This window comes from Lepisma saccharinum, chromosome 1 (assembly GCF_977018435.1).
Source record: "Lepisma saccharinum chromosome 1, izLepSacc3.1, whole genome shotgun sequence".
Classification (NCBI taxonomy): Eukaryota; Metazoa; Arthropoda; class Insecta; order Zygentoma; family Lepismatidae; genus Lepisma; species Lepisma saccharinum.
Genome location: NC_139229.1, coordinates 64,002,266 through 64,074,354, shown reverse-complemented (window position 1 = coordinate 64,074,354; position 72,089 = coordinate 64,002,266). Strand labels below are relative to the sequence as shown.

Below are 72,089 nucleotides of genomic sequence, written 5' to 3'. Positions count from 1 at the left end.
CCTCAACCTCCTCCACCATTTTTTCCAGGAAGTGTTCGATTACATTTGGCCCGCGGTATATATATGCTTCATTTATTTTATCACGTTGCACAACAACATAGCCGAAACTATTAGGTTGATGAAGCTGGTACGGCGTTGTGGAGGAAAGTTCGGGATCCGGTTCGCAGTAGGAGAGTGGTTTGAGGAACGCCTCGAAATCTGCGACGATGATTGCGGGATGTTCCAACAATGCCTTGTGCATTTTGAATTCTTCGACTTCGTTCGTTTCGGGCATCAACATTCTAGCCGGTCTGTTGTCGCCGCAGTAAATTTTATGTTTGGCAAGTTTCTCCAGAGCAATTTGACGTCTGGTGTATTTTCGATAATCGAGTTGTTTTTGATCGTCGAACGTGGTTAGGCATCTCGGACAAACTTCGATGCAATGTTCATGCTTGGTTGATTGACTTCTGACCAAACGTGATAGTGAACGAATTAGCGTGTAGTGATGAACATCCTCGTTTGAAATGAGAAGGAGATTAATCACACTAGCATCGTCATCATCGATATCGCTTATCCTGACGGGATGCACGAGATATTTATCTGACGTGAAGGAATATACATTAATAGCGATGCGTTTTCCGGCACGATTTTCGAACTTTGTTATATCCGACAATGTCACCGGGTATTCGATGCCAGACATTACATTTTCAAAGTCGGTCTCATATTGCTTGTAATTAGAAACCTGTTCTGGATTATTTGACCAATGAATCTGGTGCAGTGCAGCCAACACACACCAGAGGAAACACTTGTTATCACTGTTCTGTATATTTAACACAGCCCTCTTGTGTTGAATGTTCGGTGGAAGAGGAACGTAGCTGGAAGCGCGAAGAGGCGAGAATCGGTTCACGTAAACGGTTAACGTGTGAGGACTTCCACACAGAGACCATCCCGACCCTTTAGCCTCGAAATCGTCATGTTTCTTAACCAGCTCGTTGGTAACTTTATAATAGAAGTTGTCCAAATTTTCGACGTCAGCAAAATAAAGTGTCTGGTTTTTTGTACAATGATAAAAAATACTCGTTGTGCCATCAACTTTCTCGTATTCAGAAAACAGAACAACGTATACTTTTATAGAGTTGTTTTCAAGTTTATCTTTTAAAATATTTAGTACAGATGTTTTCGTTTCATCCAAGAAACTAAGGATGTCACGACCTGGTTCTGATTTAATTGAAAAATCCTGGAGTTGGTCGTTAAATGCAGATCTAATTGGTTCGCATTTATTAGATAATTTAATTTGCTTGGAAGTGGAAGCTTCCGTTTCTAAATTATCGATTTTCCTTTTCGATGTTCCTTGTTCGGTCGATGCTTTGCAAATTTTGAGATGTTTACTTAAATTTGTAATGCTGAACATCTTTCCGCATCGAGCACAGGGCTTAGAAGGTAACGAACGATTAATTCTCGAACCTGTTTTGCTACATCTTGCCCTGTGTGCCGATAAATTGTTCCTTAACATTGGCTTCCCACAAGTAACACATTCAATTTTATCATTTTTACGATTAAAACTGGTGGTGGATGCCATTGCTTTCTCCAAAATCACAGAAATCAAAAATTCTAGTATATAGCGACACAATTTTCAGGTATGTTATTTTATATAAAATTTCTTGGAGTGATTACAAAACTCAAAAATTCAATCTACTGTAAATAGAATTTCAGGTATGTTATTTATATAGAATTTCTTGTGTGCGAATACAAAAACTCAAGAATTCAATCTACTGTAAATACAATTTTCAGGTATGTTATTTTATATAGAATTTCTTGGGGTAATTACAAAACTCAAAAAATGAATCTACTGTGAATATAATTTTCAGGTATGTTATTTTATATAGAATTTTCTCGGGGGCGAATACAAAACTCAACGTTTCAACTACTAGGACCTCATTACCATGAGCCTAATCCTAGTAAGTCACATACACACCTGTTCTTCGTATCGCATATGCTAGTAAGTCAGATGACATATTGGGAGAATCACATTTCCCCCAATGATCCCACCACAACAAACGTCGCACATGCTAGAAGCGTCACATCAAGCTTCAGGTATGCATCGTGGTAATCACCGAAAGTTCGGCAACCCAACTCGACCCACATAGACTGAGCATGCTTGTACTCCTCGTCGGTAATACCTGAACCTCTCAACTGGCTGTAGAACTTATCCTGGGGAGGCAGCAACTCTTCTTCGAACTTGGAAGGGTCTGTGACGTATTCGTAGGGGTAGACCCCTTTACGTCTGATGAGTGCAACATCTAAGTTCGGGAAACTTGATGTAGTAATGGCTAGTTGGTCGTCTCTGAGCTTCCCAGCAAGAGCATCGATGCTTGCCTGGAGGAACCTCAGAGAGTCGAGGAACCGAGGCTCGATGCTGTTGCTTGAGTTGGGGATCGGCACCCACTTGCTGATGCTAATATAATGCTCCTCGTTCTGCGCCAGGACATTGATTCTCGCATTGTCGTACCCTAGATGTGTAACCAAGTGATGGAAATCATATCCCGAGCCATTGTGAAAAAATACCGGTATTTCATCAGACAGTTTCTTATACTTGCAGCATAGCACGGCATAGAATTTAGTGGAGTATGTAGCCAATGCATCGTTGAGGATGGATATTATCTTAGCTCGCCCGCTCTCCAGAAAACTACGCACATCGCAGAAGCTGTCTGATGTTATGTTAAAGTCTTCTAATAAATGCTCAAACGCAATTCGGTCTGCTTTCTTCGTCAGCTTGACGCATTTGGTAGGTGGCGATGCATCGAGAGAGGTTACTTCTACCTTTCGCTTGGAAGGTTGCGGTAGAGATGTTCCAGTGCTCTTGCAAGTAAGCTGGTGTCGCTTGAAGTAGTCAATAGAAAAATTGCTTCCACACTTAGAGCACAGTTTGGTCGCACATATTCGCTTTCCCGGCACACAAGTACGACAGTGCCTTTTGAAAATTTTTACTTGACACAGTAATTTGGCACGTAGAGCAATTTTTTTCAGAACGCATAATGCAGAGATTTTTTGGGGGTATGTTATTTAATACCAAATGCTGTGCAATGCAAAATATAATTGCTCACTTTTTTTTAACTATTTTCTATGACCTTACTTTGGGTTTTTTTTTTTTCGCCAAATTATATGCTTCTAGTCTCCTATACAATGCAATATACGTACAATATATTGTCAACGGTATTATATTTGAGCGAGCCGCTTGTCGCCTAAACACTACAGCTCACAGGTCGGGAAAATCTGACATGAAAGCAGATAATACGCTTATCCTTATTTATATATAATTTTCACGGGGCGTACAATATTATCAAGAGCGTCATATTTGAGCGAGCCGCTTGTCGCCTAAACACTACAGCTCACAGGTCGGGAAAATCTGACATGAAAGCAGATAATACGCTTATCCTTATTTATATATAATTTTCACGGGGCGTACAATATTATCAAGAGCGTCATATTTGAGCGAGCCGCTTGTCGCCTAAACACTACAGCTCACAGGTCGGGAAAATCTGACATGAAAGCAGATAATACGCTTATCCTTATTTATATATAATTTTCACGGGGCGTACAATATTATCAAGAGCGTCATATTTGAGCGAGCCGCTTGTCGCCTAAACACTACAGCTCACAGGTCGGGAAAATCTGACATGAAAGCAGATAATACGCTTATCCTTATTTATATATAATTTTCACGGGGCGTACAATATTATCAAGAGCGTCATATTTGAGCGAGCCGCTTGTCGCCTAAACACTACAGCTCACAGGTCGGGAAAATCTGACATGAAAGCAGATAATACGCTTATCCTTATTTATATATAATTTTCACGGGGCGTACAATATTATCAAGAGCGTCATATTTGAGCGAGCCGCTTGTCGCCTAAACACTACAGCTCACAGGTCGGGAAAATCTGACATGAAAGCAGATAATACGCTTATGGCTTATTTATATATAATTTTCACGGGGCGTACAATATTATCAAGAGCGTCATATTTGAGTGCGTCGTTTGTCGCCTAAACACTACAGCTCACAGGTCGGGAAAATCTGACATGAAAGCAGATAATACGCTTATCCTTATTTATATATAATTTTCACGGGGCGTACAATATTATCAAGAGCGTCATATTTGAGTGCGTCGTTTGTCGCCTAAACACTACAGCTCACAGGTCGGGAAAATCTGACATGAAAGCAGATAATACGCTTATCCTTATTTATATATAATTTTCACGGGGCGTACAATATTGTCAACGGTATTATATTTGAGCGAGCCGCTTGTCGCCTAAACACTACAGCTCACAGGTCGGGAAAATCTGACATGAAAGCAGATAATACGCTTATGGCTTATTTATATATAATTTTCACGAGGCGTACAATATTATCAAGAGCGTCATATTTGAGTGCGTCGTTTGTCGCCTAAACACTACAGCTCACAGGTCGGGAAAATCTGACATGAAAGCAGATAATACGCTTATGGCTTATTTATATATAATTTTCACGGGGCGTACAATATTATCAAGAGCGTCATATTTGAGTGCGTCGTTTGTCGCCTAAACACTACAGCTCACAGGTCGGGAAAATCTGACATGAAAGCAGATAATACGCTTATGGCTTATTTATATATAATTTTCACGAGGCGTACAATATTGTTAAGAGCGTTAGTTTCCGTAGAGCTCTCTTTTCCATCTTTCCTCTAAACAGTGAAGCTGTAGAAGACACAATTAGCTAACCTAGCATACGACATACCTTCCTAATTAATATGGATATTGTCACACATTCCTCTTATTTTATACTGTTGTAAATGGAAAAGATTATGTACGGTAAATGTTTTGTATATTATAGGAAAAAAATGCAAAATATCCTCCAATTTTAATTCGAATCGAGTCGAATTTTTACATATTTCCACGCCACCACATATTGTCCTATTTGCTTCTTTTACTTGCCTTGCTTAATTAACTCTCGCTAATTAGCATTTTTTTGGAAGAAGTCAACTAGAACAACATATGGCGGTATGAGAAATATGCAAATCAAAGAACATTTTAGCAATATATGGGCCCTAGCAATTAGCTTTCTCGACTAAGAGTACTCTTTCAAACGTCTTCTGCTTTTTTTTTTTTTTTTTTTTTTATTTTACTATTCTGTTTACATCTATGGATAGTTTTCTTTCATGTTTACATACAATTACATTACATCGAGATATTTACCAAAATATTGTGACAATCTGACATGTTGTTTTTTGGATTGTTTCCATCTAGATCTTTTAAGATACATTGTATATAGGGTAATATTTGGTTCAAACTTTTTGCTGTATATATAGTATATTGTATGTGCTATTAGCCACACAATGGCATTTTGTTTCTTCACAGGGAAATGTTTGAAGTCTGGTAATATACATATGTTTGCTTGAAAGCATTGTGGCGATATACGACATATTTTGGCAAGGCACATAATGAGAAAGGCCCAAATTTCTGAAACTCCTTTACATGTAGTGAGGCGATGTTGATTTGTATCCACCTCTCCACATTGTTTACACTCATTTGTTGGTAATCTTTTTATTTCATTTAGTCGAACATTTGTTGGAACTAGATCATGCACCAGGGTATACCACAAACTTCGTATGTCCGTGTCAAGGAACGGCTTGTGAAGATTTTGCCATACATTGGACCAAATAACATTAGGAAATTTTTTTTCTATTCGACTCTGCTGCAAGCTAAGTTGTCGTTGAAAATGTTCATACAAATATTTTGACAGAGTATTCTCCTTCAAATCCATGGGAAACTCCACATAACTCCATTCTTGTACAAATATTCGTACATACATAGAATTCTTTGTTAGTCGAGACAAGTTGGGTGGATTTTGTGGTGGAAACGTATCGGTAAATATACGCAACCACATTGATGTAATCGACCCTTCAGTTAAGTACAATTTATAATTTCTAGCTAAAAATAGCGACTTACATTTATTTTCAATATTCCATAGGTCTAGACCACCTGTCATGTGTGTTTGACACATGATCGGGAAAGGTACCCGAAAAAAATGTCCGTACCACATGAACCATCCCACAGCAGACTTTATTTGTCGGAGATATTGCTGTGTGATTGGCAACACTTGCGCGACATAATTTAATTTACTAAAAATAAAAGTGTGTAGGAACCAAACACGCTGAATTAAGTTGAGGTGTCTTCCTCTCATTTGATAGCACTGTAACCGGATTTCGCTTACTATTTTCGTCCAGTTTAGATCCAACATTCTGGAGTCGTTACTATGATAAGTGATGCCTAATATTTTAAGTTCGTTCACATATTGTATCCCTATGTCCGGATTGTCTTGTTTCCAGTTGCCAACAGGTAAAGCCTTTGATTTTGTCATGTTTACTTCCGCTCCGCTGGCAGAACAATACAAACACATTGCATTTAGTATATTTTGGAGCTGGTTCGTTGTTGTTACACAAGCTGATAAATCGTCTGCGAATGTAAACACTTGCGTTTCAAGGAAAGCACTCGCTGCCGGCGGGGCTCGGCACTGAATATATCGAAGTAGCGGGTCCAAGGTCAAAGCGAAGAGAAGCATACTCAAGGGGCACCCCTGGCGAATGGATCTCGTCACGTGTATTGCAGGAGTCACGAATCCATTGATAAGAAGACGGGAAGTTGCCTTTCTATAGAAACTTTGCAAAAGAGATATAAAGTCTTCACTGAAGCGATAGGCTCGAAGTACTTCAAACAAATATTGGTGAATTACAAGGTCAAAAGCTTTTGTAAAGTCAAAGGATAGTATACAAGCTGATGTTTGTTGCATTTCATAATAAGACATGATATCACGTATACCCGCCACCGTTGAAAATATATTTTGAGTTTTACTGACACATGTTTGCCGTGAACTGAGTAAGGAAGATAATATAGGTTTCAGTCTATTAGCCAAAACTTTTGCCATAATCTTATAGTCACAGTTTAACAAAGTAATGGGCCTAAAGTCAGTAACTGCACTCGGACGCGTTTTTTTGGCAATCAGTACAATTATACCTTCATTTTGAAGCACACATTTGTTTCGAAATGCATCTTGTATTATCATGACCAATTCATGTTTTATAACATCAAAAAACCGTATATAAAATTGATAGCCTATGCCATCGTTCCCAGGAGTGCGCTTAACGTTACAAGTACGCAGTGCCTCATACACCTCCTCGACGGTGACGTCACTGTCTAACAAAGTTCTGTCTTCGTCCGTTAAAAATTTATTTACCGATGTGAGCAATTGTTGTACAGCCAATTGATCTACTTCTTTACCAGTATACAAATTAGTATAATACTTGTAAAACACTTGTGATATACCTTGTTGGGTTCTAAGTGTATCTTCGCCGGAATCGACAATATTATTTATCAATAGAGCTCTCTTTTGTTTTTGTGTTTGTACATAGTGAAATAGAGAGGTTCGTTCATCTTGCAAAGATGACGCATGAGTAGCTCTTATCTTTATACCCTCCAAGTGATGCCGTTGCAACGTAAGGATTTGTGCTTTGTATTTTTGTATCTGTGGATAATGTTCGGTGACATCAGGTCGCATACATAACTCATGTAAACATTTGTAATAGAAGTTCAACATTAAGTTCCGGTCACGTGCACTCTCTTTCCCTAGCCATTGAAAATAGGATTTAATTCGAGGTTTTACGTATTTTACCCACCACGTATTGTAATCAGTATAGTGTTTTCGTTGCCGGCACCAATACTTCCATTTTTCTTCAAACATATCATTCACATTAGGTTGTTGAAGTAGGGCAGAGTTCATTTTCCAATAGGACGGACCCCAAACTAATTTAGATTCTTGTAGATTAATACTCATTCTGATTGCTATATGATCTGAAAAAGGTACCGGCAAAGCATCTATTGTCGTCACATATTTTATATTATGACCAAGTGTATAGAATCTGTCCAATCGCGAACCTGCTTTGTTATTGAAATAGGTAAACACTACATCCTTTCGTTTTTCGGTCCAGATGTCCTTCAGCTGTAAGTCGTTGATTAAGGTCGTTAATGCTAAACTATTTTGAAACTTGCCTACACAATCACATGATCGCAGCACCTGATTAAAATCACCACCTAGGATTATACACGAATCATTATTTGGAAGTAAGTATACCAGCTCATTCTGGTAAAATTGTTCCCTTTTCCATCTGTTTTGCTGTCCGGAGGGGGCGTAGATATTAACAAAAGTATAACGTTGACTTTGAAAGCTGATTCCCCTCCCATCAACTAATTTCTTTACATTTTTTATTTCTATCCCACTTCTGATTAAAATTGCCGTCCCTCTCCCGCTTGTTCCCAAATTTACAATCGCCTCGTACCCATATATGAAGTTAAATTCTACAAAACATACTTCTTGCAAATATAGAATGTCAATCGAATGTATTCGGACAAAGTCCGCAAGCACTTTGCATTTTACTGGCGTCAGGATCCCATTGATATTAAGGGTACAAAGACGCGTGCTGTAATTCATGCACAAAAAGATATTATATAAAACTGTATATAAGGATACCACGTAGATGTACATTTTTGGTGCTCAATTTGACGAAAGTAAGTATTTGTCCTAAGTGGTTTTCGGAATGACAATAATCGTTCTTGTGCATGACACAATTTGCACTATTTTTTCTACCTGTTATTATATCGATATTCATGTTGTAACTCACTAACATGTAATATGGAAATTTATGCTGTACACACTGGGAAAGTAACAAATTTATGTCTCGCACTACACCCGGAAATCATTCTCATCTCAAAAGATAAACAAACATTTCTCCGTACACTAACTACAACACTATCACGCGCATCAGTAATTTTCATGAGGAATTATCTTTTCACTAGCACTAACATTAGCACCTAGATTATTAACACTTTGGGACCGGGTAATTCGCACTGGGGAGGGAGAGAGGGGGCGTTGGTCATCAATCTTCTTGGTCGGTGGGTTGATTTCCGCATCCCTTTGAGAACTTTTCTTGCGCTTCTGCTTCGTCAACTGCTTCTGCTGTCCTTCCATGGATAGCTTCCTTCTGGTGGCATCCTTCAACGGGGCCCTTGGAACAACAACAGGCTTCACATGACTTGGGACTTCATCTGGAGTCAGCTGGATATCAGAATTGTCATGCACATTCATCTGGTCTTCACACTTGATTTGGTGGACACCCTCTGGTAGATCTTCATGTAGTTCCATTTGTACAGTTTCTTCCCGTTCTACTTCATCAGCCCATAACAGTGAATTTTCCATGGTTTCGTCCGTCGCGTTGTTCCCCGAAAGTGTTACCACTGCAGGATCGTCTTTCGGTGCGTTCTCAGTTGACGCTGTTGGTACATCACCCTCTGTCTTCTGCCTCAATGTCGTTCTGGTGGGTATTGGCAACACTGTGGGTCGAGAGTCCAATTGTGTTTCTTTGACAGTGAGTTGCGTTGGTGGTCGATTGACACGTTGTGCATAGGTGCTGGGTTCCTGGTTGTTCATAGATGTGCCCGCTTGGACTGCGGGTGAACTTGCTACGGTAGGAGTAGTGCGTCGTCGTCTTTGGGGACACATGGCTGCTGCGTGTGTCAATTCGTCACAGATCTTGCAAGACGGCTGCTGCCCATAATATGTGACCCAATATCTCGCACCTTGAATCGTGACGTAAGACGGTATTGACTGCTTCAATACCATCCTCAACACTTTTATGCCCGTGCGGGTACGATAGATATGTTCCTGCGAGTAAGTCTCGTCGTCGATAGACTCTATTTCTCCATATTTTATGAGTACCGCAGCTAATGCCTCATCCTTAACTTCCATCGGGATGACATGTAGTCGCACCATTGTTGTTATTCTGTCCGCCCATTCCAATCGTACATCATGATCACCATCCTCATCACGAAACACCAACATTCGTCCACACTTCCGTATTATTTGCTCACCTAACAGGTGTGATACCAGTTTTATGTATACACACTTACGAAAATGGTCAATTTCAATGCTTAGAACCTGGTCTTCGGTGAGAGCCAGCGTTTCACTAATCCAACGGTGTAAATTCACTGACGTGGGTCTCTTTTGAGCACTCGAAAAGGACAATTTTAACGTGTTAACACGACGTGTTTCCATTATACAACAGTCCGAATTACTTCTATTTGACTCGTAACTAATATTCCTTTCTACTCACCAGGACACGGCCTCGTTCGAACCAAGCTGCAAGCACCACGCGAAACGATGTTTCTCGTACGGCTGCTTCCGCTCTACTGGTCTGCTGATCGTATTACTAAGCGAGGACGTTTAAAATTTTTGGGTGTTGAAAAAGTTTGACTCTACTTTTTATTTCTATTGTTTGCTAATAGATGGCGCTAATAGTACCCCCTCCCCTCCCCTCTCCCCTCTTCTCCTCTGCTGTATGACAAATAGCACAAACATAAGAATCAAGATTTTAGAGAGCAAAACATAAAATTTGCATGCATCTGATGTCGAACCGGGAACTTTTATCTTTCGGGGAGTCAACATTATTTTTTTACTCAGTCGTCATATAACATGAACACACGCAAACATTCACATGTACTTTTTATTATTTTGTGTTCGGTAAGTACAAGTATATTCTTACATAAATTATTGTTTAATTTAATAAATTGTAAACTCGAAGCCTGCTAAACTAACACTCCTTCTGTATTTCATTAAACTATTGAAAGCGAATGTTGCGTGCATGCGGAAATAACACAGAAAAAAAAGCGGATGGAAGCAATTTAAAATCACTGGGGCAAGGTCAGTATTACGAGAGCGTAAAAACACGTGTTTTCATTCAACTTCGAAAAATAAGAATAAATGTGTAATCACAGTGCTTACTCATGTATTTTGTTTAATATTTTATTTCAAATTCACTGTCAGAAACTAGTGTTGTTAGTTTCTGCATGTAGGTTTATTTACTCTGTTGGTTGTCACTGTCAAGTTTTTAGTATTCGTACAGCATAAAAAGCTATAACCCCCCTCTCAAAATATATACATTGTATACGCCAAGATGCCCAATAGCCTGGCAACACATCATGAAAAAACCTGCCAAGAAAACCCAGTGGGTTTATAAGTCAGTGCTGCCAATTCCTATTTGTAGGTTAGCTTAGCCAGTGAAAGATCATATAGTAGAATTTTTGTAGAGTAGGTGTTTGCGAGTTCCACGATGCCTTGCCCGAGGATACCCTATGCAGTGTCATCCTAATTGCAGAGAAGTCCTTCGCCTACGACGTGAAGAACGAAAGGGTCACGGAGCAGTTTTAAAATTCATAAAAAATTGCCACATACTAAAAATCAACATCCAACACATTTTAGGTTATATAAAATTTGTGAAAACCTTATAATACTGAAATATTAAAACAAACAGAGTCCCTTGTAGGTTAGTTCGATGCGTAAATAAAAAAATGATAGGTTAAGTTATATCACTTAGGATCGTAAAAAAAAAGATAGGTTAAGTTGTATCACGTAAGATCGTGATATACCTACCAAGTATAAATAGAAAAAATGAGTGCAGTGAAAATTTGTACTGAAACATCGCTAAACGCTATAACATCGACAAAAAAATTGTCAAAATATGTCAAAAACTTATATTCGATTGATAAAAAAAATACCTACAAAATATGATCCTCAAATGATGACGTTCAAACAGTGCATAAATAAAAAAAATGATAGGTTAAGTTATATCACTTAGGATCGTAAAAAAAATTAAATAATCGTAAAAAAAGGATAGGTTAAGTTGTATCACGTAAGATCATAATATACCTACCAAGTACAAGTGGGGGAAAAATGAGTATAGTGAAAATTGTACTAAAAACATTGCTAAACGTTAAAACATCGACAAAAAATTGTCAAAATATATCAAAAAGTGATATTCAATTGATAAAAAAAGAGGATACCTGCCAAGTACGAGTGGGGGAAAAATGAGTATAGTGAAAATTGTACTAAAAACATTGCTAAACGCTAAAACATCGACAAAAAATTGTCAAAATATGTCAAAAAGTGATATTCAATTGATAAAAAAAGAGGATACCTGCCAAGTACTACTTTGAAACGCCTAATAAGCACTACTGTTAGTGTAACGTTGCAAGCGGATCGCGAAAAATAGCTATTTTAATGCCATGAAGGTCAAACATATATGAAATTAGTCGAGTTTTACTTTATATTTACAGCATTTTCGCATTATTTTAAATTTTAAATCGGGGAACGCCGGGCCTACTATAACGCTACGCCACTTCTGCTCAGTACAAATACACTTTTCGTTTCCTATCGCCGAGTTTTTCCTTCGCAATTTGCCAGCTTATTTATGTAGGACCTATAGGCGTGCGCACGGGGGCAATTGACATTCCAAATCATGGACGTCCGCAGATTTTTTCCGCAGACGGACAAGCAAGGTATTTTCCCACGGGGTATATTACCCCAATAATAGTGTTACCCCCTCAAAAAACACCACTTAAATTTGAAATAATCGCATTCACATCCTCATTATAATAATTAATGTAAATTATGATGACTAAAATCAAATTATAAGTGTGAAATATATACTTTTAGGTTGACATTCGTTTTCTAAGGTGGAAGTGTGGTCATCCCTGTCCCCCTTCCAGACGTCCATGCCCTTATATTATTATACTTTCACCTAGAAATTGAGCGTAGAGGAATCTTATCGCCATTTTTAAACGATATTATACCGTTACGTATCCCTCATTTTCATATATATTTCTTGTCCCAACCTAAACTACATAAAATATTAATTCGGTTTTGGAAATAGGTTAAACGATCCGTAACAGTCAGGATTCTAAATGGATATTTTATTGATTGATTTGTTTGATTTATTTATTTTACTTCGCGTTTTGTACCTCTTGGCTAATTTGCGAAGATGGGGATGAGCGATGATATGATGAAATTGATGAATGGACATTCACAAACAACAAAGCCCGAGCGGGATTCGAATCCGGGACCCTGGCGTCGCAGCGAGATGTGCTAAATACCACCTACACGGAGGTATCCCCCACCATTCACACCTTTTCTCACTTTTACACGTTTCAATTGTTACAGTTTCTCAGTTTCTTATCACCTGGACAAACACAAATACCCATGCCTTACCCAGGACTCGAACCCGGAACCCCTGGCGTTGTAGCGCGCTCTGCTAACTAGTCCGCCACGGAGGTTGACACCACTCGGCCACAGGGTCCGGCAAATGGACATTTTAAAAAGTGATAAATTCTTGATGTTTTCTTGATTGTATAAGTGTCTGAAACTTCTTGGAATTTATTAGAAACAATCACTCAATGGGAAATGACGTGTAGAAATCGAGATTTCCGCAGTGTCGGGAAATTTTGAATATTTTTCGTCCCGACATTGCGAATTTTCCCCGTTCCGAACGCAGGGATTTAAAAACATTTCCCGTGCCGATCCCGTCCCGACCAAAAAAAATCTGTCGGCACAGCCTAGGGCCCAAAATGAAAATTTGCACTATCGTTATCATGCTGCTGTCTGTTTTTTTTTATCTCCGATTACGACAGTGACGAGACGAAACGGGAAGGTTCCAGATATTCATGAAACCGGAACGCCGTTCCGATCAGCTCTGGTCTATTTTGATCCCTAGGTATCTCTCTATGTGCGTTGCATTTATGTCTTTATGTCTAACCTCCCTCGGGTTAGCTAGGGTTAAGAGTAATAATGGCAAATGTGTTGCGATTTCTTTTGCGGTTTCCTCTTTTTTTGGGCTTTGTCCTCCTTTTTTGCCATGCCCTATCCTCTTTTTTGAATGTATGTGTCTGTTCACGCTATGTTTTCTGCTCCTAGCCTGATGGAGTGATGACAACAGAGTGAAAAAATTATGAACGTGATCCTGGTGGCTCTCAGCAATCTACTTTTCCGAAGCGACACCAGAGGGCAGCATCGTATAAATCCCGCGGTGCTCGAACTGGCTGGATTCGATGAAACCTTTTTCACGACGTCCTTTTTTAACATGTGATTGTTACGCGGTTCGTAAGACGGGATTTCACGTGCACTGCTAATTTATGTTGTGTGATTTTATTACCATCAAAACTGTGAATAATACTAGCGTCTGCCTTGAGCGATCAGGACATAAAACGTATGTTGACATTTGCGTGAAGAACAACACTCATACATGGATACATGCATTATCTTTTGCTTCATCAGAATCCCTGAGGTGAGTTTGTAGCTTTTATATATTGTGATAGAAATGCGGCTGACTAGTTGCCTCCCCAGTTTTGATATGCTGTTAAAACTTTGGCCATTTGTAGTCACGTACGAGGCAGCATTAGATGCGGATGTGATGCGATGCGATGCACAGTGGCTTCCTCGCCGCCCCTAGGCACAAACTTAATATGCGCCCTTCTCAAAAGAAAAGTAGTAACTTGTTTGCAGTAATTTTACAGGCTAATATAAAAATTAGTGAACATACTGAAATAAAAAACAAAGGATAAAAATCAATAACAAACTATTCATTTTCTGTATGTGCTATACCTAAAATTATGTAATGTATTGAGAAATTAAATTCACCAGTCATAAATGAAGCCGCTTCCGCCTCACTTTGGTTGCTGCAAACTCGTGATAAGTTCTTCAAAGTTAATGTGTCCATCAGTCAAGATGTCTGCTTCGATGTGGAGAATAGAAAACTCGTTCAGTCTTTTATTACACATGGTTGAATGGAGATAAGTCTTCAGTCTTTTTAGGGCAGAAAACGAACGTTCACCTGAACAGTTTACTACAGCAGTACACAAATACACTATTACTTAAAAATATTGTCTTACCTCCTATGAGTCTTTGCGATTTAGAAAAATCGTTTTCAGCATTCTGATTAATTCCACGTCTTAGAAGAATGCCAATTGTAGACTCATTCAGACATCACTCGGCAGGATCGTCACTAAGGAAATTTGAACTCTCACTGTCACAGTCGGGAACTCCTACGAACTGAGGGGACACTGCCTCAGGTGCACTTTGTTCCTCCACTAAACCCACAATATTTTCGACATTTTGCATTTCGCAGAGTTCACTCGATGTAGCCGCTTCCACTTCAATTTTTGAACTGCTTTCGGAAATCACTTGTTCCTTTCTCCTAAAAAACGTGTCCATTGTACCAAGCTTTTTCTGTAAGGTTGCTTCTCTTTCACACTTTTCGTTTGCAAGTTTACGATAAGCCGCCCCACTTAACTTTGTTTGCTTCATGCTGCCTGCTGCATAAAAAAAAAAAAAAAAACACCAAATCGCAAACGCACTAGCGACAAATAAAACTGAATGCACCAGCCAGAGAATACAGTAAGACAAAAACTAGTTGCGGTCCACGCGAAAGCTGCACTCACTCACTCACTTATCAGCAGTGTTTATGTGTTTATTTTTTTTTAAGACTGGCATTGTTACAGATGCAATTTACAAACAATCAGTCTTCTTTCCTGCCTGGCCATTAACAAACGCTTAGTGGAAGATCGAGTGGTATGTACTTATTTACAAAAACAAACCAACAAAGGTTGGGCGGTTTGCATTGTCATTGTAAGCAATAAAAGCCACAGCAAGGGTTAAAAACAAATTGATTGGCGCTTGAAGGAGGCAGAGCAGACAAAACATTTCTTGATTTCATCAAGGTTTCTTTCGTATGAAGCCAAAGTGTTGCAAACCGTTGATTTGAAACATTGGTTTCATAGGTCTAAATTGTCACTGTGTACGTAAGACACTTTTTATTATTCTTGATATTCTGGGAAAAAGATTTGCCGCCCCCAAGAGTTGCGCCCCTAGGCACGTGCCTAGTGGGCCTATTTGGTAATCCGCCACTGGCGATGCATATGAGGTCAAAGCGGGTTCTTTGGCAGAGGGAGTTAAGTAGTCGATTTTCGGTCTTCGGACCGACGTTCCCAGGTTGAAGTCCCGGCCTGGGTGTTCTTTGTAAATGTCCCCTCATCAAATGATTACTCACCCTCATCGTCGCCATTAGCCAAAAGTGGAAGAAAAGCGACGCTAAATAACAATGGAAGAACAACAAATATATAGTCAAAATATCACTATTCTATATACATATATCTTGCTTTTCGTTTTTTACGTCACATGTCTACTACTTGGTTGGTTTTAATTGCGACGATGATAAAGAATGATGACATGGATGATGGGATAATGACAGTGATATACAGTGACCAGGGGCGTACGATGACATTTGGGGTTATGCAGGCGACAGAATATGATTCCATCTCACAGTTACCATTATATTATAATACAATGCAAGTTCGAACCTACAATTCAACTTACAACACTTAATAACATTTATGATTGTGTAGTGATTATTGGTATTGTGTTGTATAATAATCGGTTTAAGATTAAACATTTTGTTTTAAAATTGCGAGTACCGGCCAATTTAAATACACGCATTGAATATAGTATTCAAATTGGGGAGGGGGATACCATTCCCTCAGGCCTCCCCGATGGCGCAGCAGCAGCGTCGTCGCCTTGTAATCAAGGGGTCCCAGGTTCTGTACGCGGTGGAGGCACATAGTGGTTCGGATCTCATTTTAAACTGTAGGTCCAGTCCCGATTAGCCTTACTGTGCATAAAGTTGACTTAAAACACAAATTTAATCAAAACCATTCCCTCAGTTAGGATAAATTACATAAAGCACCCCTTTCCGATCTATTCACAAAACTCGAACGAACATCTCGGGGCTTGATTTTTATTGAACATTTTCGTTTTTGTGTGTCAAAAAGAGGCAACTTTAATATTCGGATACATCGTGAATGCTTTCTGTTCCAGTTACGTAGCTCCCCTACCTGTCAACAGATGTTAGGAGGTGTTACAAGTTATGAAGCTGCCTCCTGACAGGCACGAGAGAAATGAGGCCCAAAAAACAAAAATACAATCTTCGAGCAATAGCTGCTATTTATTTTTATTTATGCAAAGAGGAACGTGTACACGTAAATTGCACAAATTGTACCCATGTAAGTGCAGCGTGGATATACACGTATCATAGATCGCTATCGAACAATAAGTGATGTGCCCAAGGAAAGGAAGGTGACGTAGTTATATGCCTCAAAAAGAACATTGAAAGTGCGAAAAAATTAGTAAATATTACACTGACAACCAGTGGCGGCTATTAGGAAAGGGGGGGGGGGTTGCGCCACTTTTAGCTCCCGCACTATGGCCTCTTAATGCTAAACCTTGTTTACCAAGAAAAGTGAACTGTCCTTGTCCCCCAGTTTTGGCCACCAATCACCGCTATTGCTGACAACGTAAAACATGTCAAAGGCATACCTAAATTACCAGCGGCATATACAATCACTGGCAATTATAACCCTGCTAGTCAAGCAAAAACAAAAAAAAAAGTAATATTCCCATTCCAACTAATTGCCAGGCGGTGGGAGACGCGAGTTCGATTCCCTGTATGTGATCTTTGGCGAGAATTTCCCGAAAATGTCCCTGCATATAGCGGCTCATGTGCTGACTCAGCCTTTAATCAATTAACACCTGGGGGGGGGGGCAACTGTGAAAGGGGCTGCTTCCACACCCCTTACGTCCCTTCGTGGCACGGTGCAATGCACAGAGATAGCTTTACCTTCTAAAAATCTCTTCCACGTGGCCTTTTGAGAAAGAGCACTATTATATTTTTGTGCGGAACTTTTTACTTTTACATGTGATGCAAGTAGAAATGTGTATTATATTACCATAGAATATAAATCAATTTAATCCAGGTAAAAATTGTCTTCCTAAAGAATTAAGGAAAGTTTCATACAATGTAAACATTTACGCCTTTTGTAGAGTTATGTTGAGGCTGATGACCTAACAATAAAGCACTTGGCTTTAGCTAGTTAGTTTCCTTGCCTTGAGTGCGAAACTGGAATTTGCCAGAACAGCCGTAAATCCGACTAAATGATAGAGGATCCTGGTGCTACAGTCCTTGAAAGCCACAAAACTGAATTTATGTTCATTTTATGCCACGAATAAATTTGTAAACAAAAGACACCGATGTTTACAAGACGAGGAAATATCGTAGAAATATAGTGCAAAGTCAAGTATCTGCGCTGTAGGCTTTCGAACGTGAAATATACCAGCTTTATAGTACGCAAATAACATACGTATTGCTTCTATCTACGTTGATTTACTACTACCAAAGCGATGATTATTTGCCGAGGGAACTGAATAATGGAACGTGCCAAGGTGAGAAACGCAGCAACAACTTGCAGCAGTCAGATAACTGTGACCGCAAATTGCAGTGTCTTTAACTTGAAGAAGCAAAAACATCGCAAGCAGGAATGTTGTTTTGTCATGAAACGATGTGATGTGGTTTTGCGGTTTCGATCTGGTGCTTATTTTGTACCGGTCTGATGCCAAACGTTGTGATTATGAAAGTTAATCTTAGTTTCTCTGTTTGCAGTTACAATTGTGCTAAATACGAACCTTCAATTTGTAAAACACTTAAACAAGATTTATATGTGCAGCGCAGTTTTAGATCTTGGATGGAACATTGTGATAGTGTCAGCTCGTGAACCATGTTCGTGTGACGAATGTGTTGGAGTATTGATGCTTTGATGGATAAGAAAATAGTGTTTTATGAACACACACGAAAGATAATATTTATTGTAGAATTTCGGTGGCTGATTTTATGTCAGTCGTGCTCAACATTCCATGTTCTTTCTTTCTTTTATTTCGGTTATTTTATGTCGTTTGTCTACCACTTGGGTTAATCGCGACGTAGAGAATGAATGATGAGCTGATGTAATGGATGACTTAACCAGGGGTTGAACCTGGGTCCATGGGCGTCGCCAGAAATTTTCCTAGGGGGGGGGTCGAATCGAAGATGTCGAGGACACCCCCCTTCCCTTAAAAATATTGTGATACAGATCAGTGACATATGCAGAAGTTTGTCAAGGGGCAGGTTCATTTCTAAAATTATTGCATTATCGGTATTTTAAATTGTTATTATTATTATTATTATTATTATTATTACTAGTAGCAGCAGTAGTAGCAGTAGCAGTTTTATTTTAGTTTATTTTAGCATCCAATAAGTTTATTATATGAATAATATAGTACTTGTTACAGCCAAGATTACATAATAGTGAAACATTAGTTGCAGTAGCAGTATACGCAGTAGTATAAGAAGTTGCGGAACGTGTGAAACTTACAAATTAACAGAGTTTCAGTGTAGCAAATTATGAGTGTTTCATACCAAATTCGATATCTCAAGACCATTTTTAAACAATGACGCAAAATGAGGTGAAATAGAGTGCTTCGTTTATAAATTACAATAATTTGAAAAAAGTAGATGGAAATTTCCAGGGGGGTCGACCGACCGGTTGATTTACGGAAATTTTCTCTGTTCTGACTTAGACGATTTCTTTCTTGTTTTCTTGTGGTATGTGACGAAGAAAATTAAAAATGTATTCTTTCCTAGTTAGATTGGGTATGTTATTTGTTGAAAGTAGCTGTACGTATTATTTTATATTTGAAATGCTGTAAATTAATTATAAATTCAGTGATAAAGATTTTTTCCTCAAAAGAATTGAACGCTGGCAAATACGGTAATTGCCGGAGTGTGTGGCAGAGGTTCCAGGTTTGAATCCTGATGTATAATTTTCTTTGTCCAATCATCAGTTTATCGTCCATCCCTTCTGTCAGTTTAGCAAGGTAATACATTTAAATTCATGAACCAGATCACACTGATTTGGTAAGAATCCTTGGGATTCAGAAAAAAAATTCTAACAGTCTATGGTGTAAGCGCAACGTTCCATAATCATTTGGATAGCCACATAAGCGTATACAAATAATGAATTAGATTCCTTAAACTGGATATTTTGGTTCACACCAAGAGTAACTCAAGAATCTTACAGCTATAATAGTAAATTTCAGTTCATCGAATTTCCGAGGTTAACGACAGAAGCACGTGACGTTAAATATCAAATCAAACACAAACGACAACTTGCGTTTAAATTGAAATAATTGGTGTGTTGTTTAGCCATGAAGCTGCTGTTGATAAGCCGATGTTGTGTGAGAAAAAAAAGTTAATTCTTCAGAACATGGAACTGGAAGCACATCCTCGACCTTGAGCCTTTTATTCAAGCGTAGTGAATAATGTCATTCAAGTTTTAGCTTCAACAGAATGAATCACTACGGAGGGATATCGTTCAGCAACTTGTCTTGTTTCATCCCTTTAAATTTATTGCAGTATCATGGTAAACCGCAGTACATGGCCAATCATTGTTTCTGATTTGAGCGGAATGATATCTTGAAGGTCTTGCACAATTCGTTAGAACTGCGTTGTTCTGACGGATAGGCTACTTGGGAGAACAGTTCTATGCCCGGTGCAGAATATCTCGGGTGGAAATTTTGTCCGTAAATGTCCCTCCAAAAGTGCTCAGCTAGGCAAGGTGGGTGAATGAAAGCCATCGGAGCTTGGTCCTGATCACCTCATCACTACTATGGTGTTTTCATAGCCCCGCGCAATGCACAGGACAGAATTTTACCTTTATCGTACGTACAGGGTTAACGAAGTTAGTAATTAGGTGTGTTTTATACAGCGTATATTGATACACTTGTAGGTTTAATTGTATCTTCTGCAAATATGCTGTATAAAGAAACACACTGCCAGAGTACTAATTGAGGTGAGTGTACAGTCACGGACACTTCTGGATTGTAACCACTCTATTGAGAGTCAATTGGACTGTTACAACCCAAAAGTGTCCGTGACTGTACAATATAGCAGCCGACGTAGTGACTGAACACGTTTAGTGTTTGACTCGTTACCGAAGATTTCCGCTTCGAATCTTGGCTTGGGTCATGCCTGGGCACGAGTCTTCTTCATCATCATCGTCACGATCACCCAAAAGTGACAGAAAAGCGACATTGAATACTGAAAAGAGTATTATAAATATAGTAGGGCTATAACAATTTAGAATGAATTATGTAAGAGGCAAGCCATCTCACTGTCAGATGGAGACCCGAATTCGATACTGAGATGGTTTATATCAGCTCTGGGAATCACCAACCCTTCCACACGGGAGGTAGGGGGGTTTAAAGGCCACCAGAACTTTATGCTGATCGCATCATACCCACTATAGTCCTACTTCCATACCCCTTGTTTACCTCCATTGCATGATGCAATGTGGAGGAGTGGAGATTGTTGATTTTCGCGATATAACAATGGATCTGGAATTATTTGTTGAATTCAAAGGTTTCCTTGTTACTTGTGTGATAAGATTTCTCTTAATAAGAGACGCAATGAAATATCGAAACTCCTTTACGAATTTCTAATTATTATCGGCTAATCCCAGTGTGATCCTTCATGTGTGTTTTTGATTTTCTCAAAAATAATTATCATTTGTTATCTAATAGAGTTCAGTTGAACTATACGATATTTATTTTTCATCTATATATACCTAAGTGCCATTATCCGTTACACGTTTTCTCCGAGTGTATTGTGTAATCTTGTTATTCGAGAATTTGAAACTACTGGTGTCCGTTTTACCGTGAAAATTAAACTTTTTTGATGCTCTCCAACACAAAGGGGAACACATCTAAATGCTAAAAATTTAAAACACTTTCAAATGGTGGAAAAAGTGCGTATGAAGAACTTAGCCTTGAAGTATTTTTCTTATTCCATTCTGAACACGCAAAATTATCACTGCGTATTAACGCCAGAAATGACGCACGCAAGTAGTAGACATCACGCACGATGGTATTTTTTTGTAGGTTTGTAATAGTTGCTTTATTCACTAAGAGGTAATATTTAACTGCACGAAATTGGCTTGTTTGTAACGACAAAATTGTTTTTAAGAAAGCAGCCATTATATCATTCAACAATTTTTCATTATCTTTTTGGTCTCCTTTTGCCGTTCTCTCTCTCTGGGTATATGTGTGTGTGTGTGAGATGGTGTGTGTGGTGTGTCCAGAAGTAAGAGGTTTGGCAGGGGTTACAAATTTTCCCTTTGGTCCAGCATTTCTAGACCGTAACATGTAGGATTGACTTAAAAATGAAAGTCATTACCGTGCATTTATATGTTTCAATTATTGTAAGTGACATTAGATTTCAATCTTAGTGTTTTTAATATGGAAACAAGGCTTAATTATATTACTCTGCAAACAGGCACGTATCTATAAATATGTTTCGGGGGGGTCCGAACCAAGTGTCTCAGGAATAATAATAATAATAATAATAATAATAATATAATAATAATGTTTAAATTAAAATAATTATATTAAATCAAATTAATACTAATTACAAGACATAAATTAAAAATATATTATTATCACACAATTAGGTAAAAAGACTGTATAAGAATAGAGATATAACAGCGGATATTCATTACATAGCTTACCTGTAGTTATGATCGGAATAACAAGTGCCCTGGCAATGAAATTAATGTTAAATAGATGAATAATTGAATATTTATCGAATAACAAAAATTATGTTACATGTAGTTGGACAAAAAGTAAGTTTCTGATTAAAATTTTTTGCATATTATTTTGAGTAGTAGTGTACATAAATCTTCTTTGTAATATGATTCAAAGCCGTATGATCCCAATATAATCCTTGCCTTGTAAAAAGTTCAGAGGAAATTAATAACCATCGATTATGCAACAAATGCTAATATTTTAATTACTTAATTTTAGTACTTGTCATTACTTAATTTTAGTACTTGTCATTACTTAATTTTAGTACTTGTCATTACTTAATTTTAGTACTTGTCATTACTTAATTTTAGTAGTTGGTAAGTCTTTCGGGGAGTCCGGATCCTTGGACCCCCCCCCCTAAATACGTCCTCCCTGTCCTTCAAAACCGTATGATCCCAATATAATCCTTGTTTTCGAATAAGTTCAGAGGAAATTATACAACAAATTCTAAATGACTATATTTTCATTATTTAATTTTCGTACTTAATAAGTCTATTGGTTGGGTGGGGTCTGGACCCCCGAAATACGTCCTTTCTGTCCTTCAAAGCCGTATGATCCCAATGTAAGTAATCCTTGTCTTCCAATAAGTTCAGAGGAAATTATACAACAAATGCTAAACGAATATATTTTCATTATTTAATTTTCGTACTTAATAAGTCTAGGGGGGTAGGTCCATACCCCGAAATACATCCTTCGTGTCCTTCAAAGCCGTATGATCCGAATATAATCCTTGTCTCACAATAAGTTCGGAGTAATTTATATAACAACGGCTAAACGAATAAATTTTTCATTATTTAATTTTAGTACTTGATAAATCTTTCGGGGGGGGGGGGTCCGGACCCCCCTGGACCCCCTAAATACGTCCTTGTCTGCAAAGTGTAAATATCTCCGTCTTATGTTCTGACTTCTTTTACCTCAGAAAAAATGAATGGTGGCCTGTCTGTGAATGGCGCCACCTTGCTACGGATCTGGTTTTGCCTATACTTCTACCGCAGACAATGGAGTGCTCCGGATTATCGAAAACGGTGGTGAAAAAGGGTGGGTTATGGTGTATTATTTTTTTAGTAGACAGCCCTCACTTTGCCATCTTTTCCTTTTTAGGAATACTGGGCCAAAGGGAGTGGGTTACGACCCCCCTTCCTTTGGGCACTCCACTGACCACAGATAAGCGCAATATGCTCAAATATTAAACTCAGGCAGGAAATCTTCGCTAGACCTCTTGCTGTGAATTAATCTCAGCAAGAAGCTTGAGTATTGTCCGTTGAGAGGCGCCACTGTATAATACGTTCAGCTGTGCTTCTACGTAGGCTTACACGTAATTCATATTTTGCTTCCTATCGGCAAAACAATGTTTATAAATTGGATTGTTTTGGATAATGTGACAACAATGATTCGGTTATAATAGTAGCTATACAGTATGCCTACAATGCACTGAGGTTAAAAAGTACAAGATAAAACCTACCTGTCGACCAGAGGATGTGAAATAACTGCATGTGTCGTACATTCCTAGCACCCATGTCTCCCAGTTGTTGAGTTCAGGAAGCTTGAAATACGGGTAACACTGTCTGAAACTAGTGCAGCGTCCAAGTTGGCCTTTGCTCGTAAAACAAGGGCCTATGGGGTAACCCCCGGGCCAGAAAAATCCACCTCCAAATTGGCGCCTGTCCCTCTGGTCACCCACTTCGAGCAACTCCAGGTCATTCCCTGATCTCTTCAAACTATTGGCGGAAGACGAGTTCAGTAAACTGACCCCCGGTTGCACTCTCAGTTTGCTCTTGGGGGCCGTCGACCGAAGGTTGTCTGCGGAAGCCACATTTGCCAATGTCTCTAGCTTGAGCTTCAGGTCAGAGGGTGCACTGTTCGACTCTGAGGACACTTGTGGGCTTTCATGTGCGTCATGTACATTCACAGCCCTCGCTGCTCTGTGCGTTTCTGGCACTGCAACGAAAGAAGAAAAATTAGAAAATGGACACAAAAAGTTGATAAAAATACACAAATGAGCTACATTTATTAAAAGCAGTGTTTGGAAGTAATGAAACGCACGACTATGAAAATAGGCAGCTGGGCAGAATTGCGCTGGTGCCAGGTATGGGAAAAGCGAAGCGAGAGTGGGACAAAAGTCTCTGGTTCCCGCGCACTGTGTGGCAACGTCAACCGGGCTGCGTTGCCTAGTTCGAGCGTCAAACCGACCTCTCTCCGGGCCACTTTCGAGTCCAATTCGGGTCTCCCTTATCTCACAACGCTAGGGCAACCTTGAGTTCTGACGTCACCGGAGAACACTTTCATTATTAGGCTAAATGCTTAAGTTTGTTAGGTTAGGCTCGTTAGGTTTCGTTCTCTTAGCATAAATAATTCATTTACAGTGTATTTATGCTGAGAGAACCAAACCAGACTAACCTAACAACGTAAGCATTTCCTTGTCACGTCAGAACGCAAAGTTGTCCTAGCGTCGTGCGATCAAGGAGACCGGTCTCATTCAATACAGAGCTGGTGATAGTGTGAATTTAAAATTCGTTACAACCCCAAGAAATGGAGTCCCATATCTATACCTCGGACTGCTCTTAACCTCAGAATACACGGGCTTGTGCGCACGTGGCAACAGCGCGAACTTCTGACACCCGCCTAATTTCATGGCCTGCGTTTAGTTACTTGTCACACAAGGAAATGTAATGGTAACTGGCTACTTTTAAAAGTAAGAAGCTCTAACTATAACCGAGTTACTTTTTTGCAATATCAACAGTTACTTAACGGCACTTAAATTGTTCACTTGAAAACTTGTAACATGTGGGAAGAGTTAAATTTGGCAACTCTGCTTCCAGCTGTGTCTTCTCTGGATGCAAAGGTGAAAGAATTTCCGTGAAATCGCTAAAGTAAATTAGGCTAAGATTCCGTTGCATGCTAACTTAATTTGTCGTTTCTAAATGTATGCGAAGACTTCAGGGTTTTGGGTTGATTTCTGATTCATAAGATATGTGGTAGTCAAGCTACATGGAAGTCATTGTCGAGGGAGTGGATCTTCTTGAGCTTGGAGTGGAAGAGAAAAAAAAAACAAGTGCAAGTGGAATTGATGCTACCACATGCAAAGTACCGTAGCCGAACATTTTTTCGATTTAAAATGGTCCAAGGCAAGCAATGATGACTATTTGTTCCAGCATTTATTTATTGTAATAATTTAAATAACTATATTATTAAAAATTTATTAAAATACAGCATATACCAGAAACATAAATAAAACACATTTCAATCTTCATATATATTGTTACAGTTAATGATCATTGATTGTATGATATTTGTTTGCAAGAAAATTTCCAGCAGCAAGTAGGGGGCTCCCCGATGGTGTAGTTGTAACGTCGTCGCCTTGCAACCACGGGTCCCGGGTTCGATGTCCGGTTGAGGCACATGACACAGTGGTTGGGGTCCAACTTTAAACTGTAGGTCCAGTCCCGATTAGCCTATCGGTGCACAAACTGGAGTTAAAACAACAAATCAAATCATATCCAGCAGCAAGTAACTTACAGTTACTTTTCGGTAACAGTAACTGAGTTACTTTCTAAAATGAGTTACTTTTTGAAGCAAGTAACAGTGTTACGTTCAAAAGTAAGTTGCCGCATACGCGTACTGGTAGAGGAAAATATGACGATAATAGTGGCATCACATCACAACGATTCAAAGACGGCACCGATGACATTAAAATGCCGAAACGAGAATGGGTGTAGAAAGTGGGTGCTCTCCGCACCATGCCCTCCTTCGAACACTCTCTTCCTTCTTAATATACGCAATTTTTAAGTGAAAGGTCGTTGGCCGAAGAGCGACCCCGCGATTCACGCACTAAGTCGTCCTTGCCTCGGCCAAGGTCTACAGAACCGGTACAGCCGCTTTATGGACATTGCGAAAAACAAAACGCTTATTAGTGGACGATGAGTTTTTTTCTTTCTTTCCTTCTTTTGCGTCTCCCACTTTTCTCTCTTAGTCGACACGCTTCATCGGTAAACAGTAATTTCGATTTTCGAAGAAAGCAATTACTGTTTCGCAGTTTTGGTCCACTGTGGTGTTTGGAACCGTTGTTTGTCTTCAGCACACATATCTTCTAGTTTCAAACTAAATCCGGAAATAAAGCCCACATTCTATCAAGAGCAAAATATGTAATAGGCAAGCGTGTATCTAGAAATATATTTCGGGAGGGGTCCGAACAAAGTGCCTGACAATAATAATACTCATAATAATAATATAAATGTTTGTAATTAATACTTTAGTATAACCGACCTCCGTGGCGGAGTGGTTAGCATAGCGCGGTACGACGCCAATAATCTCTGGTTCGTATCTCCGTCAGCATATTGTTCTTTGTGAGTACCCTTTCAACAATTTCAAAATATCAGCATCCATCCTCATCGTCGCGATTAGCCAAAAGTGACTAAAAGCGATGCTACATAACAAAAATTAAATCAAATACATTAACATAATCAATAGGTCTATTCATAATAATTATAAAAATAAGTAACTTAATTAGCACTGTTACTGTTATTAAACGAATAGATAAATAGGCTGTAGAAGAATTGTAACAGCACGTGTTCGTTGTCTAGCTTACGTGGCGTTAAGATGGCTAAAATATGAATGAAAACAACTGCCCTGGGAAGGAAATTAATGTCAAAAAATTAAAAATCGAATATTTCTTGTATACCAAAAAAGTATATTATGTCCAGTTAATGAAAATTAAAGTTCCTTATTAATATTATTTGAATACTGGTCTGGGCATGAGCATCCCTTCATCACATTCATCATATCATTACTCATTCTCATCTATGCGATTAGCCAAAAGTAGCAGAAAAGCGAGGTAAAATAAACCCAATCAATCAATCAAAACGCGACGTTAGGAAGGGAAACAAGATCGGAAAAGAGAGATTCAAATGATCAATGATCTGTAACGAGGAAGTTATATGGTCTTAGATGACACAGAATAGGATAAAAGTGGAAAAAAGCTTCTTGGTGATCGACTTGTTGAACATCAGTTATCTATAATCACGCTGAATAGATGAGAGGGCAATGGAAGAAAATGGTCAAGAAAGTTGGAGAAAATGTCCGTGACCTTCTTAGTTCCATCTCACCATTCATCAAGAGTGACTGAGTAAAGAAGTTGGAAAAACTTCAATCAAGGTGACTGCACTTACGACTCTGGGAATGAGGAAGAAAAGAAGAGCAATAATTTGCTATGAGGATGAACAGTGATGTTATCCAAACACCAGCATGAAGTATTCTAGCATTTAGGTCTTCGAGTATAGCTCTCGAGTTTCTCTTATGGACAGACGTTCGTGGCAGGCTAAATTATTCATGAGGAGACATTTCTGCCATCGGAAAATGCGCTTCCATAACTATGTCGATAGAGTTGCCTGGGATAAACAAACGGATGGCCCAGCCTAGATTTGTCTGTACATATTATATGCTGCTTCTCTTGATGTGGTTGGAAAGATGGACACTATTGACTTGAATGAACGAGTTTGGGAGATCCTGCAGTTCAGTGTTAGAAAGAGGGGGGGGGGGCTTTCATAAAGAATGAATGAATTAATTCAAATTTTTGGGTGCGTCGGCACGTTTAGCCATTTCGCACCCTTCAAAGTGTACGGTTAACTTAAAGCTAAAATAAGGGTACCAAGAGCCCCTTGAGAAGGATTAAAAGTTCAAGGTTGTGAAGCGATCTACACAGGACGTACACAACACATTAAAGGCAGGGAGAGACTTAAAAAATCCTTAGAAACAGTGTATGAGGCTCTCTCTTCTAAAAAAGAACTAAAAACCTTTCTTAACACAATGTCATCATCTCCCAACATGGATGGTAAACAGTTGAGAAGATTAAAACTTTGTCTGAGGAAAGTTAATCGGCACATTCGATAAGAATATGCCGAATAGTAAAAATAGCATTACATTCACAATACATTGGAGGGTTCGGCCCTTGCAGTTGCAGAAAATGACCATGGGTGAAACGGCTGTGTCCAATTTGAAGCAAGAGTTAAAACGGCCTCTTCTCCACGGGAAGGAGGGTACAAGAAACATGGTGGGCTTGATAACGCGAAGAAAGCATCTCTCAGTTGCATGAGCATCCCTCTCACGTACTACGCGTACATTGTCACCATACTGATGTATCAGACGCGGCTCGTGCATTGTTTTCCTGGGGGTTCACCGATGGGGCTTGTCCAGAATGTTCTTATGTGGGAGTATGATGTTTTATAGTAGGTATATACGAATAAATTAATCACTGAAACGACAATAAATTGTGTCTTTATGGAAAATTTCGGATTGCATGGGAAAATAATGAGAAACTGTCACGAAGGTGTTAGGGATGTGTTTATGAATCACTGGCCTAAATTACTTCATGAAGCCCAAATTATAATGAATAACATATCAATTGTAAGCTATAACTACAATTTAAAAATCGACTCGTCAGAAGTGGTCTTACACATGATATGTGCGCACTAGAAATCGAACCTGAAACCCCTTGATTTTAAACGCGACAGCCTTGTTCTAATTTTGGGTGGGTCGACAAATACATGCTTTACATCTAATTTCCTTTCAACGCACAAGGATGTTTATTTATGTTAATATGTCCATATCCAGTGGTCATTTCTTACTGCACAGGCAGCAACACCTACACTCCATCAAATGATATTACCTAAGCACAGTCCACCCCTCGCTTCACTCAAAGCATCATTTAATATTTTTAACGACAATCCAAGCACTTCAAAAAATAAAAAAATAAAATAAAAATGAGACACTGACGGGGTCGTGGCTTCCAATCGCACCATCCATTCTGTTACTTACTTTCGCGTACCTGAAGTGTTTTCACCTTTAATAGAAAACGTCTGAATGTATGCACGAATTATTTTGCATTGAGAAAACGTCTGAATGTATGCACGCATTATTATGCATTTATTTTAATTCATCTTCTGTAAATTCAGCTTTCATTCATTGCCGCACAAGCTGGCAGTTCGTGTAAGATATTTGGCACAAAAGTGATTCAAAGGTAAGACTGAATATGTCAAGTGTCGGCTTCAAACTTGAAGGCCACAGAGCAACACTGCAAGGGAAAAAGCAGCTCTTTGACGGCGAGGACGGTGCGTTCTGCGAGAGTACGAACTTCGCGCATGTCCGTTTTCCTGAGACGAAAGTTCGGCAGTATCCGTTTCCATGTACTAGGCAGATCGGAAAGTAACGCACAATATTTTTTTTCTCCCCAGATATTGCAGCTGGAATGCTGAAATTGTACGACGAGAGAGTTTGAAGTTTGCACCACAGAGGGTATTTTTTTCCCCTCTGCAGCTCTAGCGAGAGAAGCCTGAACTACGAAACAAACATGGCGCGCATGTTACTGTCGTCCACGTGTGAAGAGCAGCAAAGTGTGGTTCGATTTTTGTGAGCCAAAGACCATACACCGAGTGAAATTCACAGGGACATGCGTGGGGACGACTGTCTGGACCGTAGCAATGTCTCCAGGTGGTGTGCATTCTTTCAAGAGGGCCGTGTGAACCTTAGTGATTCGCCACGCTCCGGGCGGCCGGTTACAGCTTCAACTCCGCAGAATATCCGCGCCATTGAGGCAGCAATTGTGAACGACCGGCGTGTGCACCTGCGAACCTTATCGCATACGTTCAACATTTCCTATGGTGCGGTGTGCCATATTGTTCATGACACGTTGAAATTCCGTAAAGTTAGTGCTCGCTGGGTGCCTAAGATCCTGACAGACCACCACAAGGGCCAGCGAATGATGACAAGCATGGATCACTTAACGCGTTACGCCGCAGAAGGGCATGACTTTTTGAAAGGAATCGTCACTGGTGATGAGTCGTGGGCGTACCACTACACGCCCGAAACCAGCAGGCCTCTATGGAGTGGAAACATGCTGGTTCCCCAGTACGAAAAAAATTCAAAGTGACTCAATCTGCTAGGAAAGTGCTTGTGACAGTGTTCTGGGACATGTTTTGTGTGTTATTGGTGGACTTTGCTGAACACGGGACCACTGTGAATGCTGCAGCCTACATTAAAACTTTGGTTAAGTTGCGTCGTGCCCTTCGTGACAAACGCCGCAACATTCATGCTGATGGTGTCAAACTTCTTCGTGAAAATGCCCGTCCCCATGTTGCTGCTCCTGTTCGTGAGAAACTCATCGAATTTGGGTGGGAGGTGCTCCAGCATCCACCATACAGTCCGGACCTGGCACCATCGGACTTTCATCTGTTTGGTCCCAAGATGGAATTCCTGGCCGGCCAACACTTTGTGACAGATGCGGAAGTGAAATGAGCAGTCCGCAGATGGCTAAACTCCAACCAAACGGACTTCTACGAACAGGGCATATTGAAACTGGTACCACGATGGGAGAAATGTGTTGAGAAACTTGGTGACTATGTAGAAAAGTAGGTCAAAGATGTCAGTTCATTTGTGATTTGTTTGGTTTTTGTTACATATTAAACTTTTTGCCCTATTCCCACTCCGAGATTTTGACTGTTCTGCTGCCCTGTGCTTTCACCATGGCCGGAGTTTTCCTGCGGGGGTTCAACTAAGGAACTGCACCAGCGCTGCTGGCTCGAGGTTTCTCTTTCGCAGGAAAATAATTCATCGTGTTGCGGCCTCAAATACATTACTTATTACGTAGGAATTTTTGCGAAAAGATAAATATATTGTTTATTGTCCATTCTTGAAGTGAATACCGTACATTACTGGGAGTTCACTGCTTCTGTGCTTTATAGGGCCAACCGAGCCCGTGATCTATACGAGGATTCCACCACATATCGTCAAAAGAGACCAAGCATCCACCCAGATGGGAACATCCATTGCGAGCAATGCTGTAGTTTACCTAGTAGAATTCTTGCTGAAGTTATCAACATGCAGTTGATGACTAGTAGTCATTCACTACTAATCTTTTGCCTCTTTTCTGCTAATCGCGACGGTTCGGTGACGATATTGTAAGTCAATCTCATTTTTTTCTATCTTGGTTGGAGGACCTTGTACATGCTACAATGTTAGTGGCAGATATGATGATTGTGGAGCGTGATGATGTTAGAAATATGTCTTTCTCAGACTCGATCCCGGATCCTTTCCTAGACCTGTAAGCGAGTTATTTATTGCATCAACATGTTGTTGGCTCCAGCCAGAATTGGCAGACAAGACTGCGGTTGGATTTCCTGCACCGAGTGTTCTCCGTCCATCAAGTTCTTGGACGTTAATAACACCTTAACAGCAACCGAACGATCTCGACCGCCTCTGCATCCACACACGGCGCTGAAAGGCTGCAGGAACTGAAAACTTCTTTTGTAACGACTTCATCTACAGGAAACGCACTAGCAGAAAACTTGGCAATGGGGAAAATCTCTCACGCTGCAGTGTGTGCAAGGGATACATTATGGCTTCTGCTCACGGCATGGAATCCGCTATTCCAAGCAACCCGGCAGCAATATTGCCGTTGAATATGTGCGCTGCATCGTTAATGAATTTACGGAGCTGTCGGTTAGCAATCAGCCATGCCACATACCTTGGTATATTCTCATTACGAGAGGATAATAAAAAAAATATCCCGTTTATCAGTAAAAAATGCAAGTATTTCAGTAGCTTCGTGTCTTTTAGTGCGAGCCAGAAAGTACGGAAGCGTTGAATTTCCTCTTGTAGCCATTATATCACGTGGGTCATTCGATTAGGTACATCCAACGTGAAACATTATAAATGAATTAAAATTAAATTTTGTGCAAAGTTCAAGCTAATATAAACCATGACACGGTTTCAATTTACATTATGCGTTTGTAAAATTATAAGATTTTCCCTATTAGCTCATTTTTTTCTAAAGAAGTCAATCGTTTCAAAGAGTATTTTTACTGCAAATGTTTCACATCTCCTTATACATTTGTGAGTATGCCTTAGAATGTTTTCCAATGTATTACCAAATTCATTGTTAAACATTGATAATAAACTCGAAATCCGAGTCACTGATGAATTTCCGCTGGGAAATGATTACAAGGCAAGGAACAAGTTCATCGGTGAGACTAAATAGTGTGTTGTTCTTAGGAAACGAGAAGGAGGGGGGATATAAAGAAATATACAGAGAAGGGAAAGGATGAAAAAAGTGGGAGGAAAATGGAAATAGAAAAACAGAGGGGAGAGAGAACTGAAGATGATTTTTATGTTTTGATACAAATAAGAAATAGAGAGAAAGAAAAAAAAATGAAGACATATAAACATACTTGAAATATGAAGGGGTGAAATGAGTGTTCGCCACTGTAAGATCTACGCGTTTTTTTTGACAAAAATATACATAAAATTGAGGAATTTTGAACTTATATCTATTCGAAGTTATAATAAAGTTAATTTTCAAAGCTTCAAAACATTTCAAACATTAATTACTGAACAAATTTACCGACAAGAAGCAACATGCACACATCTTCACAAATGGATAACAGTGCGGTTGAAATAAGTAACTCGCCCATTGGCGTAGTAGTCACAAATAATTTTTTGCACATAAAATCGACTTCTCTTTACCATGAATTTTATGCAGTCGTATTACTACTTTTCTTGCCATTGCAGTCTGTTCTTATGTATGCTTCTGATGCATATTGACCCTCTTAAGATTCTACTAACGAACGATTCACGATGTTCCTTGATAGTTGTAGTGTTAAGCAAAGTCAATAATGTCTGCATTTAAAGCAGATTGTCTTCCTTTGTTCACTGGAAGTCCTGTCTGCAATAAACAACTCACCTTCAAAAACACATAGTCGGAATAGCGTCTGGCAAGGCAATTTGAAACGTCAGTTGCAGTCTGACGGGAGAAAGTTATGTGGACACCAAATGAAAAGTCTTGAGGTATTTTTGGTAGTTGATCCTAGGTGGTCAAGGGGTTACTATTCGACTGGCCCATGCCCCGAATGTAATACCATAGGACTATACAAGAATAAATTGCTTACTGAGTACGTTTGTTCCTTCCATTTGCATAACTTTTTTTCCAACAATTCCTCATTTACTCTCATTGAAATTGCAGTGTCTACCTTCTTGCCTGTGAGTAGATGTAATACATGCTATTATATTTTATTTCTTAATCATTATTCTTGCCAGTAATGCTATCAAAACGTGAAGAAATAAAAAGGTAAATAAAGTTTCCTATCACAACGTGTGAAAAAAAGTAAATAAAGTTTCGGTATAGCCACAATAATCTTCTTGCATCTCATCAGATTCTAATTGAAAGAGTTAAGCTCTTAGTTCTTTGGAATGTATTGCTGAAGATCTGTAGCAAATGCCACTTCTTGTCCCACATTGCTTCACCTTCTTTTATACCTTCCGAAAACATCAATCATGTGGCATTTTAATTGTGTGACTCACTGGCTTTCATTATAGTACATTCAAGTACAACTGAACATTTGGACCAATTCCTTCCCGAAAATACGAAGGCACATTTACACTAGCTTTCTAAATAGTAGATCCGTTGTTATGTCCTGTTTATGAAGCTACGAGTAGCTGTGATTTCTGTGGCAGTGATTTTTGTGAAACCTTCTTACACAAATTCACTGAATTGTAAAACACTCTCCCAATTTTCCTAGAAGTATTTGCAAATATAGGCTTATTGTTACTCATTGGTGGGTATGCGTGACCCTCTTAAAAAGAAGAAGAGGAGGAAGAAGATTTTGGGGGGAGGGGGATAAGTTGCCACACGCCTAGCTGGTTCTCACATTCTTTCTCGATGTTCCACTACATACAGAAGGGACAGACAGTACTACAAGGCATGCCCATGTTAGCAAACGACAAATGCCAAAGAAAACGCAACATGAATATATGAGGATTTTATAGTGATGGACCCCACACACAGAACAGCGTGAATCTAAACGTGATCGGAATCTTAACGCCGACGAGATAGATCTATGTTTATTCATATCGGTTGATGTTGCAATTATAACCCTGTAGGGTTGGATTAAAATTAATGGCATGTGGAAACTTCCTATCATTATTCTACAAGCTACTGTACTGTTCGCAGGGTTATTCAGCAAGAGATAATCATTATCTTGGATAGACAGTAATGGTAAACACTTGATTGATAGGCATCGATAGCAAACGATAATTTTCTCGATAATAATTTGAAGGGAAAAAATCTATAACGTTACCATTTCGTGTAATTGTTTTTCACCAGTTAATTGGATTTACACCAAGTATTGAGTGTTTGGTTCCAATTAAACATACTGTATATACAAAGAGCAAATCTGTTGTTAAATGTGCAATGGCAAAACGCTTTAGTTTCGTACTGGTTGATATTCACTTGATTGTGTTCTCTGATTAGATTCAATTAAGCATAGAATCAATAAAATCTATAAAATGCTTCAGCAAACTGTTTTTACATCGTGGATATAGGTTTAATATTGTTTGCTTCCGACTGATGAAGAAGGGTAATAATACCAGCTCATTTATAATCCAGAAAAATACAACATTTATGCATGTATGCACAGGTCCGTAGCCAGGATTTTATTTCCCTTATCCCTTATCAGCACAGGCGTCGCCAGAAATATTTGTAGTGGGGGGCAGGCCACTGATAAAACTTGATTAGTAGAAATAATAATTACAATAATAATTATCACCACGGTTATAATTGTCAACTATTATAAGTTATTAAAAATAAACCAATTTTAATTCCAAATTTATTTTTAATATTATAATTGTTATTATCATTATTATATAAATGGAGAGACTTTGCTAATCGATCCACTGTATGAGTGAATATGAAACACTGCTGTCCATTATTTTTCTCACATTTTTAAAGTTAGTGTACTGAAATTCATAGTTATTGTATTTTGTTATTAACTTTTACACATTCCGTTTAAAAAGGCTTTCAAAGTTAGGGCCAAATTTTACTCATGAAGATTATATTGTGTGACCTCTCACAAATAAAGCTATACATTTTGATAGCTGTGGATTCATTTATTCTTTGGATTAAATGGTAGAAAATAAAAATATAACCTGGTTCCTCTGTTAAACACTAAACTTTTTTCGATCTAATGTTTATTCCTGCTAAGGAAGTAAAATTAATTACCACTACACACTATTTAAATTAGATATTTGTGGGATTTCGGGGGCTTCAGCCCCCTTAACCCTCACCCTGGCTACGTGCCTATGTATGCATTTATCCTCATAAAATGATGTTGCTTGAACCAGAGGATAATATTCACAAGCTATAAAAGCTTGTCTATTTTTGATGGACTAGTAAATAGACTGGCTCCAGTGTTTGTTCTTCATCGTTAGGACGCGCTTTGGTATTTATCAACTTCAACGTGCTTTGTGTATTTTTACTCTTAAGTTGATAACACGATTTCATTTTACCAACGGTTAGGTACATTGTTAGAGATATAAGGTGCCAGGTCACACGAAGAATATGCATCACAACCAAAGAACTGAATAGGAATTTGTATGACCTGAGCTTGGGACGTAGGACAGCTTGCACAACACAGTTCAATAGGCTGTTACGGAAATAGCTGTGATTACCGCAAGGGATTAGCGATTGTCACATTTTCAGAGTTTCCAAATCAATCCGCATATAATTCCTCTTAATTACAAGGAGAAGACTCGTCAAAAGAACATTTGATCTACTTAAAACATGATTTATACTATTCACACAATATCCAGAAACATAAAGCTTTTGTCTCTTAATTGCAATGTTATTAATATGGGCAATTATAGATGACTCAAAAATTTGAAATCCGATTCACAAGTACTTTCAGTTTTTAGAAAGTTACTTGTTAATAGTAACTAAGTTACGATTACTTATTTGAGAAAGTAACTGTGTTTCAGTTACCGTTAATTTAAGAAAATAACTAAATGTACAAATAAGATTTGTTTCATGCATGAATTTCAAACAGGCTGCTCTTTAACACCGATGTCAAGATTAACAATGATTTAAATTAAATTTAATTTAAATTAAGGTAATAAAAACAAGGCAAACTCTCAAAATAAAGCTAAACTGTTTTTCTTAGAAAACCATGCTTTTCTTAATCACTGTTGAACCAAGAAGCTGTGGAATGCCCAGGATTTCATTGATTGATTTTGTGTTTTAAGTCCACTTTATGCACAGTAAGGCTAATCGGGACTGGATCCGAACCGATGTGCCTCCAACGGGTATCGAACGTAAATGCATTTGAGGCTCGTGCAATAGCATTTTCGTTCATAAAAGTGGCACTTGCCATTCTTTGAGGCGAATATTTGATTTAAGATATTGGAGAAGGAAACGTGGCTAAGAAAATATCATTCCATGCAAAGACAAAGAAAAGTAACTGGGAAAGGAAGTTAATTTCGCTACTAAATACAGTTACTCATTTGGAAAAGTGACATAGTTAAATGTACAGTTACTCGTAGAAAGTAACTTACTTGTAACGGCGTTGCAAGTGACTCGTTACTTCCAATGACTGGTACCTTAAAACAATGCCCTGTTAACTTGAGTACGAGAAATGAATTTGTGTCAGTCAGTACACCATTTTATCCACTTTCCGACTCGGTGGCTGAGAGCATTGAGTGGTCGACTTTCGATCTCGCCACCGAAGTTCCCGGGTTCAAATCTCGGCTTGGGCATTTGGGTGCTCTTTGCAGAAAAGCAACACCTAAATAACATAAAAATATATATACAATACCATTTTATCAACTAATAATCCTTTTTTGACACGAATCAACGTGCATCAGTATTGGCGCGACCTTTAAAACTTTATTCCTACTTGTTAGTAATACCCATGTCCGAGTGTAATTCACGATGCCAATCCAAAGCCACCGAAGGTAGCACACACGCGTGGTAATTGTTAACAACGCAGGATGATTAGGAAATAACCAGCTACAAGGCAGTTGGCACAAGTGTTCCAAGTGGATCTTGCGTGTGCTCACTTCTGTCGCTCATCTGTGCGTTCGAGTTTAAGGTTCTTGACCAAGATGCGGAAGACAGTCACAGCTTATTGACCTTGAAGACGTATCGGAACGATGTCACGCACCAGCAAGCATCGAGTCAGCATTCGGCAAGACATGAGATCGCAAGAATTCAGTGGTACATTGCACAGTTGTTCGGTTCCCACTTTAAATTGTAGGCCCAGTCCCGATTAGCAAATCTGATCATAAAGTGGACTTAACAAACTTTGATCTACACACACGCTATTAAACTAATGCATCAATTTTTGTCAGCTTCTGTTGAACTTTGGTGGATGGTGGAAGGAGATTAAGGAGGAGCGGTATTGTAAAGTTCGAGTCCTGATTCGAACGTCTCAAAGAAAGTTCCGAAAGATAAATTTCCCTCTGACAACCATAGTCAAGTTCACGTGGAGCCCCCTAAATCCTCCCCTCCAATAGCGTCCGTTTTAGGAATTGACAGTACTTGTCAAGTCCACGTGAAGTAAATGAGATGTTTCCAATTCAGTTTCTTTAGAGATTTCATAACGTGAGGTTGCGATTATCTTTGCTCGGTTGTGTTATTCTGTTGTGCTATTTTCTATACAATGTGGAGACCTTGGGAGTGTAACGTCGTCGCATTTCTTGTTGGATGTCTAAACACAGCAGGTAAAAGTGGCAACAGCGCTTTTCAGAAAAACAGGTGCTGGCTCGAAACCAGATACGCTTCCTCTCGAGCTATGTCAAAGCTGGCGTTCGAATCAGGACTTGAACCATACCTGGGCAAGGGAACACGACCTTGAATGTGTTTACGATAGTTCTCATTGCCGAGGGGTAATGCTAGGACGGTAATCGGCTGGAACAAACGAATGCAGCTGGTCCCATATCTTTGTTCAGAGAAGATCTCCACCCCAGAAATCGCAATAATTCCTTCACGTACGTAGCGAGGTGAATGTTTCGAAGAAGATGTACTTTATTGTCATTGCAGGTGCGTTTTCTCTTTCTCCGAAATGCATCGCTTCATGTAACATCTTTGAAGGTGGAGCTTTTCCAGGTATTCTTGCACTAATTGTGAAATATGAGATGGCTTAGATGCTTAGCTTGGGGCAACTCGCTTAATCATCAACCCCTTAATCTTCCTGTGTTCTACTATACCAAAGTAAATATTGTTTTTTGAGTGGGATACGTGCATGTCCCAAAAGTTGTTGTCAATGATAAGAATTCTGAAAGAACGTTTTAAACTTTTCCCGAAAATTTAAAACTTATTTACACATAATTGTCAATATTAATTTTATAAATATTAATAGAAAATTATTACTATGAATATTTAAATGTTATGTCCGATTGACAGTTGTAGTGGACGGACGTGCTTGACTAGAACTCCGCGTTTTCACCACTCTTCCATCCTGGCATTCTACTCTCGCCGATTAAAAATTACAATCTTCCAGTTTTCGTGTAGACGATCCAAATGTCATTGAACGAGAACATACGTGACTCAACAAAATCGATAATTAAAAGTCGTTGAAATCTTGAATGGTCTGAAATTGGACAAGATAACATTTTACGAAAATGTGGTAGCGTGTACGTCACGAAAATAAATTAATAGACTAGCGATTAGCAGTCAAAGATAATCATTTTATTTCAAAAGGAAAATGTAGAGTATCTTAGAAACTCGAAAGACGTGGGATCTGTTTTCTGGGCATTATAATCTATATGTAATCTGACACACCATAAAAACGTGAACACAATAATAAAGTAATTTAAAAAAATTTCATTCCGATAGATATGTTACTATCCTCTTATACACGTGTAGCATAGGCGTAGTTTTGCCCGTCCGCTTGGGGGGGTGGGGTAGCTGGGGCTAACTGTATTCATGCTTTTTCCATTACAAAAATCATCACGGGCATTCTCCTTAGAAGACAGGTGATCCTCACATCATGTTATCCAAAAGAAATGGAATTAAAGGGAATAAATATGCTATTATAGATGGTTACAAAGTTATTAAAGAACACATTTCTTTTTTAAAATAAAGAAGGTATAATTTTAATATGTGATGGGTAATCCTGTGTTCTTGGTACTGAGCAAGTTATAATGCTACAAGGCATTTAAAAGCACAATCTACATAGGCAATGGAATAGTAAAAATTTAAATTTCCTTAATTTCTATGCAAGAAAACTTCGCATTTTCCTAATTTTATTACAACTGAGAACCACTAACGACTAGATTCGTGAAGAAAAGTTTTAGATGAACTTAGAGAGGAGAGGAACTTAGTTGGTTTGCTGTCTTAATAATATTATAAATGTTTACAAAGAACTCCCCAGAATACTATTTAGTAGGCTGTAATTAGTTTCAATTCATTTAAACCTCACATGCAGATCTTTTTTACCAATATATTATGCATGCTTATAATTGGACGTTAATTGCTTAACCAAGGCCGCCCGCAGAATTTTTCTTAGGAGGGAGTCAGCAGTACTTAAAGTGGAGGAAAGGTGAGGTGATGCTTTTCCCCAGTTAAGATAATTCTCATTGATTTGATTTGTTGTTTTAAGTCCACTTTATGCACAGTAAGGCTAATCGGGACTGGACCTACAGTTTAAAGTGGGATCCGAACCACTTGTGCCTCCACCGGGTATCGAACCCGCGACCCCTTGATTACAAGGCGACAACGCTACCACTGCGCCATCGGGGAGGCCAAGATAATTCTCATATAACATCCCCAACACTAGGATAATTTGCATAGGCACTGTCTTTCACGGCACCCCTCGTCCATGTTTTCATGCTACAATTTCAAAATTTTACTTGCGTGAAGTCTCTACAGATATTTTCAGCCATTCTACGGGTGCCCTTGTGCTTAATATCTAATCGAACAGAATGCCATTCTAAGTTTAGTTTATTCATATTATAGTCCAGTACCGCCTATTGGCAAATCAGAAACCAAATGAGAATGAACAGCAACGTATAAGTTTTGCCAACAATTAATGAGCAGCGACGTATAAAAAAAAGTACAAAAAAAGCTAACGAAATAATGTGTATTTTTATATGGGACTCTAACATTAAGTGCACTAAACTGGAACACTATAAGTATTATGACGCTTTCGGATCTTAAGAAATGTCAATTGAAGAAGTGAATTAAGGGGATGGAGAATTACGGACTATTACAAAATTGAGAACCTCGCAAGTTACTGAATTTTCGCGAAAGATCTCTATTCTTGGTCTCTGTGGGGTTAATGATAAATTCATTTTTTTTATTAAAAGAATTACCATTTGTGCCTGAAAACAAGGTATCAATGAAACAAAATATTAAACAAAAGAACATGCACTAATAATTGATGGCATGAAGGATGTAGAAAGTTGCTATCTATAGGCGATATATTATTTAATTATCCTGAAAACTAGACTCTTAAATGAGGATCGTTGACCAAATAACTTTTATATAAACCTGGCCAATTGACTTCAAAAGAAATCCGATTATGACATTCCAAGCAGGTTTTATGTGATCACTTTGCCTATGCATTCTTTAACTCAATAGTTTAAGCTTGTTTGCTCGACGCCTGACTTTTACTATTAATAAACTCTATATTAAAAGGAATGATCATCTGTCATATTTTCACATACAATATGAGCACAACGTCAAATAATAATAATTTTCCGATAATTTTCAATCTCCAAAAGATTATTAAGATTTCTTGCTGTTATGCAACCAGCATAAGCACGTATTTTTCCACTATAATCTTCATGTGGGTTGCTTGCTTCTTACCTCCAGAAGAATGAATCTATCTAGAGACTCCAAGAGATACCTGAGATTCCTAGAGCAGCATCCCTATAGTAGAAGTGACCCACAAGATTCGCCCATCACCAGGAGAGTTGAACACAACTTTCACCTGGACCGCCTTCTTGCAATGAAAAATCCAAAGAAGCCTGGCACATCTGCATACAAATTGGTGACGCGGTGCAACACACGCAAAAGACTTGGAAAAGAGTGATTTCGCCAATGGACTGCAGTGATCGCCATTTAATAAAACAATTACACACGAATGAATCGCTTCTACAGGATCGCGACACATTCACGCGACATTCAGGCGTACATCTTTAAATGTCCCCCACGCAATACAAATTACCTTGCGCTCCAAGGTGGAAGATGAAAAGAAATAATGGTGATATATTTTCTTTGAAATCTTGTTCGGAACATATGGTCCCCGTAAAGATTGCACTTCAACTTTCATCGCACATAATTTCAAATTCTTTCCTTATCTGTGACTGCCACACCACAAGAGTAACACTTGAAAGTTTCAATAGAATTTTCTATTTTTGTGTGCAGTTTCTCTTTCCTTAATTATTTTATGCATATGTCACATACGTTTGGGGGGCTAATGGCTGGATCTTGGGGGCTTAGCCCCACCTAGCCCCACCTAACTACGCCTATGACGTGTAGGTAGAATTGTGTCTTTTGCAAATATGCTGTATAAAGAAACAAACTGCCGCTGTGCTAAGTAAGGTGAGTATTCGTGATGGAGAAAAATGACTGGCAAATCCGAAATCAGCATGCAGAAATTAGTTAACACATAGGCTATTCGCTAACAGGATACAAAATGACTGTTCCCTAGTGTTATCGGAATGAAGCATCGAGGTACAGAATAGTACTTATTTCTATTCTCTAGTGAAGAAAAAGCGACGCGGAAAGTGAAAGCACATGTTGAGACTTGCGAGAAAGGATATGAGGAGCGGTGGAACATTCTCGTCTGTATTTATTTATGCAACAAATAAGTATGTATATTTCTACATTAGGGATGTGATAATAAAATACAGGGTGCTCGGAAATTCCCCTTATAAACTCCTAGGGCTAGTAGAGGGAACTGAGTAGACAATATTTGGAATAGGAATCCATGTCCGGAAACGTACAGTTTCCGTGTCGGATGTGCCTGTGTTGGTACATGGCGTCAGTAGTACACCTGAAGGGGCGTGACGTCTACTCTGTCGCGGTATCCTGCCTGTGCGTCTCCGATGAACATGGTTGAGTACACGTTTGCAGAATACACGGACATGATCCTTGTGTATAGCGCAGCGAAAGGAAATGGAAGAGCAGCTCGTCGGCTGTATCAAGAGCGTTATCCTCAACGTGCGGCTCTATCGCATACTCTTTTTGCCAGCATTAAGCAAAGGCTTCGAGAACAAGGTACCTTCACCGCCGACAGGAATGACTGTGGTGCTCCAAAGAGACGCCGCACGCCCGAATAGGAAGAGGCTGTACTGCACCATGTTGAACAGGACCCGTCAACGAAAAATGAGTGTTTCTCGCAACATCGTGTGGGAGGTTCTGCATGAGCAACAACTACATCCTTACCACCACCAAAGGATACAGGCTTTGAGACCAGCCGATTTTGTACCAAGTGTTAACTTCTGCACGTGGTTTCTGCACCGCTGCATCGACGAGCCCCAGTTTCCACGTCGAGTTCTGTTCACAGATGAATGTAAATTCACTAGGGAATGTGTTCTTAATTCTCGAAACAGCCATGTCTGGGCAGACGAAAACCCTCATGCGACGCATGTCCGAGGATTCCAGCACAGATTTGCTATCAATGCGTGGCAGGTATTCTGGACGGTCATGTGATCGGGCCGTACCTTCTTCCAACCAGGCTAACGGGTGCCGCGTACTTGATCTTCCTACAGGAAGTATTGGCCCTGTTCTTGGATGCTGTGGCATTGAACGTCCGTCAGGAACTGTGGTTTCAGCACGATGGCGCACCGCCACATTTTACACGTGACGTTCGGAGACATCTTAACCGAAGATTCGGGCAAAGATGGATAGGTCGAGGTGGTCCAACGCGTGGCCCGCATAATCGCCTGATTTAACGCCATTGGACTATTTCTTGTGGGGTCGTATGAAGAGTATGATGTACGAGACTCCTGTAGAGACAGAGGAAGAACTGCTGCACAAGAGATTGACGAGACACCATGTGTGATGGATCGAGTGTACCGGAATATGATTCGTCGGTACAATGTGTGCAATGACGTTGGTGGTCGTCACATCGAGCTGTATCACATTGAGCAGTGCCGTATCAGGCCCGTAGCTAGAGGGGGGGGGGCAGGGGGGGCAACTGGCCCCCTGAGACCCTGCTCTGCCCCCCCTGTGAAAATACACACCACATTCCTACCTGGAATTCTCACTACTCTTTACAATATTATATCCCGTATTACTCTAGCAACATAACAAAGACATTTATTGATTTTATGATTTATGAAGGTGTGTGGGATTCCATATAACGTATCAGTATTGGGGGGAACAATTACCTTCCAGATTCAGATTTCGGGAAATGATCTCGCAATTTTAAGTATCTAGAACAGTTGTGATATTTTGAGAAGTCTTGTGTTAAAGGGTGTCTAATGTGTTTGGATGTTTTTCTTGGATGTGTTGCTATGAAGTTTGAACTGCATAATTTTTTGTTTCCCCAGTCTACGTTTTGGTAATAGCGATTCATGTGATAGAGAGGGGGAGTGGATATATTTTTTTTTACTTAGCGTTGCTTTTCTACCACATCTAGCTAATCGTGACAATGAGTGATGACGTGAAATTGATGAAGAGACACTCACAAACAGTGCTGCAACCACAGGGGGGCAGGGGCATTGCCTCCCCCCAATCTTGGCTGGATGCCCATTCTAGGGGGGGGCAAACGTTGAAGTAAAGAAACATGACTAGCAGAATCTAAGGATAGCAGGACAAGTGGATACTCAAAATGAAATTAATTTTCAAGTGTTTCTTGCATTTTTCTTCCAGACGGTTAAGGGCACTTACAGGAGGCACAGAGGGGCAATTGCCCCCTCGATTTCAAATTTTATACAAATAAAAGTACATTTCGTAAAATTTTCTTGCTCGCTTCGCTCGCAAAGGTAGGGCACGCACACTTGAGAGACAATTTGCCGGATGAATTTATCATGTAATGTATATAAATAATATATATATATATTAAAAAAAACTTTTAATACTTACACCATTTGGTGTTAACATGTTGCACATGTATTTTCTTATTTTACGTCGCTCCATGTTGCATACGTGTAAAATATATGTTGTACATGAAAGTTATACGCGTCATATGTACAAAAAGAATAACATTCGTCATGCATATTCTGTCTTTCAAAAACATAGTTTGTGTGCATGTTTTCCATTATTAGCTAACATGAAACTGAATGTGTTGGAAAAATTATTTCAAATCATTTGTTCAAACACAAATGCTTTAGCACCGACTTCTACCCCGTTTTGCTCGATTTACGACGATAATAACGTCTTTTAATGCTACTATTATTTCTACCACTACCACCACTATTATTATTATTATTATTGGCACATTTGCCCTGGTACCTGACCCTCTCCCCTCCAGATAAAAATTTGTGGTTTTGCCTCTGCTCACAAAGAACACTCATGCACAGGCTCGAACCTGGAACCCCTGGCTTCGTAGCATGTTACGTAACCATCCCACCACCATGGAGGTCGGCTAGTGAAAGATGTAAGACAGCTTACTGGCTCAAATTATTATCAAACACGATAAAAATGTGATAGTATTTCACATTTATTATTTCTGTTAGAAAGCCATAAAATTTGTAGTTTGATACGGGTTACACTAAGCACCTTATGGAGTGAAAATACCAATTTCAAATCTTATGAATCATTTCTCTATGCAAACGCATCAAATATGATAAGCAACATAGTTGTGTGTTACGATATCCATTTTATAAAGAAAAAATTAAGTTTTAACCCTGACTGTTTGCATGATATCGTTTCCATAGCATGTTATATATTGCTCTCAGAATTTTAAACGGCAGTAAAAATAAATGACATTTGCAACTGCGAAGCTATCAATGGGATTGCATGCATTAAGGACAGAAGATGCCATATTTCGATTTCTTGTAACATCCAAAGAAGAATTAGACAAGCAAATAGTGACTGAGAAAAGTTGCTTGTCTTGATGTCCTGTACACACTGTGAAAGTTGTCGGCGTTATCAGGCGGCACCCTATGAATATAGGTTCAAGAAAATGACAAGTAGAAAAAAGCTCCAATGAAATAAATATGATTGAAAATCTCTCAAATTATACTATATTTATTTCTTTATATTTATAATATTACATTGTGTCTGTAGCAGACGTTATCTGTTCAAGTACCTCAGGCACAACCTAATTTTTTGACAAATAATTATGTCAACTTTTCTGCTATGGAGTGGATTCTCCTAATTTATTTATATATCTTAAGCCATTCTGTGACTGGCAGAAATCAGTATCAGCATAAAAAAAACTGATATTTTGGGGTTTGTACGCTTCTGCTCAAAAGGTGATGGCGATAAGCGTCCCAGAGACCGTGTGCCGCGGAAATGGGGTAAGGCGAAGGAGGCCCCCTATATCGTAAAAGGTAAAGGTAAAGTGTTCCCCTGTGCATAGCACCACGCCATGAAGGCGTATAGGGGGTGTGGGGGTAACGCCCCACACTTTCTTGATCCGGTCGTGAGTGGGGGTGATGTGATCAGCATCACGCCCCTGACCGCCTTTACCCCCCAGGGTTTCCCCCAGGTACCCATGTTATTCGACGCTGGGTAGGCGCCGGGGCCGCTTCCACCGTTAGAAAAGTTCCCGGATTTGAACCGGCCGGGGATCGAACCCGGGACCTTGAGCATGGTAGTCAGACGCGTTACCGACTGAGCCACCGCGGCCACTTATATCGTTCGGTTACATATCATAGTCATTAAGGAAGGCATTTTTCATAATGTAAAGAGGATACAACATTTCCCTCTATAAAACTTGATGTGAAATATCAAGAATCCAAGAAGTCATTGATCAATCAAGGGATTCCTATTTGTTTGTCGGGTGTCAAACACATGTAGGGCCTTCCCGATGGCGCAGTGGTAGCGTCGTTGCCTTGTAATCAAGGGGTCCCAGGTTCGATACCCGGTGGAGGCACATAGTTGTTCGGATCTCACTTTAAACTGTAGGTCTAGTCCCAATTAGCCTTAGTGCACAAAGTGGACTTAAAACACCAAATCAATCCAATCAAACACATGTATTTTGCAAAATGGTTAACGTAACCAGTAGGCAAACATTGTCACAAGAGTCTTTCATTTGAAGAATATATAATCCGTGGTGGACTAAGGGACCCATGTTTTAATGTTTTAGCAAGTAGGCCTACAAAATATGTATTCTAAATTTTTACACAATTCATCAAAGTGTAGATAATATGTAACCATTATTATTTAATTAATTCGATTCTCCTTGCATAACACAACACAATGGTGCTGTTGGATTCTCGTTAGATTCCTTGTGCGTAAAAATCTTGCATACTGGAAACTAGAGGGAAACATTATGAAGCACGATTTATAAAGGACTTCCTTGATCAGTTCTGCAGAGAAACCCAAAGCTATTGGTACATATTATTCGTCTATTAATATTATTGACCTGTAAATATAAAGTAGATACAGTCCCGATTAGCCTATTTATGTTAAATTTTATTTTTATATTCTTTGGTAGTCCGATAGGTCATTATCGAAATATTGTTATTTGATGTTGCTCGACCTTTTTTTGTTCGTTGGAGTTTCAAGATATCACTCCTTTCCTGTTACTTATCACTTTTGGAGGAGGGGGGCAAGTGCCCCTCTGTACCTTGCTATATCTGCCAATGCAACACAATATATTACAAATTTGCCCCCTCTAGGATTGACTTCGCCCCCCCTACTAAGAATTTCTGGCTACGGGCCTGTGCCGTATGCGACACATCCAGAACAGACGACAGAAACAAATTGTTGAGTTCCACTGTCGACACAAATGTTATTGTGATCAATGAATAGTACGTTTCCTTTTTGTTCCCTTGGCATTGTTACCAGATACATTTGTTTGTATTATGTACTGAGTCACACGTCATTCAATTCTGTACCTTACCTAACACCTCATTTGACATGTTTGTAATTAATGATTACACTTTAGGTAATCAGGTGATCTTCTGACGTCATGTACTGCCTACCCGGTTGCATACCAACACAGGCACATCCGACACATTGTCATGGTTGCAGCACGGAAACGGCGTTTCCGGACATGGGTTCCTATTCCAAATATTGCCTACTCAGTCCCCTCTACTAGCCCTAGGAGTTTGTAAGGGGAATTTCAGAGCATCCTGTATATTCGATAACCAAGCGTAAAATGTAATATTTTGTGTTGATTTTAAATTATACTTTTTTTAAACAAAATAAAAAATGATGTTAAGAAAAATGCTCTGGAAAATGCTTTCGTCTAATGAGGGCCTGAGACTTAATTTCGTTCGCTTTTTCCAGAGATTTCCCAGTCATTGTAATTGTAAGATATTAGATGATCAGCATCTCTTGTCCAAACATGAACAATAAGTGAATCTAACAAAAGAATCAATTCGATTTATTTAATACCGTTCCATTTTATTGAAACCCAAAGTGGACGGAGTTACAGACAATAATTAAGAGCAATTGGCACCGCCTCGGACGGCATTCATCTTAATAGCTCGCACGTCGTGCATCGCAATGGCATGCGGTTCCTTAACTTTTTTGCAACATGCAGCGAAACACAGTCATTACCTGCATTCGTTCGAGCCCCAGGGAAATTCGTGCACCAGCAATGAAGTGGGGAGCCTCCCTGATATTGCATGCTTCATTTGAAAGAATCGACTGAGGCGAAAGAACCGTTATAATGTATTGCAATATGTTATTTGCAAACTGTGTGCACGTACTGTATATTGACAGACATAATTCAGGATATTCAATTTTCAGTATATTACAATTTCATACATTATTCTTTTATTGTTGCTGTTGTTGTTGCTGTTATTATTATTGTACTGAGTTTTATGCTGTGCTCAGCACTTAAAGTAAACTATTATTATTACTACTATTATTATCATCATCATGCATGTTACAATTGCACAATAAAATATGTATTTCTCTAGAACTTAAATATAAATATTAGCTTGATATACATTCACACGCATTAAATGTGAGACACTAAGTCTAAGGGAACATCCACACCGAAGCGACAGGCGACACGTGTCGCTTCAGGATTTCACCAATAGAACGGAGGCTTGTGCGGCCTGTCATGCCACTACGGTGTTAAACGCTGCTGCTGATTGGTTGATTGTTGACATGTGTCTTGTCACTTAGGTCTGAAACATCCCTTAGGGAGCTTTCGCACCGAAGCGACAAGTGAAAGGTGATAAGACGAAATTAATGAAAGGAACACAAATGCACATGGATAGAAGCCCCAAAGAGGATCATACTAGCTGTGAGTCAGGACACCAGAGCCTCGTTAGTCTGCAAAATATAGTCCAGGGTGTATTACGTCGAAGTGAGTTGACATTTGGGGTGCCTTCCGAAATGGCTCCTTACACCCCCGAATTAATTTCATGTTGGCAAGCAGACATACGTGGCGAAGTGGTTAACGCAACGAGCTACAGCGACAGAGGCCCCGGGCTCGAATTCCGGCTTGGGCGTTCTTTGTGGGTGTCCCTTCATCAGTTTCATCATATCATCACTCATCCCCATCTTCGCGATTAGCCAAAAAAAGGGCTAACCTAGGCTATAGCGATCGCGGGGGGGGGGGCACATAAAGAAGACAATGAAGGGGCAGAAGTCACAACTATTTAAATTTCTTAATATTGTGATCTTAACACTAGTCAAGTGCAGAGATATTGACGGTTGAAATCAACATCCTTTTCTTTCTCAGTTCGAGGTCAGTGTGGCTACCGTGATGTAGTATGGGTTTATTTTCCTTTGGTGCGTGCGTGTGCAGCATGAGTGTTGCGTGGCGTAAAGCATAGTGGAAGTGGCGCTTATGGACCAAAACGAAGTTTGATGAATAATTTTTAATCAGATGCATCTACATTTTAAAGTTTACAAGAGTTATTAATACAAAGCATGCAATTAGTGGAAGTGAAGTACTATAACAAAACTGTTAATAATAATATTTATTTAAGTGATGAGCACGATTTAACAACCAGGTACATCACTATGTCAAAATTGGTTATACAAAATTACAGAATTGAAAACATAATTATAAAATGAAACAGTGGATCCTACAATCTTATACATCATCATAAATTCGAATTGTAAGTTTCAACAAGATCAGCTACTAAACCTCTGGCCTTATTTGGACATGTAAGAATTGAGATATTACTCTGGGAGTATCTGGGAATTTTGTGGCCGCGGTGGCTCAGTCGGTAACGCGTCTGACTACCATGCTCAAGGTCCCGGGTTCGATCCCCGGCCGGTTCAAATCCGGAAACTTTTCTAACGGTGAAAGCGGCCCCGGCGCCCACCCAGCGTCGAATAACATGGGTACCTGGGGGAAACCCTGGGGGGTAAAGGCGGTCAGGGGCGTGATGCTGATCACATCACCCCCACTCACGACCGGATCAAGAAAGTGTGGCGCGTTACCCCCACACCCCCTATACGCCTTCATGGCGTGGTGCTATGCACAGGGGAACACTTTACCTTTTTTTTTTTTACCTTTTTTATATTATTAAAAAAATATTCACTGTCAACCTGGAAAGTTGAGATCTTCTCTACAAAATTTATCCTTTAATTTTTCTCCTTTCTTCTAAGGTAAACATATTCAACTGTGTTAACCATTCCGAATAATGTTGGTCATAGTATTTTTTTTTAACTTTGTGCATAATAACCTGATAAAAAGTTTTTGAACTGATTCAACTTTTTGAAGGTGACTGGTGGCTGCCAGAAACCATAATCCGTAATAATAATAATGATAATAATAATATCGGCAGGTGCCCAAATTTTATACCCCATCCCTGTCGCTCGCGAGTGCAATTGTACGTACATTGTCTCCTTAGGACGCGATGAGGCATTCTACAGACCCAACACCAACATTGTAACATTCTAAATTCGCCTGCTAAAATACTGCTACGTGCATTTCATAGTAGCTACTTTCTTCTCGCCTTTCAGAACACGAACGCAGTTAAACCAACTTTCGGTTCAGCGTACACGAATGCAAAAGACAACAAATCGACTTGTCCTCGTAACTCAAAGAACAGCCCGGTCACTGATTACCTTGGTTTTGACCCTGAAACAACCGAAGGTCGGTCCGCCCCACCCGCCCCGCCAGCTGTGCTGGACTCGCCTTGTCCGGTCACTCAGCTCGCGTGGACACGATTTATGGCGTCATTATCTGAAAACTTTTGCTAACACGCCTACCACTCGCCTACTGTGTATTAACTGACAGCATTGGCAATGTCACCTACTGGTATTTTAGATAACTTCCTTGATGGTATAATCGTACAAAAGCATGGCCTTGATTAATATGGCTGATGACGCCGAAAATCTTCTGTTGTCGTGATTGTTTCGGAACGATAGTAAGCATGTAACTGTCAACTTTGTGAAAGGAAATGTTGGGAATTATCATGTTAACGTATCTACATACATCATTTTATGTCTCTTGTTTTGACACAACGGCACTGAACAATGCTGAATCCATTTGACTGGCTAGTTCATATCTGATGGGCAGGGAAAGTAAATTGCTTAGCTTTTGAATATAACCATCTGTTTTACTTCTTTGTTGCCATTTTACTCCTAAACTCGCGTTACTCCTAAATTCTCAAACATTAATATAAGGACACTATAACTTTTTTTTAACGCATTTTACGTATATGTCTCGCACCGTGGTGGTGCGATCTAAAGCTTTAAGCGGCGTCTCAGTGGACGATAACCTTTCCCACTGACCCACCGAGACGCCGGAAACGAACCCCGAACCTCCGAGTAGAAAATTCGCCACTCGTCGAACCACGCCAAGGAATATAGAGAATAGGTAGAGCCATCCGAAGATTGCCGATCTTTCACGAACGCGTGATGTCACCGCAGAGGAACCACGCCATCGAGCGAAAATGCTCGACTACAGCGAGAGGGCCGAGCATGACGCTTGCCGGAGGTAAACGAAGAGACGCGGAATTACACGAGGGTGCTTCGGTTCGGCGCGTTTCCTGGTAGTGGGCGTTACCCCATTTGATTTCAATAGAAGCAGACAGCAGAAGTTGTGCAGAACAGAACGCGTTTCTCCGTGTCTCAGTTGGCGATTTGCTTCAGGCGTCATGCTTTGGGCTCCGACAACGGGACGCGCGCTGATTCGAGTCTCCTGGGAGAAGCGTTACAAATTTTCTCCTGAGATTTCGGCCTGTGTATGGAACTGGTGGCCACTCACCATCGTGAGGAAATTGGGGAGCTACGAATGAGTAGCGTAAGACGGTCATAGAGAACCTACAACAAAGACTGGAGGTTCGTCGTGCTGACCACACATCACCCCGTAACTGGTTGGACGATCTCCTACCTCGGCATGTGGGAGTGAGGCCGGCAGTCTGTAGGAAGGTCCTGGCACTCATGGAACTGTTGCGCCACGGGTTATTATTATTATTATTTAACATTATACAGGGTGGCTCAAAAAGTCACTTAACACTCTCGGCACAAGGCCACTGCAGCACGCAACATGGAAATGGTGATGACCAATCGTTACCAGGCCAAGGGGGAACCAGATTGACGCCACCCGCGCAATCGGCGGCCATCTTGATGTCCGCCATCTTGAATTCAACTTCAGAATTTTAAATGGGAAGGGGGTGATATGATATATCAAATCAGGCTACAATTTCACGAGAAATGCAATGGTGAAGGTTTTTTCGACGTATCTTTAACCAATAAAAAGTTATGACTGAATTCTTGTACCAATTTGCTCCTTTTCGAGGTGTTAGAAAAATGCCTTAAAATTTGTTTAGCGCATCGGTAACGCATCGAGATCAAAGTGATGTCTAGGGAGAGAAGTTCGCATGCCATTGCACACGATTTTAATCGGATACATCCACGAAGAGCTGCGCATTATGAATAGTTGTCGCGAACAATTTACAGTGTGATGCTTCCATTGAATTAAAAGTCCTTCACAGTGACTTTTTGAGCCACCTTGCATATACCTCCAGTGGATTCGTTTTATAATATTACGAAATAATGTATGTCATAATTCGGCTGAGAATTTGCCCTAAAATGCCTTTTTTGTTCCTCGTCCAAAAAATGAAGGCATTTACATAAAAGGAAGTTTCAGGCCATTTCCGAGAGTAAGACATAAATTTTACAGTGATTGTTCTTGCATATTTTAGTCGTAAGTGCCTACTTCGAAAATAACGGCTTGCTTTGTACTTCCGGTTCTATTTTCCATTTTGACAGTCTCTGGTGCCTTGTTTTCGTAAGTGTGGGGATTTTATTTACAAACCAGAATACAATAGCTGCCAAATTATCGGGTGGGCTCGAGCCCTACGGACCACTTTATACCATGGAGTTCCTCGTATCGCCTCTTCCGTCGAGATGAAGTCATCTTAACTCTACTTCGGATTGGACACAGCCATCTCTAGACCCTCCAATCTGCCCTGGTTATAACGTTATTTTTCAGTGTTCGGCACATCATTCTCAAACAAACTTTTCATCTTCTCGACTCCTTGTCAACCATGTTACCAATTTCCATTGGGTAAATTTCTCCTTATCCAAATTAAGATAAAATGATGGAATGTGAAAAGAGTGCCTCCAGTCTTGTAACGCCACAGGTGTTAATCCGCAAAATAAACAAAAGCAGATGTCACACTAGAGAGGAATTCACAATACGTAGATCAAAGACTTCCATTGTATCGATACACCTTCGTTCCGCCTAAATCGTATGCAGCTTTATATGCAATGTTGTTTTTCTCAGCTCTGTCATCAACTGTTTGAAAGGAGGTTTTGTGAGTTATTCACTTCATCATCGAATTGTCATTCGTTTGCATTCTTAAGAAATTAAGAGCACTCCTCATGAAGTGGTTTGCTTTCAATGGATCATTATGTATTCAGTTAGCAGATCATCGTCGTTCCGTTCCATTAAGCTGAAACATCTACCGAAAGCTGTCTCTGTTGTAAGGTATTTGTGTTAAGAACGATTAGCACGCAATTACCAACAGCTGCAAATCAAATGCAACAAACGATCATCACAAGATGAGCTGCTAAGTGGACAGTAAGTCGTCACCCAACAGACGCTTTGCAAGAAGTTAACACCTGGCGTGTATGAATCGAAACTGAATGATACATTGTTCCCGATAACGTTTTTATAGTTTATTTGCTTAATGTTTGACTATAAACATTGAGGAGGTAAGCTTATGTACAAACGCCCACATCTTAAGCCTACAGAGCTGTGAGCTTACTAAGCACTGTAGCATAAGTGTAAAAGTTGATCAGGTTCTTGCGATTTTTTTGTTATTTAGCGTCGCTAATAATGAGTAATGATATGATAAACTTGATGAGGGGATACACACAAGGAACACCCATGCCCAGGCTGGGATTCGAACCCGAACCCGCGCTGGTGTCGTAGCGCGCTGAGACAACCCCTACGCCACGGAGGTCGGCTTGATCAGATTCTAGTTGGAAAACCTGATGGTAAGAGATATTCTATGAATTGCCAAGACCAGCAGCGTAACTTCGGACCTAACTTTGGAGAGGAGGGGGAGGGGATGGCAGAAGATGAACCTCAGGTTCTAGAAGGTTGAAAAAATACCCCTTATATGTAAATTTGGTGGAGAAAGTTCCCCCTTTCCCTCGCCAAGTTACTCTTACGGTCAATTGATTGATTAATTGATTTAGTTTATTTTACTTCGCGTTTTATGCCTCTTGGCTAATTTGCGAAGATGGGGATGAGTGATGAAATGATGAAATTGATGAATGGACATTCACAAACAACCAAGCCCGACCAGGATTCGAACCCGGGCCCCTTGGCGTCGCAGCGCGATGTTCTAACCTCTCTCCTACGGTCAAGATGAGGATGGCATGGTAATATTGAGATTGCAATAAAGGAAATGGGAGTGAGGTTACGATTGGGATTATCAACAATGAGAAGGTTTTTAGCAGGGCTGAGCCGATATCCATTCCGATATATTGACACTCTTACCGATTACCACCGATATCGACGCTTCAAATATGTAACAGTTAAATGTTGTTCTAAATATTGATTGAGGGAATGCGGAACAGTCTCTACCGGGTTCTTCCCAAGCTCTTCTTCCGTGGCAGTGTTGCCAACTTTTCTCTCTTGGAGCCAGATCTGGCTCTTTAGTGCACTCATTTGGTTGCGAACTTGGGCGCCTGCCCCTGTGCTCCACTATGATGTCATCACTGGTTCCGGCCCACATAGACCAACTTTTGCCATGATTATACATTTTGCACGTGACGTGATATTGTTATATTGGCTGCGTCGCCCCATCCCTTCTTATATCCCCGGCTACTTTTTTTGTAGTGCCGTGTTGACGTGAAATTGCATTAATATTGTTATCAGGGAATCCTATATTTTCGATTTCGTACGACCATGAGATGGGTGATGCCGCCGGATCAAGATGGTGATAACTAGGGAAAGGAACTTTAAGTAAATAAATGTTTTTTCTGCGATAAGATAGAGACCCTCATTTTTGCCAAAATTCTGATCATAGCCTTATATGTCAACACAGCAAATTTTATTTTACATAAAAACACATATTTTCCAGTTTTCTGTATGTAAATACATATTTTGCGAATTTTCATTTTAAATACATAAAATCGCTCATTGACTTCATCTACCTCGAAATCCTCGAAGGAAAAATGTTTATTCTCCGCACCTCTTTCATATCGAGAGTGCTAGGTTTGTTTTGTCTTTGAACACCCTCGCTGGCAGACTTCTGGCACCTCGCCTACGATCCTATTGGGAGAAAATAGCTGTAAGTAGCTGGGGCTGGCTACACGTAACGATAGCAAGGCTTTTTAATGAAGCAATGCAGCTATTGTGGCCAGAAGGCATAAAATTTGACAATGTTCTTCTCTTGACAGATGCTGCAGCTTACATGCAGTGGTCTTGCCGTTAGCTACCCCAAAATGGTGCACATTACATGTGTGGCGCATGCATTGCATAGAATATGTGAAAAGATAAGAGCTCTTTATCCCGATGTCGATAAACTGGTTTCAAATGGGAAGAAAGTTTATATCAAGTCGCCTAGAAGAATAGACATTTTTAAACAAAAATGTCCTGAGGTTCTCCTTCCCCCTACACCTGTAGTTACGCGATGCAGATGTTATGCCCAGAACTTTGAAAAAAATTGTATCTGTTGTAAATGATCTCAACAAAGAAGAATTCTGCAAGAACTGTTGATGGAGCTGTCCTTAAAAGTCGAATTGGCATACATTTCAACAAACCTGTCCATTCTCTCTAATTCCATATGAAAGCTTGAATCGTCCGCGAACACTTTGGCAGCTTCCATTGGTGAAGTCCGTATAGTAGAAACGAAACTGAAAGAACTCACTGGATCTAAATGTCTAAATGTACAGAATTTTTGGGGAAAAACCAAGGTTTTCAAACAATGTGCCAAATTGCATGTGAGGTGAAGTAGAGGAAGAGGAAGCTTTGGAAAACTTCGGCGTTAGTGACATTTCATGCTTCAAATATGCAAGAATTGTTTCTTGTGACGTGGAGCGATCTTTCTCACAATATAAGATGCTTTTTAGAGATAATCGTCACAGATTTACAATGAGAATTTGGAAAAAACTATGGTGATCCACTGCAACTCTTCCAAAAAATAGCTCGCTAAGAGGTAATCATTTAGAAACTAATTTCAGGTGTTTAAAATGCATGTTATAGTTTGTTTTTGTTACCAAATGTTTTTATTTTTGTCACATATTTTCCTGTTTTTATCACATATTTTCAACATTTATGACACATAAAAAATAAATATTTCTGAGTTTTTTAGCACATAAAGTTCCGTTCCCTAGTGATAACTAAGAATAAATCGTCATCAATTTAGAGTTAACGGTAATAGCAGCGCCCCACCCCTTTGACAACTAACATTACTCTAGGAGGCACTTCGTAAATCTAGCTCCTTGCAAGTAAGTTTTAACTCCATTTAAGGTGAAATTTAGCTCTTTTATGCGCATCAGATTTGTCAACACTGCCAGGTTGGCCGTTGGAGGCAAGGATAAATGCATTGGGATTCTGGGAGTATTATTTGATTTGTTCTCTTGGGAATATCAAACTTCCGATGGAATAGAAAATAATGTCAACGGGAAGAGGGCTGTTTGAAGATTCATTCCTCTAGCGGAAAAGTTGAAACTTCCATTTGATTAGCCGCAACTTGATGTTGAAGTTGATTCCCTATAAGGAATACATGGGATTCCGAAAATTCTTATTCGTCATATTTTTCAAATAACATGTCCAGCTTAATAATCAACATAAAAAAAAACGCTTCCACTTGCAACATGGAGAGAAATTGATACTCTCGATACAACCAGATATTTTTTAGTAGCAGTGCGCATTCAGGCGATATTGAAGTAAATGCACAATTGGTGCGTAACTGTACCTCCTACCCTTAATGTTATAGTTTAAGTACGTGTTCCACTTCTTTTACAATCATCAATTTACCAGAGTTTTGCTTCAAAATATACAAAAATTACATCAGAATATACAAGAATGTCTGTTATGAAATCACCAAATGCACTTTATTTTCCACATAATATTGGTAAAAATCAAAGGAAACTTCAAATCGTGCATAACTTGCAGGATAACATGACACGTGGCATTTTCGCGGTCTTGGTGAACGATCAAAATGGCCGAAAAAAAAATAGTAGTAGTAGTAGTTTCGCCGATATTGACTGCAAGTTTCTTTCTTTAAAGATACCTTATTTAGGAAGAAAAATTTAATTAAACTTAGGTCATCAAGTTTCCTTTTTGCCCACAAGGGGAAGACGTACAGGGTGATTCAAAAGTCCCACTTAGACTGGATACAATTGGTCATGATAGAAACAGGATAGGTTTAGGGGAACCATATTGGCGTGTTCCAAGCGGACATCCGCCATATTGAATTCAACTCAAATGTTTTTAACGGGAAGGGGGTGATGTGATATATCAAATCAGGCTAGAATTTCACGAGAAATGAAATGGTGAAGGTGTTTTCAATGTATCTGTAACCTGTAAAAGGTTATGATTACAAGATTGGAACAAATTAATCCAGATGTGAAGAAATAGTGACAGAATGCTCCTAGAAGTATACTTATGTCGATCTGACTCTAGATAGAGCTCTTCAGAGGAGTTTATTTAAACAAAACTGAAAACCGCATTTTTGGAGTTACGTTCCTCTGGTTTTCTCACAGATGGCGCAGTTGTAGCGTCGTCACCTTGTAATCAAGGGGTTCCGAGTTCGATACCCGGTGGAGGCACATAGTGGTTCGGATCCCACTTTAAACTGTAGGTCCAGCCCCGATTAGCCTTACTGTGCGTAAAGTGCACTTGAAACACCAACTCAACCAAAATACGACGATATTAACGTGTTAATTATAAACATTTATTTTATTATTTGAGACAGTTGGTTCGGACCCCCCGAAATATATTTCTAGATACGGGCCTGTTTCCACCAACTTCCTAGCCCTGCACATCACCAAAAGCGGCAGAAATCGACGCAAGATAAATACAAAGAAGTCGACCGAAGAAAAATATGGCAAGATAATCACCAAATCCGAGAGAGTGTTTAAGCATCTCGTTAAGTCGGTGAACCTAAGGCTCGCAAACGTGCCGTTTAAACATTAAAAAATCTGCAGGTAAAGGTCGCTCTCGCATTTCATGTCCTCAAGAATGCATGGCAGCCACAATGATTTGCTCCTGCTGTGAAGAGAAAGAGGATAGCAACAGGTAGGAGGGAGACGCAGATGAGGCAGATAGCATCTGGAGAAACAACTTCGGCCAGCCCCTCCCTTGCATGCGAGTAACGGGACAACATTAACCTCGAATAAGCAGGAAGACATCGCCTTGGACTTCTGGCCTGGTGATAACTACGCAAGAGAACTTGTTATAATTATTTAATAAGTAAAACTGCACCAAGTGGACGGCGAATTTGCAAAGAAAACAGTGGAAGGAAAATCTATGCAGGTGGACCAGTTCGCAACAACGTGATTTGCACATTTTTGCAGCTCGTTCTAATTGAGCAAATGTGCTTGACGAATCGACAATCCAAATTACTTTCCACTACATACTATATGCTGTTATTCTATATGTGTGTGTGTATAAGTTGTGACCCTTGCGGAAGCCATCCAAATATCAGTCTCTCTGAAGTGCATTTGCAGACTAACGAGGCTCTGGCGTCTGAACTCACAGCCAGTGTAATCCTCTGTGGAGTCTTGTTGTGTGCTGTCCATGTGTGTTTTGTGATTGACCCTTCATCATTTTCATCTTCTTGGCACTCATCCTCATCTTTGCGATTAGCCAAAAGTAACAGAAAAGCGAATTAAAATCAATCAATGTTATTCTACAGCAAAACAAGTAGATATCTCCATACTTTGTGTTTTTGTCATTCTGTGTCCTTTTTCTGCTGTACTTCTGCTGATTCGTGATCACAGTGAATATGAGTATGAAGATATGGAAAGCAGGATGAGGACGATCTCCAGTCCTTGTTCTGTAATGGCACACACACCTTGAATGCCAATCAACACATAATTATTTCAATCTTGCCTAATATTTTCTTGCAGTGTTAATCTGTTACTTTCAAATTCAATTTGTTAACCCTTTTTTCTCTCTTCACCCACCATGGATGTAATGTTGTTAATTCAGTGGTGGCGATTGAGTTCGAAAACCGGAGGGTGGCAAGGTGCCAAAACTGGTGGGGGGAGGGCAAATACAGTTTATTTCCCTTTGTAGATAAGGTTTAGCATAGTACGGGGGTAGTGGGGGGGGGCAACTGCCCTCCTCGCCCCAACTAATCGCCGCCACAAGTTGATCTCAAGTGCTGGAAGATGATTAAAATCACTCGACACCTCCGGGTACTGGAATGTGAACTGTAATTGCCAAGAAAGTACTCATTCTGTTAGAAAAACAGACGCGGGATGTAAAGTAAATGTGGTTATTTTTTCTGTTTCTTTGCGAGGAACGACTGGACTATGGCAATGGCAACAACAACTTAACAGAGGTTCCTAAATAGTGTACTAGCTAATGCTATCATCTTATAATCAAGAGTCCAAATTCAGTTCCCGGTAGGGGGACTTTTGAATAGTTAGATTCCAGTTTGAACTGCAGGCATGGTCTCGATTAGTATAACTTATCAGTAGCGACATCTTACGTCATCTTAACAAAAATTTTATTTAGAGAATGTACATGCTACAAGAAAAATAAAAAAATAACTTATCCTACCTTTACGTGAATACGACATTCCCGGTGGAGGCACATTGTATAGCTAGTTATTCGGATTCCGCTTTTAAAATGCACAGGGTGGTTCAAAAATTACGATCGGATATTGATATTACCGTAGTTCTTCGAATATAAGGCGCAGGTTTTTGTCAGATTTTAGACGTCCAAAATTCAGGTGCGCCTTAGATTCGATTGCGTCTTCGATTCAATGTATATACTACAATATACGTATTTCATGTACGTACTACTACTGCAGTCTCTAATACCGGTAGTTACAAACAGTAATGTTTTTTTTCTTAACTTTCCTTAAAATTACCGGTAGCTGCAATACAACAATCAACATATCGTTATCCTGATAAGAAAATGCTTCCCTTTTAAATTTGCTGTGTTAAGACAACAATGAACATTTTACAACAAATAGTCATTCAATTATTATCACTTTCGTAATCGGGAAAGCGCGGGAGATAGAATCTTGATGTTTCCCAGTACATACCGGTAGTCAGGTTTTGTTGACGGGACGCAGCTTGTAGTAAGGTACCAGTAACAGGATAAATATGGAGAAACAAAAGTGCTGATGGTGAGAGTGATGGTGAGAGTGATGGTGAAAGTGATGGTGAAAGTGATGCTGAAAGTGAAGAGACTCATTGACAAAAAAAATTGTAAAAACAGACGTTACCGATGTTGCAAGATAAAGTACCGTATAGGTATTTGTAAACAAATAAACATGTACCCTATAAATGTTTAAATAAACACCGCAAAGGTTAAAATATGAACATCTTTGTGCATATTCCTGCGCCTTAAATTCGAAGATTTCTTTTTCTCTTTTTTTTTTGAAAAAATGAGGCCAAATTCAGGTGCGCCTTGGGGCGTCTTCGATTCGAAGAACTACGGTATTCCTGTGAACGAACTGCGCTAATCAATGCAGAAACTGTATTGAAATGAACAAGACACATTGAAGAGTGAAATAGAACAAGAATGCGTGTAATACTTCACAACGTGGCTTTTTACTGCAGCATTTGGATGAACCTTTATCGGAAAACCTAACTCCTAATCACAGTGTTGGGATTGACTGACCTCTATCGGAAAACAGACGAATTATATTACCACACAATATCTCTCAACATACGACAACTTTTTATGTTAATTTCACTTGCGAGTAATACGTTCATGCACTATAAATAGCATCCGATAGTGACTTTTGCCCCAGGATGTAGGTCCAGTTCCGATTAGCCTATCTGAGCATAAAGTGGACCTAAAAACAATATTTTGAATAAGACATAACTATTCCAAGTGGAAGGAAAATAAGGAGCATCTTGAAATGATTGCATCAATTAATTGCATTATTAATACAAAAATATTATCTTTTGCTCGACTTCTTAAAATGTTCCCATTATCTTTATTCTCTAATATTAGAGCCTATAGAGGAAGGGCGTTGTTTAACATTTGTAAAATTCAGAACGCCTTTTGAGGAAACCGCAACAAGTATTTGGTATCTAAGGTAAATTTCGGATGTAACGTATCTGTTTATCAAGATATTCACAGCGTTTTTCAATGTATTTTTATATATAGATTAATAAACATTATAAAACTTCGCTTGTCAAAGTATATTGAAATTTATTTATATGGGTTTAAAGAAGAAATAGCTTGAAATGAAGTTGTATTGTAAATCTAGAAAAAAATTTAAAAGAATTGACATGGCAACACTGGAAACGGTCCTAGTAAATGATTCAAGAGTTCATAAAGCTCCTCTGTTCCAATAAACACTAAATAAACTTTTCCTTTCGCTCCTCGAATAACACATAACAGAGCAGGTTTGTGTATGATAGTAGTTTAATGCAGAAAAACACATTTTTTGTACGAGAAAAGTGACTCATTGAATTCAAGAAACGAGTTCTGCCAGTCTCCCCTTGAATGTGTCCGAGCATGTTAAATACAGTTGTCACTTGCACTCATCCTAAATAACTACTTCCTTAAAGGGACAACCTAACGAGAAAAGCATGGGAAAATTCCGGGAATTATGAGCAACCACAAAGCTAGGTGGTGAACGCAACCGGTCTGGTAGTTGCCGGATTAACTCTATGTTTTTGCTATATCAATACTTTAAACACTAATTTGACATATTTAAGACGAGTCAGAATGCTGGTCATGCACACTACTACGGACGAAGTGCGGAAATCGTTATAGGTACGGAACGTTTACCAACTACACACATCAACGGAATGACAAGAGTCTAATTTCGCTTTCAGCCATCTTGGAAAGAGCATAACGCATTGTTTCACCTTGTAAAACAGCCACAAGGCATTGTGATAGTATTTGGAAGCAACTAGTTACAAGTAACATTTAATTTCTTGAGGAGTACTTCTAACTCTAAGTAGCTACTTTAGAAGTAGCTGTAACTATAAAAGAGGTACTTTTTACAATAGTAGTAATGGTATCAACAGTATCTTTACAATTCTTAAATCGTTAACATGAAAATTTGTAACGTGGGGAAAGAGATCAATTAAGCAATTAGGTTTTTAACTGTGTGTCTTCTCTGCTAAGGTGAATGGATTTTGGTGGTACTTCGTACTAAGGCAATGAAGCATACCAAATTTTTAACATGCATGTTTTATTAACATAATATAACCCGTGGCGCAACAGTCCGTGAAGACCAGGGCCTACATACCGACCGAGCATGCAACCAGTTACGGGGACGTGTGGTCAACACGGCGAATCCCCAGTCGTTGGTGTGGGTTTCCGTGACCGGGCTACGCTACTCATTCCTAGCTCCCCAATTTCCTCTCGATGGCCACCGGTCCCATACAAGCCAAAATTTCAGGAGAAAATTGTTGCGAGGAGACTCGAAGCAGCGCTCGCCCTCAAAGTACGGCCACGGTGCGGGACATCCATGCTTCACTGCAGTTCGTCATATCTGTCATAATTTTGCGTGAAAACTTTGGTGTTTTAGGTGCTATATTAATTTGGAACGTGGTAGTCAAGCTAGAAAGAAGAAACTATTGTCGAGAGAATGGATCTTGTCGGGCATGGAATGGAACAGATAGAAGCTGGTCTGGTATATGCGGAATTGATGCCACTGCATGCAATGTACCGTGGCTGGCATTCCATGGACTTTTCTAGTTAAAAGCATTGAAGTAAAGCTGACTTCTTGGTCCATCATTTTTAATTTTGTTCTAATAATATAAAAATACGAATACTTACATCATGTACCAGAAACTAAATGAATTCGGCGGAATCGATATTAGTGAAGCTCAGCACAGCGTAAGGGGTGAACCTTCCACAAAGCACCCAAATATCACCCTCTCTTCCAGTAGTACATATTGAACCAGAGACTGGTGTCTGGACTCGAAGCCAGTGGGTCTCTGTGGAACTTGTGTGCTGTCCTTGTGTGTTTATGATTGTCCTTTCATCCATTTCATTTTATCACTATCCATCCTCATCTTCGTGATTAGCCAAAAGTGGCAGAAAAGCTAAGGCTCAAGATAAGGCTCTACAAGACTGTAATAAGACCCGCAGTTAAGTAGGGAGCAGAAGCATGGTGTCTAACAGCACAAGATGAGAGAAACCCACTCATATGTGAACGGAAAATCCTAAGGAAAATATATGGACCAGTGAATGAAAGGGGACTCTGGCGTATAAGAACAAACAAGGAACTCGAGGACCTATATCAGCAGCCAGATATTGTGAATGAAATCAAGAGGATGCGACTAAGGTGGTTAGGACATGTGGAAAGTATGGAGGGAAGGAGGTGAGTGAGAAAATCAATGTATGAAAGACCAGAGGGAAGAAGAGGGGCAGGAAGGTAAAGGAAGAGGTGGCTGCAGGAGGCTTAGGAACATCTACGGAAGCTGGGAGTGAGAGGATGGAGGAAGAAAGCAAGAGATAGACCCGTCTGGCAGTCCATTGTGGAGGAGGCTAAGGCCCTACAGGGGCTGTAGAGCCACAGGGTAAGATATGGAAAACAAGCGAAGCAAAATAAAACAAAACAATCCATTAATCAAGACAAGGTAAACGATGAAACTTTTATTAATGCACCTAACTCATTTTTCTAATTTAAGGTCCATTCAGTTAGTATGTGAATTTGCTTCGTGTAATTTGTTCCCATTTTTTATTACTTCCTGTACTATTTCACAATTGTCATGTAATACCAGTTCTCTTGACGACTTCATCCCAAAAGTGAGACAAACAATAGCAATTCTCAAACCTGAAATTCCTCTCATGTGGAATCCGTTTTCCTGTGCACGTGGAGAATTCTCTATTGTTAAGGATGACAAATGTGTCTTGCGTGTTCTACGTCATGCCTTCAAGGGAAGTATCTCATTTTAACACCTCTCAAATTGACATTTCGCCTTCTTTTCTTTGTTAGTTCCCTATAAAACAAAGTCTTGCCTATCAGCACTTTTCAGAAACACCTTATAGTGATACAAAGATGAAATGTGTAAAGCGCGTTGTGAAAACTGTAGCACGTTTGCACTCTATGAAGAGATAATCCTAAGATATTCTTATGATTTGTTGTTTCTACTTCCGCAATGCTAATCACGACAATAGAAATGGACAAAGAGTTGATGAAAATAAAAGCTATGCCTCAACGAACACAAAGAAAGCTTCATGCACAACAAGGGATTTTAACCCAGGACCTTGGCTTCACGGAACCGGACATTCAAATGTTAGTAGCTATTCCTACAGAAGTATTTCTAGTATGCAGCTTTAACATTTTTAATATTTAACAGTTTTATGGCAATAGAAAGCATATTATTTCTAATCGTGATACTTGTATGTAAATAGGATATACTGTAAAACGTTCACTGGAGAAATGGCTGTTTAATATCGTCAATTTGTGCTGTTAACCAACTACCGTGAAAATTGACCATCGCTATTTTAAAGGTATTAATTTTGAAACCTCCACCTCCTCAATTGGATTCCCCAGACCGTTCTGTACTCATTGGTAGCAGTAACAATCCTATTTTGACAGTAAAATTGACCTATCTCCTATGCATGTTTCCGAACTGATTTGAATTTTTATTCGCAGGCCACACATTTCATCAACTCATCACTCATCCACATCGTCGCGATTAACCAGAGTAGTAGAAAAGCGACCTAAATAAAATAATTACATGGATTGTTTCATCCAATTAATGTTGGTGAATTTTTATTATTACTTTAGTCATGTATCCATTTGATCAATTCTGTCTCGAGAATTAAAACAACCACAGAGATAGAACTGAAATACTACTATATTTAGTTTTTCTTAATATTGGCATGAATGTGATTACATAAAGATAATTGTAGTTAATTATAATTGTTAAAATATATAATGTTAAAAATCTACAAATTGCCATAATATCATACTACTGTACGTTAAAAAAATGTAATATTATTTGTCTCTTTTAGCCATCATCTTCTAAGCAATTTTCTTATTATGGGCTGCCAATTCCTAGAAGCTTCAACTTTTAACGTAAGTAATGAACTGCTTTAATATATTTTATTTATGTATATCAGATTCTCCTATAGAGTTACTGGCATGTAGATTTGACCCAGTAGTATTTTGTAAACTTTCTAATGTAAGTGTAAGAAAAAGGGCTTGTAATGTATCCTAAACAAATATATTGTGTGTTAGTTGTTTTACGGATTGTTAGCGAACTTCAATCTTGTAATAAGTGTTAGAAAAGATTTTATTGATTTCCAAAATCTTACCGTAAGTAAAGAAATGAAATTATTTCACTTGTATGAGTATAACCATGATCATATTAAAACTAATATTGTTAAGTTTAGCTTGTCCAAGCAGGTCTTATTAATAATAAGATAATTAATAATATTTAATAATCTTCTTATTAAAGTTCTTCACAAGTTAAGTAATTGAAAACACTTGTCATTTAACTTTACAATCGTGCTACCCTCTATGATGCATTTAATAAATAGCAACAAATCCGATTTGTCGTAATGTTCATGTGCCTGCTTTTCTTCTCTCTCTTAAATCATGAACGTTTAACTCTTGCTACAAATCCGCCTTCAAGGAAATGTCGAATTAAGAAACAAAAATTGAATTTTGATTAGGAATGTCGCTCGTTTTTAATCTACAGAAACTCTGCCTTTCTCTTTATCACAACTACTGTAAAGTATTGTATTGCTACAATAATAATCTGGTGCAAATTAGTGCAAAATATTCACATATACACTGCTGATTGTTTGCCATCTCATAGATTTTTGTTCTACTCTGCCCTGGAAAATTCCTTGAAGAATATTTATCTGAACTCCTTGGGTAGTATTTTGATTATATATTAAAGTTTTTATATGTACCAGACACTCATGGAATCGGCACCGAAGGTAAATTGTTGAAATGCTGTGTCAGTGTGACAAATAGTTTTCTGGACAAGATATTATTAATTTTGGGGGTATGATAAAGTGCAACGAATTATACGCAGTAGTGACAATACTAAACTCAAAAAGTAGCTAAAACACTTGTCATACATACTTGAATTTCACCGAGTCGCAATTGGTAGAAAATATTTTAATGTGTCTTATGACTTGATGTTGAGGTTTACCGCCAAAATAATTTGCAATGTGTACAGTAATAGAAATAAGTTTTTAAAGTGGATGGGAGAATATCGATATGTATGTGTCAAACATATGTAATTATGTTGCTTTGTTGGTTCTAGAATATTATCGATCGACTTTTATTTAAACTTTTTATTAGAATCAGATTGAATTGATTCGAAACAATAATAATATTCAATATATTACTTAGATGTTACGCAAATGATCGATCTTTTTCTAAAAAAATAAGGAAATAGTGAAATAATAAAATATGTTTGAACGCATCACTGTAGCAACTGACAGCATAATGACCAAGTTGAAGGTTAAACCCTCCCTGTTCAAATTAAAATCGACATTGCCCTTTCACAAAAGCGTAACGCTAAGGAGTAAATGGTGACATTCGTTGCGTTCCTTTGACATTAACGCCACGGACAATGCGGAAATAAACAGACCAACTAAGGTCACTGTCGCACTTTCTTCTACTGGTACTTTAGCTCTGGGCAACCTTTCGCAACATACGAGCCACACCCGCCTCCATATCGAGCATACGCTCTACCTGAGATTTCTTTTCACATTTGAAGATTCCAAAAAGCGAACACGAAAGTAACCCATCACCAAATTCGCACCACGGTACGTGGGAAGACTCAAAAAAAGAGCCGACACCCGTGTCAACGACTTCTGCTTACCTTCTATGACAATGGCATCGTCAGTCTCGTAATAGTTCGCAGCAGACACACTCACGAGCAAGAAAAGACATAGGGAATAGGAATTAGTCCAAAGAACAAGCTTGAACGGCAACATAGTCCATCGGGAGGAAATGCGCACCACAACTGTGTATTCGGAACACGAGAACCGACTGCGATTATGTTCGTCCTTCTACGCCACTTTAATGGAAGGGGGGACCAGTGAGTCGACATGGGTCATCGAACAATGTCTTCCGCCAATCAGGTTGCCCGGTGCGTGAAGGGGAAAAAAGAAGCATAACACTTATTTACTGGACCAATAGGTGAGCAGACTGTGATCATCAAACTGCTTCTATGCAGTTCCGTGGCGGCCTGTGATTGACGCCGAATAACAAATCGCCAATATAGGGGATTTATTGCAATGTTTCAAGTATCATAAGCGAAATTAAGTTACCTGCCAAATGCGCGTTCGCGTACGCTGAACGCGTTATCTATATATTATGACGATAGTACTTAGCTGGAGGGAATTTCATCTCGTAGGAACCAATTAAATACTATCCATATGGAAGCTGAGTAAATCGAATTTGCGACGAAAGAGGGGGGTTAGAATACTGTGAGTAACTGGGTATGGAGAAATGGTACAGCTCCACTTCTTAAAGGAAGTAAAAGTTGATGTCCGCAACAAGAACTTTCTGGGATTTCTTGCAGTGTGAGTAATGGGCCTACATTCGGTGATTTGATAAATATGTTGTGATGGGCCTAGTGACTACAGGCGTCGTCACCAAAGGGCAATCTCCTGCCTAACAACACACGACATACTCGAATAACCTTTATAAAAGACACTTTAAAATAATGACAGGTTTATAGCGGACATGGATTCACAGAAAGAGTGAGAGAAATCCATTAGCAACAACAAAAATGTATACCAAGAATTTCAATAAATGCAGCAGGAAAAAATATATTTTGCCAATCTTCCGGGCTCTTTAGTTATTAATCTTTAAACTACATAAATAATAGAGAAAGGGGAATAGAACGAGAGAAAGAATATTGAAGTTTTAACTCCACTTTATGCACAGATAGGCTAATTAAGGCCTCTCCGATGGCGAGGTGGTAATCACCTTGTAATCAAAAGGTCCTTGGTTCGATACTTAGTGGAGGCTTATAGTGGTTCGGATCTAGGCTGTGAGTCTCCCGGAATCGAATTCGCTCTTCCGGTCTCCCTGACAAACTTTATTTTCTCCCGAAATGACTAAATTTGGTATTGAATATTTATTATTATCTTTTTATTTCCTTTTGGCATGCATTTGCTGAGCGAAGGAATTTGTTATTGCAAACCAAACAATTGAACTTGAATTGAACTTTACAATATTATTATTATAGTTTTTCATTTTGAAGAATTTTGTTATACTATTACGGCTTCAGAAGAGTCTGTGTATTGATTTTGTTTTGTTTACCTAAAATTGTGGTCGCTAGGTTGTTTTGATAAAGGTGCTTCAATTTTGTATTCACATTAGCAAGACCGCAAATATCAATGGCAGCTGATATTCAGACGTTAGTTTTCCAGAACATTTTAATCTAAAGGACCTGAAGGCTGTAAAGAAATCTCCCGGAATTGTATTCTTTTGAATTGGCAAACCAATTCGGATCCTACTTTACATTGTTGGTCCAGTCCCGATTAGACTTTCTCTGCAGAAAGTGGACTTAAAAAGAAAGTGAAGGATCCGAACTACCCGGAGATCGAACCAGGGACCCTACGATTACAAGGCAAAGATGTTAACAGCTACGCAATCGGAGACTCTAAAAACGAACAAGTAGAGAATGAGAATTGGAGAGAAAAGACAGCGAGAGAAAATAAAATAAATAAATAATATATTTAAAAGAAAGGGAACATAGAGAGAAAGAAGTGTAACAGAATATAGAAGGAGGGAATAGACAATAAAGAAAGAAAGAAAGAAAATGGAAGAAACGATAAAGAATAGAAAGGAAAAGAAAAGAGAGGAAACAAAAGAAAAAGAGTTAAAAAAAGAGAGAATCTTGCAGCCCAACGAACGAGAATCTCTGCAGACGTCACTCGCAGACCTTTTGGGAAATTGTACCATAAACCAATGTCAAATTTATCACATCAACCAATAAAATGGCAGAGAAATCAATTTTCTTTGCAAGTTTTCTTCATATCGTAACTACAAACAATGCTGACTTATTTTATTATGAGTTTCCGAAGACCCTTCAGGCAAATGCTAGCATAATTTCCGAAGTCCTTATTTCGTCATCTCAGTCATTGCAATAAATTAATGCCTATATTGACGACTTCCGTTTGCCGATACATAATTTTTATGGGTCTTTACAGTTAACTGTGGTCTATTATTATTGATAAGAGGTTATGAATGGGATGATATTGGTGAATGTATATAACGGACGGAAACACTGGCTTTGAACCCAAAGCCTATAACCTCGGGGTCATTGCATTTTAGGTAATGAATAATGAATTTGTATTTTTAAGATTTTCTTCTTTAACGCCGCTTTTCTACCTCTTTATGACTTATCGCGACGATGAGGATGAGTGGATATAAGATGAAATTGATGAAACAGATGTGTCCAGGCTGTTACTTGAACCTGGCGAGACTGTTAGTGCGACATTGAACGTGTTTCAGTGTAACGTCTCTCTCTCTCTCTCTCTCTCTCACTCTCTCTCTCTCTCTCTCACACACACACACACACACTTACATACACGCACAGGCTGTATCATCATACAATCTCAATCGTCTCCAGCGTGTAGATGAATTGAATTGAATTGTTGTTTTAAGTTCACTTTATGCACATATAGGGTAATCGGGACTGGACCTACAGTTTAAAGTGGGATCCAGACCACCTTCTGCCTCTACCGGGTATCGAACCCAGGAGCCCCTGATTTCAAGGCGACGACGCTACCACTACGCCATCGGGGAGGTCCAGCGTGTAGATGATTTCTTCAATAATGTTTTGCTCGTTGAACTCTCGTTTCCTCAAAATCGGCATTTCCTATCCTGAGTGTAGATAACCACGTGGAACAGTTACACGGTATATTCTGTTGGAAAGCGACAAAATATTTAATAAATTACGATAGTACACATTCTGGAAAAAGAACACTACTAGGAAGAACTTACACATTTCATGTGGATTTTTTCAGACATAGGTGTATCTATGGTAACTTCCTAAAGTCTTTGAATTGAACTTGCGAAAAAGTAATATTAGGTGAATGTTGATGATAATGATCTATCTGATACTTTAGTAAGCCATTTGAAATATTACTTTCAATTTCAGTTGAAACATGTGGTCGGGACATGGTATTGATCACATGACCTCTAATCTGCTCTAAGGCGAGAATGTATAGAGCCTTGCATTCATAGCAAGAAACAATGCACAGTGCAAGACTACATCTTTACCTGTATTTAACCTGTGCGTTCAAATCCAAGGTTCCTTTCCGCCCTAAGCCAACTGTGAAATTTGTTAACAAGCTAGCTATTCGAGTATAAGAGTACTTTAAAATGTCATAATAAAGTGTTACTACCTCAAAATTGTTCCAGAAGTCCATTTATAATTGTAGCAAGACAAATGATTCCCATACTTTTTTACTACATGAGCATGCACAGTGAAGTAAAAGCAACCTTGAAAGTACGTGCTATGTGATGTAGGGCCGATTGGATCGAACAAGACTTTAGGAATGTTGTTACTAATAAAAACATTGTACGTTGGTATTTGAGAAGTTATTTAAATTAGAAAAAATGCCCTTCTCAGCCATTAGCAAGCAATGCGTCTATGGTCCACGTGTTGAGCTCTGTTTTTCTAGTACAGTGATGGGAGATATAGGCGGTGACATTTCAAAGCGTATTTGAATGGAATTTCACGTAGATTTGTGGACTTGAAGAAATTTCAAAAATTCAGTAGGTTTGGAAGTTTTATTTTATGGCGATGTACACATACTAGAGATGATTTGCTCATTTGTCTCCGACCATTGTAATATATCTTAGCATAACTTAATATTTTATGTATTCAAGCTTTCTAAATAGTATAAATTTTCAGAATTTGGAGTTGCATACGGAATATAAATATTAAAGTTTGCTGTGTTTTTCTGAATATGGTGAGAGTGCTTCTACATTAGCATGCAATGTTAATTGGACATTATCCACGTCTAGTGCTTTAAACTATACTTATTCTAACATTATGTTTCTAGTGAGCACATCTTCTCTCGTTCAGTTGAAAACGTAGTGTTGGAATAAGTTTAGTTTATAGCACTAGACGTGGATAATGTTCAATTAACATTGCATGCTAAGGTAGAATCATTCATCCATTGAGAATGCAAATGTTCTATCTCCAAATTGTAAGCAAATGGAGATATTGTGGCTGTAATCTATTTAGGATGTAATTGTTTCATCTCTGCAATTGTCTGATGCCTACATACAACAAATATTGATATATTGAGTGTATTTTTGGTCCATGCTCAGAATTTTGAAACAGCCACGAGAGTGCGAACTCCAACAGCCAATGAAACCTTACGACAATTTCCTAAACCAACTACAAGCGCCATCCGAGTATGAGATAAACCAATTACATTCTAACCTCAGTCACTTGTGGGTTATATGTTTAACGATTGTAGTGGTCTTCGGTTCTTACTTTTGTTGTTAACAGACAAGAATTTTGAATGATAGAGGATTCAAAGTAGTTGACTTATTTACCAAAATATGAATTAATTATTTTACTTTGCTACCAAATGACAAATTTATAATGGAATTGTTTCATCTCCATCTCGTTTCCAGAATGCAGTGTTAAATCTGGGAGATAGAACATTGACACTCTGAAATCATAGCTGGTGTTGCGTGCAATTGATCTATCTGAAATTTCGATAATGAATTACAGAATAAATACCTAGAGAGCCTTCAATATATCAGCCTTTGCAGGCCTCCCCGATGACGCAGCGGTAGCGTCGTCGCCTTGTAATCTGGGGGTCCCGGGTTCGATTCCCGGCGGAGGCACATAGTGGTTCGGATCCCACTTTAAACTGAAGGTCCAGTCCCGATTAGCCATACTGTGCATAAAGTAAACTTAAAACATCAAATCAATTATATCAGCCTTTGCAATGATAACAAACTTTCAGCACAATCCTGACAAAGGTCCAATAAATACACTATGTGGAAGAAAGTCATTGGACACCACATGTCAGCGGATACCATCAGTTTTCTTGCAATCAATAGGACGTTGGTCCGCCTTTGGCAGTGATAACAGCAGCTACACATTGTGTTTCACTGGCCACAAGGTCGTGTAGTACACCGAGTGGGATAGTCCGCCAATCCTCCTGCAGTACAGTCACCAACCCTGGAAGTGTAGATGGGCGAGGCGATCGCGACCTCAATTTGCGCTCCAGTTCGTCCCATAGATGTTCAATAGGGTTGAGGT

General features: G+C 39.2%; 1 protein-coding gene across 1 annotated transcript; it reads right to left on the bottom strand.

Moving 5' to 3' along the window:
• Window positions 1-17,688: 17,688 nt before the first annotated feature.
• LOC145983634 (uncharacterized) lies at window positions 17,689-66,843 on the bottom strand. The gene is made up of 3 exons (XM_083116700.1): window positions 66,663-66,843; window positions 23,856-24,331; window positions 17,689-17,712 (listed from the first exon to the last, which is right to left on the bottom strand). Exons 1-3 carry the CDS (start codon window positions 66,775-66,777, stop codon window positions 17,689-17,691), a joined length of 615 nt encoding a protein of 204 aa, XP_082972826.1. The 5' UTR covers window positions 66,778-66,843.
• Window positions 66,844-72,089: the final 5,246 nt, after the last annotated feature.

Bases quoted from the DNA above. Each gene is read 5' to 3' on its own strand.
- LOC145983634 (XM_083116700.1), bottom strand. From the start codon at position 66,777: ATGTTGCCGTTCAAGCTTGTTCTTTGGACTAATTCCTATTCCCTATGT. The intron at 24,332-66,662 runs GTAAGCAGAAGT...CTTTCGTTGCAG, and splicing joins CGATGCCATTGTCATAGAAG to TGCCAGAAACGCACAGAGCA. The intron at 17,713-23,855 runs GTAGGTTTTATC...TTAATTCTTTAG, and splicing joins TCACATCCTCTGGTCGACAG to GAAGACAATTTTTACCTGGA.